The 72,089-nt window shown below is 39.8% G+C and overlaps 1 protein-coding gene across 1 annotated transcript; it reads right to left on the bottom strand.

Moving 5' to 3' along the window:
- Positions 1 to 33,745: 33,745 nt before the first annotated feature.
- Positions 33,746 to 60,842, bottom strand: LOC145802835 (uncharacterized). The gene is made up of 5 exons (XM_082895625.1): positions 59,984 to 60,842; positions 59,528 to 59,902; positions 59,354 to 59,479; positions 35,031 to 35,139; positions 33,746 to 33,978 (listed from the first exon to the last, which is right to left on the bottom strand). The coding sequence occupies exons 1-5, from the start codon at positions 60,461 to 60,463 to the stop codon at positions 33,746 to 33,748; spliced, it is 1,323 nt and encodes a 440-aa protein (XP_082751751.1). The 5' UTR covers positions 60,464 to 60,842.
- Between the last annotated feature and the right edge of the window lie 11,247 nt (positions 60,843 to 72,089).

Here is a 72,089-nt window from a genome sequence, read left to right as displayed (position 1 = left end):
ATTGTGCACTAACATACATGCCCTCATTCGCAGCCATGACATTCTGCACCACTTGAGCCTCGGCCAAAATGAACCCCGACAAAAACACATCCTCCGTGCCGTGCTCGATCTCCAAGACAGGTGTAGACACTTCCGGCGGCGGATGGATTGATGAATTCCCAAAAACGATCGCCACCCCTTTCCCATGAGGGTATTTCAGCATTTGATGTAGGGTGGAAGAGACTGCTTTGACCTGGTGCAACCACGGTCGCCCCAATAGTAAGTTAAAGGTTGCGGGAACGTCCAGGATATGAAATTCGATGCTGTGTTGTCCTGGACCAACCTTAGTTTGAATTTTAACAGTCCCCATCACTTCTCTGCTGGTATTGTCATATGCCCTGATTACTTGGGTGGTTGGGATGAAGTCAGCGGGTTTTAACCCGATTGCATATGCCGTTCTGGTTGGGCAGACATTAATCGCAGACCCGGTATCGACAAGTACCACCGGTATCCACTTATCTCTACATTCCACGGAGATGTAGAGGGGCTTGTTATGGTTTGCGCCCTCAGGCGGTAGCTCTTTGTCTGAAAACGTTAATGCCGGGGAACCTCCTCCCGGAAAAACCAGCCCAACCAGCTGTTCGGGCGTGGTGTCTATGGAAAGTTTCGACTTGTCCATGGCAGATAGGACAGCTTCTCTGTGCACTCGTGATGCCATTAGCAATCCCCAAATGGAGATGTCTGCCTGTATTTTCTTTAACTGTTTCAGCACAGCTTCATCCTCAATCTGCTTCTCCTTCTGTCTCTCCGCTTCTCTGTCTTTCCCAGATGCTTCGGGTTGGTCTAAGTGTGGGGGCTTGAAGTACCGCCCACTTCTTGTCATGTGGTCCACTTCGTCAAGATACCAAGTATCATCTGGTTGGCCATTTCCCCAGTCTTCATCGGTGTGGGCAAGACATAAATCGTCATCTTCCCACCACATTCCGCTGGCAGCCAACAGACATCTGTCCGGCTCCAATCTACTCGCACTTTCAGTGCTCTCTGTCCAAATGCTCGCAGCATTGTCTGTCTTTGTGCACACAGCACTTTCGGTCCCCTCAGGGCCCTTCGCCTTTCTGGCTCTCTCAGCTTCCTCAAACTTTCCTTGTTCCAACTGCGTCAGTACAGTTGTTTGTTCAACAGTTCCCACATCCGTAATGCCCATGTCCTGAGCGGAATTCTTAACACCGGCGCTCTCCGGCGGTAAAACTTGATTTTCGGCCGTTCCGGCCACAAGTGATGTTTCTGCCCCTACCGGGCTCTGTTCTGGTTGGGCTTCCCCCACTGCATCCGGTTGATCTTCAAGCCATCCAGTGGCCTCCTCTGATCCCTCATAATCATTCCAGTTAATGGACGCGTCCTCCAACTCCTGATCATCGCGAAATTGTAAGTTAGCAAAGTCCTCTTCTATGGTTGTCGGCTCATCTGCCCATAACCTAGATCCATCCTCTCGGATCATGCACAATTCTCCTGTCTCGGGAAATTCTACAATTAGCCCACTTCGGCTCGTTGATAGGAGGTGCCTGCTCGGATCATAAGCTCCCTCAGCAAAATTATGCCCAGTCCCAGATTTAACAGACTCATTCTTTCCTAAAATCTGCCCTGCCTTGTCCTCGATGGTCACCACCACCGGCTCCGATTGGGTTTTGGAGACGTCCACCATGCACAAAAGGTCAGCGCAAGCAGGGAGGAGCACCTCCGGCTTGGGTAGGTGGGTGGGAGTAATATAGATGCTAGGATCGTAAGACACGGCCCCAGTCTGGATGAAATTAATTCTGTTGGGAGGGGGAGGTTGGTTATGTGGTGGGAGAGGGTTGGTTGTGACATTGGGTTTGTCTGGGGGTGCGATCACCTGTTTGTCAATAAGATCCTGGACCTCATGACGTAATCTGAAACAACGGTCGGTGTCGTGACCGTGTTGTTGGTGATAAGCGCAGTATTTCGATGAGTCAAAGGAGGGAGGGAGTGGATTTGGTAATGGCTTGGGTTCCAGGGGTTTCAAATGGTTTTTCCTGATCAGTATTCCGAGAACCTTGGACAGGGGCATGTATAATTGGGTAAATGCTCTTTGGCCCCGAGGTTGGAATCTATCGGTTCGTGTATTGCTTCCGGACGCGCCGGAGAAGGGTGTGGCAGTTGTGGGCCTTGGAGGAGGAGGGGGAGTGGTGGTGACCATACCAACTTCCGAGGCTCTTGTATTAACAGCGCCACTCGGGCCCGCATTGTTGCCACGATTGAACGTCCTCCTCGGTTGTTCTCTGTCCTGGTCAAACAGACCTTGTCTCATAGCGTCTTCAATTTGGACCCCCATATCATGCAAATCTGCAAAAGTAGGAAAGGGGACTACAATCATTCTTTGCATCAGCTTCGGGTGGAGATTGCGCACAATCATCCGGATTTGATCTCTGTCTGTGGGTCTTAGAGTCATCGTTGACGCCTTCGCCCTCCATCGGACCACAAAGTCCGAGAAAGATTCCTTAGGCTCTTGCCTCGTCGTTTCAAGATCACGAGTTGTGATCTCGATCTGAGTATTATAGGAATATTGTGTGACAAAGGCCTCGGCCATCTCATCCCAGTTCTTCTTTACCTCATCCGATAATCTTGCGTACCAATGGGAGGCCACACCCGACAGGGTTCGGCCGAATAAAGAGAGCTTCTGTTGTCGTGTGAGGCCCATTGGCCGCAAGACATCCGCAAACAGTCGGATATGAACCATGGGGTCACCAGTCCCGTCAAAACGGTCTATTTGTGGCATTTTGAATCTATCGGGGAGCGTCACGGCCTCCTCGGTATATCCATCTCCGATATCCGGCATAGCCTTAGCCCCTTGGGATTTTTTGAAAAGCTTCTCCAGTTTGCTCAATTTCAGAGCTGTTTGATCAACCTCGAGCTCGGATGGAGAGTCCGGGTGATTGGGTGTATGGACCTTGGACAGTTGTGGTGGAATCGGGGGCGGAGTTGGCCCCGTTGGAAGACTTGTGTCCTCTTGCAGAGTCTGGATGGTTGGTACGGTATTCTGGGTGTTCGGAGGAACGTCATGAATGGCAGGAGCCTTCTCAGGTAATGGGGGCCTTGCCGGGGGAGGGACTTGTTGCGAAGCAGATGCCTCATTCTGCTGTTGCAGTCTGGTAATCAGCTCAGCCTGATGGGTCATAATTTCAGACTGTTGCTTAGCGAGTTCATCCCGGCGAACGGCATCTTGCTGCATGGCCTGCATAGTTTCTTGCATTTGGCGCATCATCTCCTCAATTCCTGTTGGTGCCGTCATACTGTCTTGATTTGTCTGAACTACTGACAGATTTGTCTCAAGGGGGATCTCAGTCCAACTGTCCACTGGTGGGGGATACCACTGTTCTGGTGCTCTCAATTCAGATGTACTGCGCTTCCTTTGCTTCCTTCTTGCAACAGGGGGTAGAGAATGGAACACTGGCTGTCCGTCGATTAGATCCTCAGATCGGTGGAGTCGACGACCTCGCGTCCAAGGTGCTTGGGGAATGCCTGTTGGGTTGGAAGCAATCGTGCTAAAACTGACCCTAGCAAAAGATAAATAAAGCGAAAAGGAAATAAATAAACAGATAAGCACAACAGCTTAAAATAAAATGCATGACACGCAGTCGGGCACACAGTCAAATAGCTGAACAACATACTGTCCTCAAACACTGGTTATCATCCCTGTATCACTGTCCCCTAACACTGAATCTGATACTCGCAGATAACTGATTCTCAAATACTGGCTGATGCTCGCAGGTCTGATACCCACAATGCTGAACTGATGCCCGCAGGCCTGATACTGACAATACTGAATTGATGCCTGCAGGCCTGTTGCCCAAACTCATATACTGATACATGCATTCCTGTAGAGACGCACTCTAAAGCACATAACAGATAAGTGAGAGCCAAAACACCCCTATGTTTGGGGTAGGGTTTCCCTGTCCTATTTTGTCAGGAGCTAGGGTTTCACTATGCATGCAGCGATTTCAAACAACCTATAAACGGGTAAGCAACCTGTCCTAATTTAGAATGGTCACTATGGATCCGAATATGCACTAGGTCGAATGGTCAAAGAGGGTGCCCCGGTAAAACCGGGGTTTGTGTTCCCATACTGGCAGAGCCCACAACCGGTCAGCCTTATGGTCATGCCTTGACAAGACAAGCCTCCGGCAAACCGTTCAGGAATAGCAGATGGCAAACACGGTGTCCTAGGCGCACCAATGCAAATGCAATGCAAAGAATCACACAAGTGTAGTCAAAAACAGATATCATGAGTTCGAGTCAAGTTCTCTAAATCCCCAGCGGAGTCGCCAGAAACTGTAACAAGCCCGCGGGGGGGACCTCGCTACAGCTCGGACTCGACTTTCGCAGTCACGGTTCTAAATCTGAACCAAAGAGTCCAAATCCGGCAAATCGTTTTAGGAAAACTGATTTTTGAAAGAAGTGCCAAACATGGACTGCTTTGCCAGATACAGAGTCGCCACCTAAATATTTTATTTTGGGAAATTTAGGAAACCCTGACTCGGTGCCAAAAGGCCACGTGTCCGTCATCACCAAAGTTGCCTCGGCTCGGGAACTTGGGTACGATTGGGGAAGGTCACTTCGTGAGCACCCCCGCTCGCCCGGTCATAGACCGGCCTCTACTAACCATGATATCAATTTTTGAAAACATTGTGTGTCCTTATTCCGGTTATTAGCCTAGGTTACTATGTGATGCACACAGCATATAAGTATAGACTGGGTCGTCCGAATTGGAACAAAACATTTCATGCTTGTTTATTTGAAAATGGTTTGATGATGCTACTCGCAAGTAGGCTAAGACGTGGATTTGCCACCCTCGGGTGGGCTTAGAAAAATGTGATTTTGCCACTATCTAGTGGGCTTAAAACTCACAGTCAATGATTTGTTCCAATTTAAACAACCCGACCTTCACCCACAGGCATTCAGGCAGTTATATCACATAAGCACATAGCCTCATGGTAAGCATGCTATTCATGGCATTCACTCACACGCATGCAAGGATGCTAAAGCATAGAACTTACCGAGTACTCCAAGCCAAAACAAAAACTGTATTAGAAATCATGCATGACCCTAAGTATACAGAAATGCCTAATGCAACACATGCAAAATGCAACTATAGCAGGCTCGGCTGTCCTAAGATGGTATATGAAATGCTACAACTATCATGTATTCAATTTAGAATCGAAAGTACAATGCAGTTAGTATGATGCGCCGAGCCCGGTGCATGCGATACAGATGAATGAATGCAAACATGCTGTCATACTGTATGCTAATTTAAATATGCCCTGATCTAACCATCATAAGCGGATAAATAAAAGGGAGAAAGACGTGGGGTTGGAAGACATACAACACACGCACGCACACTTATTACAGCTGTGCCCTCACTCGGAGGGTCCGAATAAATAATACAGTCCGAATATTACAGTCCCGAATAAAAGAATATTACAGAATTCTAACTAATGAATTAACTAGAAAGCAAATAAACTGGCGTGCAAGCCAGGGACTGCCTTGCTTCTGATGGATGATGCATATCCGGATTGTCTTGCGCGGAAATCCACCGGAATGCCCCAATTAGCCTCTGTTTACACCTATCCTTGAAATGCGCGCCAAGTCCCGAAAAGTTGTTGATTCCTGATTTTGCTGCAACAGAGAGCAGGAAAGGGGCATAGCAATGTATTTGCACAGATATATGCATGTCTCGATCCTCGTGCCACCAATCGCACAAACCGAGGCATGATGGCCGAAGAATCGAAATGCACAACTCAATATAGGATGAATGCACATGAAACTACAGCTAAAACCTAACTCCATCATGGATAATCCGAAGTGTCGGCGACTGGGGAATTGAGACACACTCCGTCACTCGGAGTACGAAACATACCTCGTTTCCCGTGCCCGGGCTAACTCCTATTCCGGACATGATGCAATATGCATGATATGCATTGAAAGACAACTAAGATACAATCCTAACATTCACAATGCTATGAAATGAGATGCCTCGAAATGCGTGCACGCAGGCACGCAAACCGAGAAAATGCAGAATGCTGTGAAAATGAAATGAAATGTGTTTCGAAGTACGTGCACGCGGGCACGCAAACCGAGGCAATGATATGTGTCTCGAAGTACGTGCACGCGGGCACGCAAACCGAGGCAATGATATGTTTCTCGAAGTACGTGCACGCGGGCACGCAAATCGAGGCAATGATATGTGTCTCGAAATACGTGCACGCGGGCACGCAAACCGAGGCAATGATATGTGTCTCGAAGTACGTGCACGCGGGCACGCAAACCGAGGCAATGATATGATATGATGAAAATGAGATGCCTCGAAATGCGTGCACACGGGCACGCAAACCGAGGCAATGATAAATGCAATGAAAATGAGATGCCTCGAAGTACGTGCACACGGGCACGCAAACCGAGGCAATGATAAAATGCAATGAAAATGAGATGCCTCGAAGTACGTGCACACGGGCACGCAAACCGAGACAGTGATAAAATGACATGGAAATGACAAATGGGCTTACACCAACACGAGTGAGCCTCAGCCACACTCACATCGGATGCCGATGGCAGAAAATGAAGTGCCTCGAAATGCGTGCACACGGGCACGCAAACCGAGGCAATGCATACGCAATGCAAATGACATGGAAAATGACAAATGGGCTTATACCAACACAAGTGAGCCTCAGCCACACTCACATCGGATGCCGATGGCAGAAAATGAAGTGCCTCGAAATGCGTGCACACGGGCACGCAAACCGAGGCAATGCCTACGCAATGCAAATGACATGGAAAATGACAAAAATGATATGCAAGCACACTAACCGAATTTCAGCAACAAAATGTGGGGAAAAACAGTCCCGAAATGTAGCGAAATGATACCGAATGCACGAAATTGTCCCGAAATGCAACATTAAGCACCCGAAATGGCCTATGGCCATGCCAAACATGCACAATATGGACATGCAATGCAAAGACAGAAGCTAGACAGTCCCAAAAGACGCACTTTCACAGTTATAAACATGGCCAAACAGCAAGCGTAGATAAGGGAAACATAGCATGCAAGAATAGGGGCCAAAAGAGAGGTAATGAAACAAGTGGTATAAGCAAAACTCAAACTGAAAAATTTCCTTCTATAACATTGAAGATGAACCAAAAATATGAATATTTACAGTGTATGGAAGACCTCAAATCAGTATACAATCATGCTAAAAATGTGATGCAAAACAAGGCTCAAAAGGTGCTATAACATGAAGTATATAAAATAATCACCAAACAGAAAAAAAGTGTGAATGAAACATGAATTATAGGCCAAAATAAGGCCACTTTCAGTTCGGACCAAGGTCCAAAAACAGAAGCAAAGAGGGCTATCAATTTATACAAAAAATGGGGCCAAATAAGAGATTGAACTACAAGTGCCACATGGAAACACCAAACAATGTTGAGCCCTTCTCCAATGTTGAAGAGGGGCTCAAAATAAGCCTTATATCAATTTACAACATGCTCGAAAATAAATTTCTCATAGGTCAAAAAAAGCATACAAAATCATGACATACAACATGGTCAATGAAGCAAGTATATTATGGAGGGCTCAAACAAGGTTGAGCCCTTAATGAGAAGTGAAGATGAGCTCAAAATATGGCCCTTTTCAGTTAGGACCGAAGCTTGAAACCAAAAAGAAATGAGGCTTAGAAATAGATCAAAGGAAAGGGTCAAAAGGATCAAAGTGTAACTTACCCTTGAAGATCTAGACTTTGGTTGCTTCTTGGATGGATTTGCTGCTCCTTTGGCCTTCAAGAACCCTTCCTAGCTGCTGGAAATGAGATAGTGGTGGTAGAGCTTGGTGGTATAGAAGGAATGGAGGTTAATGGACTTAGGGTTTTTGAAGAATTGAAGAAGATGAAGATGGAGTTGGCTATGCAGCTTTTAAGATCAAATTTTCTAACCCTCAAGAAGAAGGCCCTCAGCTGGTTATAAGGTCAAGAAAGGGGGTGTAAAAGGGGGGTGCAAAGGAGAGCAAAACTCTCTCCCAAAATATCCCCCGGATACAGAAAATATCTGGGGGATATTGCCTCACAGCTGGAAGGGGCACAGTGAGGAGAGCACGGCCGGCCGCTCACTTTTGCTGAAGGTGGCCGGCCGGCCACACCCCCTAGCCGGCCGGCTAGGGGTCAAAAGGGTCAACCATCTTTTCTGGCCGGCCAGGTATTGGGGAGGTAGGCCTTTGTGTGTACAACACAACCATGTAATTGAAATTCCAAGAAAGTGGGCCCAAGGGGTTCAACAGTGGCTCGGAAAGAGGGGTTCAAAAGGGTCAAGTGACCTTAATGGCCGGCCATGAACTTTTAGTGGCCTCTCAGGTGTGTACATCACAGATATGTGGTTCAAAGTTCGAGAAAACGGGTCCAAGGGGTTCAACATTAGCCCGGAAGAAAGGGGTCAAAAGGGTCAGGTGACCTTAATGGCCGGCCATGAACTTTTAGGGGCCTCTCAGATGTGTAGATCACAGATATGTGATCGAAAGTTGGCAACGCTAGCTCTAAGGTATTCAACATTAGCCCGGAAGTGCGAAAAACGGGCGCCGGGAGGCTCGGGAGGAGAGATAACTGGCTGCTGCAACAATTGCTGGCCTCCCACCCTTCAGTGACCTTCCCTGGGATAAAACAGAGGTACCTGCCAAAAATGAGCGAAAACCGTTGCAAAACGAATATTCCGGAGCCAAAACACGCAGTTCGGGGTCCCGGAAATGGGCTGTTAAGCATCGAAAATTGTATTTGACCTCGAAGTGGGTTTCTCAGCCCCCAGTGTCCCTCAAAAGGGATGAAATAAGATGTATGCCAAAAATCAGAGCAATAGGAGATGGTTAAGCGGTCCCGAACCGAGGCACACGGCCTGACGGCTCCGAAAACCGGGAACCGGACTCCGAAATGGGCAAAATGGCCTACGGCCACAAAATGTAGCCTACGGACATTGAGAGATGGTCTACAGGACCTCTCCCTCTCCTTGGGAAAAGAAACAGAGAAAACTGAGTCTGGTTCGCAAACCGAGACAAGGCACAGAAAAGGGTTCGGAAGCCCGGAGGCAGGGCTCGCAGCCGCGACTCTGAAACTTCTGAACAAGCACATTATGCAACATCACCAAGCGCTCAATCGGTGACGTCTGAGTCTTAAGGTCGGTCAAAAATGGGGTGTCTACACACGTGTACGATCAGGATTAAAGGCTTGAATAACCTTCCTTTATTACCCTTACTCTGCCACGTGTCGAACTGTAACTGGCTTTTACAAAATATGTAGCCAACATTACCCCCCGCACTAATATACCCAATACTTGGTGATATTAGTGGATTACAGTTTTCCCGCGCCTCTAGAACGTGTATGGAGTCCAAATTCTGGAAACACAACCGTCATCCATTTGGTGATCATTTGCATTAACTCGTCGAACATCCCAATACCTTAGTATTCGAACAGGCTATGGCTGCATCAACTTCCCTTACTACTGATCAAGCATATGAAGAGCCTTTGAGTGATGTTATTCCCCCTCGAAAGAACCTCCACGCATTCATTAGCCACCTTTACCCGCCCTTCTCTATTCAGGTAATGGAGGCTTTTGCAGATTATAAACCTTTGGACTACGAACACATTGCCTTTAATCCCTTGGTTTACAAACTTACAGATACAAAGAGTTCTTCCCCTAAGCTCCCTTTGTATTTTGACCGAACTACTCTCAAGCCTTTGCTTCGACAAGTTACAAATATGGACTTAGGAAACTCTTCTTCACAGACCTCTACATGGGATGAAACTGTAACCTCTTCACCCTCTGGGGCTTCTGGCTGGACAAGCTGGTCAACTCCTGAGACTTATGATTTAAGGGAGCGAATCAATCACCATTTTGTTGAGTTCACTGACCCCTTGGAGTTTCCCTCCTACGCTCGAAGCTCAGTAGTCTACCCTTATGTGCCCATTGACCTTCGACGTAGCTTGGAAGAGACTCTGCTTGTGGCTTGGTATACTTCTTCCATGCCTACAAAGATAATGCACCCTGCCCGGCGTCCAGAAGAAGCACAAGGGTACACTCCTTCATTCTTAGCCAAGAAGGCGAAGATTTGTTCTTCTGATTGGCTTGATTACATTAATGCCTTTGTTCCTTCTGCTCCCGTGCCATCTCCCATGATAGAGGCATCCACACCCTCTTCTGCATCTTCTGAGATAGAAACATCTACTCCCTCCCCTTTGTCTTCTAAAGCAGAGCCATATACTCTCTTCCCATCTTCCGAAGCAGGATCATCTTCTCCTTCTCCTTCTCCCATTCTTTCCTGGACAGAGAAACTAAGACTTGCCCTTCCAATGGACAAAGTTTTTCCACCTTACCAACCTCCGTCACCCCCTTCTCCAGCCGAGCGAAAGCAAGCTCAACTTTTGCTCGCGGCTTTCTCCCACCTGCCCTTCAATGTTCTTGAGGATGACATTCCTCTTAAGAACTTTCAATGGGCTTGTGATGTCCTGACTAGGGGTCATGTCCTCAACCCTCTTGCCCAAGCAGAGCTTCATTTGTTTTTGGACCAACTCCCAGTACTCCTCTACTGGCATCGGAATTCTAAGATCACCACCCAAAATCTGGATCTACTTTTATCTCTCCGAATTCATGCCCAGTATGAAGCAGAGAATTTTATCGAAGAGTTCGATGACTTCAGGAATAAAGATTCTGCGTACTGGGATGATTTGGTTATAGATGAATTGGAACAAAAATCGAGGGAAGAGGCTTTCGAAACAAAGGCTGAAGAACTCTATTATGAAGTGAGAGCTCATCAGCTTATGCAACCAACTATAGAAGAGATAGAAAAAATAATAAAGAAAGAACAGAAATTTATTGACCATTGCTGGACAAAATTTCATGACCTTGTTATTTATTCTATTCCTTATTTTTATGAGCTTGAATTTGTACCCAGATAGGGTTACTTAATGTAATCATCTTGGCTTTAATATAAACAAAGTCTTTCTGTACTTAACACTGTTTGACTCTGTTTCCTTTCATCTCTAAAAGCTAACTCATAACTTCGAATTGAACAATCTCATCCTTCGAGTCAATTGTTTAATGAAATACTAAAGGAACCAACATGTCTTATTCCAATTTGTGGAGTAAAATTGACAATTCTGGCCGATATCGTCTGGAATTAATGCTTTAAATTTTAACAATATTACCCCTCAAAGCCAATTACGACCAACATATGGTCATGGTTAATATAGTCAATCAATTTCAAATTGACCATTTTTTTTTTCTTTCGAAGAGTAATATGTATAAAAAACCAACAATTGGTTTTGATGCTTTGAACAGTGTTTCTCATACTCAAAGAATACTAGGGTTTGCTTCGAAGGTCGTTACTTTGATTCATAATCCCTAAACAGGTCTTTAAACCCTTTGAAATAGACCAATAATCAAGCAATTTAGCACCTTTACACATATAATGGGCTTCGAAGCCGGCTTATGTATTTCGAAGCCGTTGTTATTTGATTTTTTGGCGCCAACATCTTGTCTTCGAAGCCAAATATTTCATTTCGAAGCTGGCCCCAATCCCGGAATAAGCTCTTCCCTCCAAAACTATCAATATTGGAAGAGATTCCTCGCATTCGTACTTTTAATACTTAACGACTCACGGGGTATAATTTCGGACACACAGATTTTAAAACCCTCTCGCTTCGTGTTCCGAAATCTCTTGCCTTTTACAAACCCTTCTCTCTACTGATTCCTCTTTGCTTCGGTCTTCATCTTCTGAAAAGTGTATCATCAATGGCTTCTTCTTCACAAAAAGTGCCAACCCCAGAGCGCGTAGGCTCATCTTTAGCTTTGAAGAGGCTTATTGACGCAGAATGTGAGAAGTACAAGGCTGGAGAGAAAAGTGCTATCGATGGGCGTATCTTCGTCCCTCGTCATCATGAGCAGCAGGACTACGTGCTCGGACCAATTTTCAAGGAAGTCCTTACTGAGCTTCCAACCTTTTATCCGCGTCTGGTGGACCAACGTCTCCTTTATGAAGGTGGCCTTGACTGGAAGAACTGGAAAAGCAATCGTCCTCATCGATGCTGGCCCACGATAAGACCGGAATGGCAAGAATGGTATGATCGGATCATTCCTGCTAAGACACTGGATCTCCAAGAGCTCTGCCTCCTCGATGCCCTTCGACTATCTAGGGTAACTATCTCAGAGGACCCTTTCCTAGTTCCTACTGCTTTGTGCTTTTGGAACCCCGTCTTCAATTTCTTTCAATTCAGATGTGGGATGATGGCCCCCACTGTTCTTGATATTTGCCATCTATTAGGAGTATCCCCTATTGGTACCCCCATCACACCAGATTTTCCTGACTTAGCAGTCCCTTTCTCCCTCCCCTCTCTTAATTCATCTTACAGTGATTTTGTTAGAGCCGAGAACAAAAGAGTGGGTCCAGTAACTGATAGGGAATTCTTTTCCTTTTTATTATATTGGCTTTGCAAATTTCTTTTCTGCACCTCCTCCCAAAGAATCATGCCTGAATTTTCCCCTCTTGCCAAAGCCTTGGTTTTGCAGAAAAGAGTAGCCTTAGCCCCATACATTCTGGGTCATGTATATAGAGTTTGTTCCCTCTTTTGTGAGAAACCCTTAGATGCTAGTCAAGGGAGACCATTTTGGATCCTTCAGCTTTGGCTCTTTGCCTATTTTACTGAACTACAATCCAAATGCCTTAAATTTTCTGGGCTACACTCTCTCACTCATGGCATAAAACTAGCCAATGCTTCACTTTATCCAGCTACTTTTGCCTTTTATTTCTCCTTCTTTCATCAACTACCAGCTGCTCTTCCTGATCACCGTTTCCGTCCCTTCGAAGCTAGCATAGGTCCAGCCTGGTTGAATCACTTCCTCAGTGACAGGCTCAGTGCCTTGCCTATTCATAAAGACATGTGGGCTTCCCTACTGATCCCCAGAGAACTGTTTATTGGGACCACCAACCCCAGAGCCTATAAATGCATAGCTGAGCCTTATTGTCCTGCTCAATTTGCTAGACAATTTGGCCTCACACAAGGAGTTCCAATACCTCTCTGTAGCAACACCAACCTAACTCTGACCAAGAGAGATTTGAAGGTTCGAAAGTCAAGGCTAGAAGAGGCAACCTTCAAGTTTATGGATGATCTGGCCACTTTTGAGTACATCCCTTTCATACCTCAAGGCACCTTTTTGAAGAGATATCAGAGTTGGTGGGTGAGTAATATGGAAGTTTATTTAGTTGAAGGTGATCAGAAACAAAATAAGCGGAGACTGCTTGAGCCTCAGACTGAAGGAGCTGAGAAAACAGTTGAGGAGCAGACAATGCCAATTCAAAGAAAAAAGAGAAGAAAGATTACTGTCTCTTCTTCTGAGTTTAATATCTCCTCTTCCAACTTTGATGAGGATTCTGATTCTGAGACAATTGCCCAAGCAATAGGAAAGAGAAGGAAAATGACTACTTCGACTACTGCCTTGATTGAAGATCCTCTCCATGAGGTAGCCGCCAAGGTCGTGGAACAAAAACATTCCAAAGCCATAGTCGTCTTTGAAAAGGCTGAGAAAAGACGGCAACAACAAATTTTAAGAGAGAGAGCTGCTGCTGCTGATGCATTGCAAAGGGAACTAGCCAGAAAACAACGGACTGCTGGACACTATTCTCTCCGCAGTTCTCCCATCAGTACCAGTGCCTCTGGAACAAGTAATTTCTTTCATACCTCTGCTGTTTTTTACTTTGTCAGCTTGTGGTATTGAAGTTTAACATTGTTCTGCATTTCTTCCTTTTGCAGCGACAACTACTGCACTCACCTTTCCAATAAGGCCTTCCTCAATTTCGGTTGAGGTTGATCAAATGCAGAAAGTCAGGGTTGTTCGAATCGTACTTCCACTTCCAAAGCCTATATTTGACGTACCTTCCTTAAGTCCCAGTATTCCTGCATCTCCTTTTCTTGGATTAAAGCCATACCTCCCTTTTTTGGCTCGTGACCTACCTCAGTCTACTTTTCCTTCGAGCCTTGCTCTTTTTCCGTCCTTTACAGAAACTCCAACTGCTGCTCCATTCCCAGGGGCAGTTGATTCTTCCACAGAGGACATTGGTAGCTCTTCAATTCATGGCTCATCACCAATGCCCACTTCCAGCCCCTCTTCACTTGATTTGCTGGTGGCCAAGACCATAGAGGCTGCCAAAGATGCTCCATCCGTTTCTCCCATCCCTATGTAGCCCTTTGTGTCTTCCACCACAACACTCTCTATGCCCTTCATGTCAAGGGACGAGGTAGACATCTTTGAAGGAAGACTAGCTAGTCTCTTTGACATACCTTCTACCTCTCCCACCTCTACTGCTGAAGCTGAGCCATTAGCCTTGGTTGACTCCCTACTGGAAATTTTCAAGAGTTCTCCTTCACCCAGCAACAAGCCTTTTGCACCTTCAGTAGATTTGGACACATGCTTGCAACTGTCGACTTCTTTTTCAAGGATCCCCTTCGAGGCTCTACAAAGGCCTATCATCAGGAATGGGTTCCTTCAATGCTGTAACATTGCTGAGCAGTCTGCTATGAGTGTCTCAAGTCATCTATCTCAGGCTGCAGCTACTATTGATTTTTATCTCAACATTTGCCATGCTGCTAAGACTGCGGATGAGAAGCTGGCTAAGGACCAGAGTTTTGTTTCTCAAGTGCATACTGAAGTATCAACTCTGAAAGAACAACACTCTTTTGCCTCCCACTTTCGAGTCCAACTTCTGGAGAAGAAAGCTCAGCTTGAAGAGGAGTTAGCCGCAGTAAACCAAGCCTTGGTTCGAACTGATAAGAAACTGCATATCACCAATCAAGGGCTGGCTGATCGAAAAGAAGACATGGCTGTAGCTATTCAATTATTTCCTTCCCTTAGCAATAGGAAAGCTATTGTACAAAAACAATTAAAGCATTGTAATGATTTTTGGGCCAATTTGTGGCACAATGTACTTGATTCTTTATGAAAGCACAATATTTTGTATATCATTTGAGCAAGCTTGTGTTTTTGCATATGGTGTTCACTCTATCCCTTGTGTTTCCCAAATGGTTGGAAAATAAGGTTTTAAATATCTGCCATTAATCTTTTTGGGATGTACATAACCATTCAAATTTCTTAAATGGTATGCTCCAAAAGGCAGAACCCTATGAATTTGATATGGTCCTTCCCAGTTAGGTGACCATTTGCCAAACTTATGGCTTTTAATCCCAATTGGGAGTATTGTCTTCCATACCAAATCACCTTCATCAAAGCCAATGTGTTTGACTTTCTTATTATAATTCTTGGCTGCTTTCTTCTTTTGGAAAAGAATGCTATTTAATGCCAAAATTCTGGCTTCATCTATGTCTTCTAATTCTAAGCATATACTTTGATGGTATTGTTCAGGATTCAATTGATCTTGACATCTTACTCTCAAAGATTTAACATTAATCTCTACTGGTAAGACTGCATCATGTCCATACACCAAGGCATAGGGAGTGACTCATGTGCTTGACCTTGGTGAGGTTCTATATGCCCACAGAACATCCAATAATAGGTTATGCCAATCCCTGGGATTGTCATCCACAACCTTTTGTATTCCTTTTTTCAAGGACTTATTGGATGACTCAGCTTGACCATTAGCTTGTGCATAATAGGGTGTGGAATTAACAAGGCTAATTCCAAATTCTGCCACAAAAGCCTTCACCATCTTCCCATCAAACACAGTTCCATTATCAACTGTTATGGTTTGCGGGATGCCAAATCTATGGATCAAATCTTTAATAAAACCAATAACCTCTGTTTGGTCTACAGCCTTGTATGGCTTAGCTTCGACCCATTTAGTGAAGTAGTCAGTGGCCACTAGAATGAAACAATGATGTTTCGAAGAAGGTGGGTGTATTTTTCCCATCATATCCATGGCCCACCCTCTGAATGGCCAAGGCTTCACTACTGCATGTAGGTCAGTTATGGGCACGTGCCTTATTGTGCCATGCTTTTGACATGCCTGACACCCCTTTGCATATTCTATGCAGTCTTTAAGGATGGTTGGCCAATAATAGGAATGCCTTCGAAGCAACCATCTCATTTTTACACCAGGTTGATGAGCACCACAGATGCCTTCATGAACCTCAGCCATGGCTGTTAATGCTTCTTTCGGGCCTAGACATTCTAACAATAAGCCATCTCCCCCCCTTTTGTAGAGAGCATTACCATATATCATATATTGCATAGACTGCAATTTAACTTTTCTACTGGCCTTCGAAGATGGACCAGCCAAGTACTGCATTATTGGATGCCTCCAATCTTGTTCTTGTAAGTCATTATGATTGACTTCCAAGATCACATTCCTTTTATTCAAAGGTTGTATTAATCTCTGATATGTTGTTTGGCTTATGTCCCTTTGGGTATTATCCCTTCTCTTGAAGTTCGAAGCCTTTTGAGCCACATCATTGGCTCTATTGTTCAAGAATCTTGGAACATGGGTTACATTTGCTATTTGAAACTAAGAAAGCAAATGTAATGCAACAACATAATATGGCAGGATACTTATGCTTTGACACTTGAAAATTCCTTTCACTTGGCTAACCACCAATTGAGAATCTCCAAATATGTCAACTGCATGTACTTGTAATCCAATAAGAATCTCTAGTCCCACAATTAAGGCTTCATATTCAGCTTGGTTATTGGAACAGGTAGCTTCATCCACTCTATAACCATGGGTAGTTTCTGTCCCCTGTGGAGACTTGATTACAATACCAATTCCAATTAACCCATTTGCTTTCGACCCATCGAACCACATTTGCCATGGCTCAACACTGGCCATACCAAGTTCCATTATCTCCTGGCTCTCTATTTGAGATGGATGATCTGCCAAGAAATTGGCTAAGACCTGCCCTTTTACTGCCCTTTGAGGGACATATTCTAGATGAAATTCTGATAAGGCAAGTATCCATTTGCCAATTCTTCCCCTCAACATTGGTCTAGATAACATATATTTAACCAAATCTGTGGTTGCAATTACCAAGACAGTTGTAGGCAAAAGATAATATCTTAATTTTATTGCAGCAAAATACAAAGCAAGACACAGCTTTTCAACAGCTAAATATTTACATTCACAAGAATTTAAAAACCTACTAAGGTAATAAATAGCTTGCTCCTTGCCTCCTTCATTGTCTTGGGCTAAGAAAGCTCCCAATGAATCCTCTGCTGCGGCTATGTACAACTTCAAGGGCTTGTTCCCCTTTGGTGGCATCAGCACTGGAGGGTTAGCCAAGTAGGTCTTGATACCTTCGAAAGCAATTTGATGCTCTGCTGTCCACACAAATTCCTCTTCATCTTTCAGCCTTAACAAGGAAGAAAATACTTTAGTTTTCCCTGCAGTGTTAGAAATGAACCTTCGAAGAAAGTTAACCTGCCCAAGGAACCTTTGTAATTCTTTCTTACTTGATGGGGGTTTGGCTTCAATGATTGCTTTGGCTTTATTCTGATCAATCTGTATTCCTTTCTTGTGAACAACATAGCCCAAGAAATTTCCAGATGATACACCAAAAGCACATTTAAGAGGATTGAGCTTTAACTTGAACTTCCTCATCCTTTCAAAAGCTGCTTCTAAGTGAAACAGGTGCTCTTCCATGGATTGGGATTTAACCACAATGTCATCAATATAACATTCCAAATATCCTCCAATAAGATCATGAAAGATAGTGTTCATGGCTCTTTGATATGTAGCTCCAGCATTCTTTAGACCAAATGGCATTTTAACCCATTCAAAGGTGCCAATATTCCCAGGACATCTGAATGCTGTCTTGTGGATATCTTCCTCTGCAATGCAGATTTGGTTATAGCCGGAATGCCCATCCATCATTAACAAGACTTGGTGACCTGCTGAACTGTCCACCAGCAAGTCCACTATAGGCATAGGGTACTCATCTTTGGGAGTCGCCAGATTTAAATTTCTGAAATCGATACATACCCTCATTTTGCCATTCTTCTTGACTACAGGCACAATATTAGATAGCCACTCGACATACCTGGCTGTTCTAATAAAACCTGCCTTGAGGAGTCTAAGGATCTCTTCCTTAACCTTCTGAATTACTTCTGGACTCATCCTCCTTGGTTTCTGCTTGTAAGGCTTGAAATTAGGCTTCATGGGGAGCCTATGTTCCATTAATGACCTATCCAATCCTGGTAGTTCATTATAAGACCATGCAAAGCAATCTTTGTATTTCTTCAGAACAACCAATAGCTGGTTTCTGTCCAGAGCATTCAAACAAGCACTTATATAAGTGGGCTGTTGTACAGAACCTTCCCCTAGATTTACTTCTTCTAAAGGGTCTTGTGCATGAGAACTCCCTCTGGTTTCTTTTACCTTTGAAGTGATCTTCAAGCTTGGTTCTGCCCCCAGGTTCTTCAATTCAATATCTCTGCCCTCCTCTTCATAGACAAAATCTGTCCACAAGGCTTCCTCTTCCTGTATCTCCTGGACTTTTGTTTCAATGTCCAAGGCACAGTACTTACCAAGAGTCAAGACTCTAGCCTGTTGCTTCTGCTGTTTGCAGCCAATTATCATGGCCTCTCTCTCTTGCTCCTGAACTTTCTGGACTATTGCTTTTATATCCAATGCTGAAAATTTAATCAAAGCCAAGGACTTGGCTTCTTGTGGTTCCTCTCTTTGCCTATAACCAGGCATCATTGTCATCTCTAAGGACAACCTCTTCATCAGCACTTTCTTGGACTAAGTGCTTCAGCTGTGTCACCTCCTCATCAGCCGTTACTTCGGCTGAACTGTCATCTTTCATCAGTATACTGAGCGGTGTCACTCCCTCAATATACAATTTAGCCTCCGCAAAGTCTGCACAGGCTATGAAGGGTTGAGGATCTGCATCGATTTCCTCTGTCTCTCCATTGCCTAAAGCCATTTTCTGATGTAAAGAAGAATGCACACATTTGTTAGTGTGGATCCAATCCCTTCCAAGCAAAGCATTGTATTTAGCATTACTGTCGATTACGAAGAATGCTGTCATACAATCCCTGGTTCCCACACTTAAATTAATGGGTAGAATCCCCTGAGCCATTTGCTTATCTCCAGCAAAACCAGCAATGGTTGTGCTGGTTGGTATCAACCTGGGATTCTTTTTTCCTAGTTTCTTCAAAGAAGATTTCGGGAGTAGGTTTACTGCTGCCCCATTGTCTATCAGGACTCAGTTCAGCTGTATCCCATCAAAGAAAGCCTTGATGTACAAAGGCTTGACGTGCTGCGTCATTGAATCTGAGGGGTACTCAAATGGATACGATAGATTGATGCTTACCACTTCCTCACTTTCATATTCATCTTCCATCGGGGTAACCATTTCGAAATTATCTTGCACCATACTTGCTTGCGAGTCTTCACTAGAGATCTGAACTGGATCAGCTTCCTGCCCCTCTTGATTTTCATCTCCAGCTTGGAATTCCTGTGGTAGTATGTGTACCATGTTCACTGATACTGGGGGAAACGAGCCAAACTGGATGGCTGGCTGTACTTGTTCCCCCTCTTGGTTACTTTGGTTGACTCCCTCAGAAACATCCTGCATGATGCATTCTGGTATTTCATTGCTAACTGATCCCTTCGAAGGATCTTTCTCAACTGGCTCTTCAGTCAGAAACGTTTGCTCAGCCATGAAGGCTTCGAACATCTCTTCCTCCACGACCTCTTTCTTCTGGCTTATGCTAATCTCTTCTTCGGTCTCGCTATCTGTCTCCATCAGAGCTTTCTCCAACCCTACCAAACTAGCCTTCTCTCTGGTTTTCAGTTCAGAATGAACCTTGGCCAACTGTTCTCGGCTGCAGACCACTTTGCTCTGTGGAACTGGCTTTGGAGCATAGTCTGACTTTGGGTTCTTCCTTCCTTCCGTTTTGACTGGTGAAGAATTTTTTCCACTTTCCTCCAGATCTTTCTGATACTGGGTGTACCTGCGCTGAATTTTTCTTCTCTGTGATCTTGAGATGACTGGGACCATGTCTGGTTCCCTTGTCTTTGGGTGTTTAAGCAGCACCCAGTTATTCGGAGCCACCATAGGAGGCCTGATCATCCTGCCTTGGTTTACAACATCTCCTCGAACAGGCAATTCTCTAGGTTTGTTTTGCATTACAAACCAGTCTGGGACTCCAGGTAGCCATGAACTTGCTGATTCAGACGCTGATCTGCCCTTTTCCACCTTCGAAGCCATCTTCGAAACTGGCCGTGAAGGTAAGTGCTTGGTTTTGTCCTCATGTTTTGAATCTGATTCAGACCTTCGATAAGGGTGACCATTTTCTGTCCTGTGTGAAACTGGTCTAGGGGGCCAATCTCTGGCTTTGATTCCGTGAACTGAACCTCTCTCCAGTTTTCTTTCAGAATGGCTACTCTCCATTCTATAATAGTTATGTGGCCTGGATTCATGCAAGAGCTTCTTGTCTTTGTCATGCATTCTGTTCACCACAGGCTCAACCACTGGTGGTCTCTGCCTATCACTAGCCGGATACGGCCTTTTGTTGTAAGCATTGGTTGACTTAGGACGTCTCTGAACATCCCTGTAGTATTGCTTCCCATCAGTTGGAAGCCCCTTCAACCACTTGTAACTGAGTCTGCACCTGGGGCACATTCTCTGCATCACCGCTGCTTCTAAAGAATCATCATCCAGTGATTCTTCATCAGAGTGTTCCCTCTGGTGCGAGAAACCTTGTTCAATAACTGGTGGGCTTCTAGTATTCTTCTTGATGTTGGTTTGATTAGCAACGTGCATCTGCACATTGACTTCCTCCAATTCTATCAAGGACAAGTTCTGGAAGTCTGATGTAATGACATTGGCTGCTGCCTCTCCAACTTCTGGAAAAGGATCCCTGTCAATTCCCATGGCTTTTTCTGTTTTAGCTGAGAACTTCAAACTTCCTTTTCGAATCTGTTCTTGGATCCTGTCTCGAAAAACAATGCAGTTTTTAGTCGAGTGAGACCAAGAATTATGCAATTTACAGTATACTTTTCCTTTTAGTTCATCTGGAGATGGTAGTTTTACTCCTTTAGGTAACTTAAGGAAATTAGCTGCGAGCAAATGATCAAAGATGTCATCTGCTTTTGTTAAATCGAAAGAGTATTTTCTGTGAAAGTCTTTCTTTTAAAACTGCTGGTCTATAGTTGTATCCTTATGAATTAATGCTTCACAGATTACAGGTTCTTTGCCTACAATCTCTGCTGCATCTATTTCATAATTAGGATCTCTATAATATGTATTATATGATGCATTATTTCGATCTTGTTCCTCTTCTAATAATGCTTCATATCGAGACACCTTATAGGTCAGTTCGACCAAATCTCTGAATTCGGTTGAATCAAACTTCTTTCGAAGCCTGAATTCTAAACCATTTTGAGCCAATCTGACGAATTCTGGCTCTGGCAGGATGACTCTACATTTATTTCGAGCCCTTTTAAATCTGGCAATAAACTGAGTAGCCTTTTCTTCAGGCCTTTGACTCAATCTAGCCAAATCTGCCATAGATACTTCTGGCTCTGATTGGAAGAATTGGGCATGAAATGCCTCTTCCATTTGTTGCCAATTTTGAATGGAGCCAGGTGTAAGGTTGATGTACCATACAAATGCTCCCCCCGTTAGGGAATTTGGAAATAATCTCAGTTTCATATAGTCATGGTTAGTAAATTCACCGCATTGAGCAGCAAACCTAGCAATATGTTCTATCGTTGATTGATTTCCAGTCCCATAAAAAAGGGTAAAATCTGGTATCCTGAATCCCCTTGGGTATTCATGTACCCTATCCACCCATTCTGGGTATGGTTTTCTGTATATAGGAGTCTGGACCCCCCAAGCCATTGGTCCACATATCTCCCTAACAATATCAGCAATCTGGTCTCTAGGGACCATATTTTGTGCCTGCTGAACCACTACTGGAGGGGCAAACACAGGATTTGGTGGACAAACTTGTGCTTGTGGTCCTCTTGGTCCATAAGGTGGTAAATTTGGGGCTGGTTGTCCTTGCGGTGCAGGTTGCTGTTGAGGGTATGGGTAACCTCTTTGAGCATGACCTGCGAAAGGACCTGCAAAAGGTGCTGGAACAGGTGTTGGGTCTCTGCCATTTGTAGGAAAACCCTCCAACCCCCCGGGTGTAAATTCGAATAAGGGATTAGTGTACCCCCTTGTGCCAGGTATGGCTTCGAACATGGGATTTGTAACCATTCTTATGCCAGTTTCTTGTACTTGGCCAGATCCACCATCCTGTGTGGCTTCATTATTAAATACTGAGGCATTTTGGCCTGCTATAGGCCTTGAAATGGGTTCATACCAAGACTGAGGTGATGGTCTTTCAAAGTTTTGGGTACTAGTTTGACCATTAGAATGTCTATTAACTTGCATAGGCTGTTTCTCTCTAGCCAATCTTTGTTGGGGGACATTTACAACTTCCTCCGTGTGTCTTGTGTTTGTTGGTTGGTGGTTATTCATTCGATCCAAAAAGGATGTTGCCCACCTTTCCATTGTGTTCATTAATTGTTGTCCCATGGCATCTACTAAACCATCCCATGGATTTGTTGGTTGAGTAAATGGCACAGTGGATGGTCCAATTCCTTGGTTTCGTCCAGTAATATGAACATATGGTTCTTGTCCAGAAGTACTGGTCTGTTCGACCATAGGTTCTGACAATATAGGAGTTTCCACAGGATGTGTTACCACATTATCCTCTGGATTTGGTATTTCTACCTCTCCTTCCACGCCTTCTTCCAAGCGTTCATTTTCTCCTTGTCGTCTTCTTCTAGCCATTTTTAATTAGGTCCCACCGGGCGTGCCAAAAATATATGTTGGCTTTTTGGCTTTTCGAAGGGTATTTTTGTGAATGTAAGCGTGCCAGCAAGGATCAATCAGTCCTTACAGAAATTGTGATTGACAACCAATTATCAGACGATTGTGTTTTAGTTCTTTTCAGCCTCAATGAAGAGGACTTTTACTGGTGGCTTGACTTAGGAGAAGTTAATAGAAATAACAGTAATATGAAGAACAATTGAAGTATTTCATAAAAATGAACACTTACAATGGTCCGAACTCAGCCTCAGAGAAGTTTACAACAGCAATCTACTTGAATCTACTTGAAGCTACTCCTATGAATCGAAGTGCAGTGCGGGTATTTAAAGTGCAGGTATTTAAAGAACAGGTATTTAAAGACTGGAAATGTAAAAGACTGGAAAAGAAAATATATGAAGTAAATGACTGATTTGTATGATCTGAGTCCGTCCCCTTTTTCTGAGGCTGCCCTGCTATTTATACTCGTCAGTGATGACCTTCGAACTACACTTCAAACCGTCGAACTGCTCCTCCATGATCGCTGATCATGCTTCCTTACAAGTAGCTCCATTACGCCATTACTGGCAGTTGAGCTTCCCTCTTGTACTTGAATTTGAATATGAGTAACCGTTGAAGATATGTCATCTTGCATCCCGTTATTGATCTAGTGTTACTCAGATCATGTGAGGACCAATATTTATTGCCACGTGTACGATCAGGATTAAAGGCTTGAATAACCTTCCTTTATTACCCTTACTCTGCCACGTGTCGAACTGTAACTGACTTTTACAAAATATGTAGCCAACACTATGCCAGTCAAATCCAACAAAGCCCGAAACAACTCGCTCAAGCAGTGTTGGCGGTGAGCTTATCCAAGGCTCAATCAACAGCAGTGTTCGTGTCAAAAATGACCCAAGTCTCGGGTATTAAGCCCAGAGAGTACCAAGCTGTGAAAGACTGCATTGAAAACATGGGAGATACGGTGGACCAGCTCAAAAAATCGATTCCAGAGCTCAATCAGATTGGTCGAGCCGGGGGTCAGGACTTCATGTGGCACATGAGCAACGTTCAGACGTGGGTCTGCGCTGCGCTCACCGACGAGAACACTTGTGTCGATGGGTTTGCAGGGCCCGACATGGATGGAAATGTGAAGGCTAGTATTAAGAGAAAGATCATTGCTATTGCACAAGTGACTAGCAATGCTCTTGCTTTGGTTAATCGGTTCGCGACTCGACACCGAGCTTCTGGAACTAAGAACATGCCTTAAGGTTTAGTTTGAGATCTCAGAATGATGGTTGTGTAATTATATATGTACTGTGAAGTTTGTAATATGTTTCCAGTTCTATCCATGGAAATGGATTAATTTTGTTGTTCTCTGGCTTTTTTCCTGTAAATGTTACTATGTTTTGTCCAACTAAGGTTTGGTATGTCTTGTATGATATCTTGTCTCAAGCTTGGTTCAATCTCTCTCTCTCTCTCTCTCTCTCTCTCTCTCTCTCTCTCTCCCCAAAATGATATAACGTGGGGTGTGTTTGGTGCTTGGATTTGGGGTGGGGGGAAGAAAAAAGAAAGAAAAAAGATAAATGAAGCTCCTTGTGATTTTGTTTTCATTTTTGGGTTTTCGGAAATAGAAGTAACGAAAAGTTTAAAAATACACATTATTTTCATATCGTTTTTGTTTTTATTTTTATTTTTATGTGAAAATCATTATTAAAGATTCAGAAAGAATTTTTTAAGTATGTTCAAAAAATGAGTTTTTAAAAAAATCTCGAAAATAATTTTCAGAAACAATTTGTAAAACACTTCGTTATGGTTTGTTTTTTAAAAAAAGAAAGAAACAAAAATACAACTAAACTGGCAATTTTTTACTTCACAAAATTTCACATATATTAAACTGAGGGTTTTTTTTTTCGGGTCCAGCAATGTTAGGTATTATGAAAAATCTTTCGTGAAAATAATCATGAAAGCTTTATGACTCTTGGATTACACTTAGAATAAAACACCACACACTAATCAAGGTAATTCAAGAATCATAAATCTTTTATGATCATTTTCATAATCCCTAACTTTTTTTTGATCCAAAATAAGATTTGAAGATAGCACAGTGTTTCCTGTCCCTTGTGTCACTCTGGATTACAAGTAACTAACTGTTCATTTTCCCTTGCCATGCAAATTTTTTTTTTTTAATTTCCCAAAAGAAAAATACCTTCAGAAATTTCCTAATGAATGGATTTGACAACTTTTGTGTACAAATTTTCCAAGACTATATTAAACCTTCATAAAAATGAAGATTGTCAAGCTGAAAACGAAGAATTTGAGGCTATGCTCTCCGTCCAACACGGACAGTTATTTATGGGAAAGTAATGTTTCCTGACAAGGAGGACACCCATAAACCGACTCAATTGATTAATTTATATGAATCAAGCTCAGTTTCTTGGGCGATATCTCTGAATTATGTGTTTTTGTATAGAGTTATACTGTATTGACAACTGTACGATATTGTAAACATCTCAAAACACAATAAAAAGTCATTAGAGTGCACGGAATATGGAGATGAGATTTCGAAAACAAATTTGTGTTTTTTTAACAAGGGATGCATGATTCTTTATTCCTTATCTCAAAATATTAACAGTTAATGAAATATTTGAAAATATTTCAAAGTATTTTGAGACAAATTTAAGGGAATCTTTAGTCCTTACAAAGAAAGGGTTTTTTTTTTTTTTTTTTTAATAGAGTCACTTAAATCTATCATTTCACAACTCAATTATTTGAACTAGCTAAGAATACATAATTCATTTTTTAAAGAGTGTAACCTATAATCTTTATAGGAAAATTTTAAATATATATATAATTTATATAAAAAATTTGATAAGAATGATATGTTGATGTTATTATTATAAATAAATGTATTTTTAATGGTATTTTGTTTTAAAATGAAAAGTTTATAATGAACCACAATATTATATATATAAATTATATATAAATTTTTAATTTATATAACATAAACCACTTACCAAACTTTTTAGAATAATATTAGAGATTTTAAAAATTTTACTAAAAATTCTATCCAACATTTTATATAAGGGTCATGCTCCGGAGCTCTAATTAGAGCTGCAAAAGGATAGCTCTAATTAGAGCTGTAAAAGACAGCTCTAATGAGCTGTCAACCAATAAAATAAAAAAAAAACAGTGAAGTAAAAGACAAAAAAGAGAGAAGAAAAAGACAAATTAGTACTCTATTAGAGCTCTTCTTTTAGAGGTCTAAATCTTTTGTGCTTATATAAATGTAAAATTCACACAATTTGATAGAAACTAGTAATAGAATTTGAAAAAAAAATGTAGGACTAGCATTGGTAAATTTTTATAGTTGGGTAGGTAAAAAAACAATGAGGAGACAGTTGGGCGCAATCTACGCCATTTACGACAACACTAGAGAGCAATTCTGTCACTTCCTGTTATTTATTCTGGTTTTTTTTTCCTTTTTTTTTTTTTATGCGGGAAATTTTAAGAATATTTATCAATAAATCTCATCTTATAAACAAGTACCCTAATAAGTCTCAAATTTTTTTTATTGATCTGTTAAGTCTTATTAGTGGAGAGTTTCTTTCCGTATGATCATATTTTTTATTTTGATATTATTTTGGTGGACTATACCTTTTTATTAATATGACAGATATGATATGATACTCCGATGTGACAGGTATTAATATGACGCTCTAACGATGTAACACTCTAAAAAAATAAAAAAAAACTTTATAATATACTTTTTCTAAATGTGACAACGTAGTGAGTATGACGTAACATTTCAAAACTTTTACTTTCAAAAAAATAAAAATAAAAATTTAGTGTATTTTTTTCAAATGTAACAACATGACGAGTATGATGTGATATTCTAACATTTTTATTCCAAAAAAAAATAAAAAAACTCTTTAGTATACTTTTTCCAAATGTGATAACGTGGCGAGTTTGATGTCACTTAAAACAAATAAAAACTCCTTAGTATACTTTTTTTCAAACGTGACAATGTGACGAGTATAATGTGGCACTCTAAAAAAAATTAAAAATTCCTTAGGGTGTGTTTGTTTTGAAAGATTAGGGTGTGAGAAATAGTCCATTGTTTGTTTGAAAAATTTTACTCCGGACTAATAGTTCCGCCGGACTATTAGTCCCACAAATATGGGACTTCCTATCCCATGGGGGGTGGGATAGAAACCATGGGATAACTCATCATATGGGATTAAACAATGAAATTACATTTTTGCCCTCTAGTATTTAATTACGTATTATATTTAGTTAAATTCAAAAAAATTTAAATGTCTCAATTTGAAAATAAAATTATTTTATTTAATTTTTATTTTTGTTTTATTTATTTAATTTTTTAAAATATTTTTTTATAGATATTTTATTGATGTTTTATTTTAAAATTCTGTTTACATTTTATTTAATTTCATTATTTAAATTTTAATAGATGTTTTATTTTATTTCATTATTTAATTACTATTATTATTTAAAATAAATTTATTTAAAATTTTAATTAAAAAAATAACATATATTTTTATTTATATTTAATTTTTTAAAAATAAATTTATTTAATTGTGCAAAAAATAAAATAAAATAAATTTTATTTAATCTAGCTAAAAATAATTAAAATATTAAAGCTCTGTTTAATATTGCTATTACTTAGTAAATAATTTAAGATGATAAAATAGTCATTTGAGTATTTATCCTTCTCCATAATATCCCAAATAAATATTGGATAACTAAAAAGAGAAAAGAGTGGTAGATCGAATACCGTGGCTCGAAAATGGCCCGAATTTGTACACCTTTATTCATCTCTCTTTTTTTCTTTTCTTTTCTTCCTTTTTCCTTCTACCTCAAGTTGAAACTGATTTCAGAGAAAGAGAGAAGCAAGAGAAAAAGAGGATGAAGAGGAGACAAGAAAACAAAGAGAGGGGGTCATGGACGGAGATCACCACAACCCGCCATGGACGGAGATCGAAAACAACTCGAACCCAACCCACTGCCATGGGCGGATGATTTTTTTGATTCAGTTGGTTGATTTTGGGTTTAGTTTTGATTTTTGATTTTGATTCTGTGGGTTTGATTTTGTTTTGATTTTGATTTTGATTTTGTTGTTGATGATGATGCTCTGTTGTTGATGATGGATGTTGTTGTTGATGAGATGCTGTGTTGATGAAGAGATTTTTGTTGATGATGATGCTCTCTTCTTCTCCTCTTTCTACTCTCTGTTCTTTTCTTTGTTTTTTTTTTTTTTTTTACGAATCTGTTCTTACTCCTTTCTTTTCTTTTAAATCTGTTGGCCGGCTAGAAGAGGAAGGAAAAAGAGAGGGGAAATGAAGAAAAGGAAGAAGAGAGGGTGAAGGAAAATGAAAAAAAAAAATTGATTTTGATTTTGATTTGAGTTTGGATTCAGAACAGAGGAGGAAGAAGAAGAGGAGGAAGGAAGAGAGGGGAAGGATGAAGGAGGGAAAAAAAAAAAAGGTGCCAAAACGATGTCGTTTTGACACCTCGAGCCATTCGGGCATTGGTAAATTCGAGCTACGAATCGCTGTTGAACTAAAAATAGTCCAATCCAGACATCTAATCCCATGATTAAACAAACATAGGATACAAATTCAGTCCAACCAAATAGTCCCGGGACAATGTATCCCAGGACTAATAGTCCAATGGATTACAATCCTCCCTTATCCAGTCCGTCCAAACAAACGCACCCTTAGGCCATGTTTGATTCACAAGACTAATAGTGAGGTATTAATAATCCTATCAAATTAGTGTGATATTCATTATCCAATTAGATTAATAGGATAAATTATCCATTGGATTAATAATCCCACCCCCAACCCATTACTAATAATCCTACTAATTTGTTGGATTAATTATCCATTGGATTATTAATCCTAAACCAAAATGTTAAAACAAACATAGAATAATTGGGTCTACGAATTAATAATCTCAATCCCATGCTCTAATCAATCTAATCCAACATGTCATTAGTGTATTTTTTCCAAACATGACATGTGACACTCTAACGTGGCAAGTATGATATGATATTCTAAAAAAATTAAAAACTCTTTATTGTACTTTTTTTTTAAATATGGCACTCTAATGTGGTAGGTATGATATGACATTAAAAAACTCTTTAGTATATTTTTTTCAAATGTGACACTCTAATATGACAGGTAAATGAATCATTACACATTCAAAATAACTAAATAAATCATAAAAAAAAAATATAAAACTATATAAATTATAAATCTAAAATATGAGATTTATTAACCAAACTCCTTCTAATTTTCATGACAAAGGGTGGAATGTAATCATGGTTGATTTCATACGTGACAGCATCATCTTATAATAATAACAGCTGTGTTTTCATCTTTTATTTTTTTTGGTAGATTATACCTACCTCTTTTAAAATTTCTAATAATTATAAAGACTTTTTTTTATAGTTTTAATAATTATAGAAATTATTTTTATTTTTAAAATTATTATTAAAATTCTCACACCGTTAATTTTTTGTTAATTTATTTTACAAGAATATGCTACCATCATGTACTAAGAGTAAAAAATTTCAAGATTGCCTTTATATCTTCAAATAGTAAATTCACTCACCTCACCTGAGGTTTTACAAAAAATTAATAGTGACTATGCATTATTTTAACAATGTTAAACAAAATTATTAAATTCTATACAATATTTAAAAAAAAAAATTCTAAATTGTTAAGGCAAGCATATATGTAGTAAAATAACCAAACATTACCTTATCCAGAAAATAAATAAATAAATAAAAGCTAATAAATTGATCACCATTGAACTTTATACTAGATTAAATACAATCATTTATTTGAAAATTATGAAACAAAATATAAAAGATGTTTTATTTTTTCAAAAGACCACAAATTTTATAAATAATTATTTTGAGAAATTAGAGTTTGAATAAAAATTTAAAAATACATATAGGTATTTGATTTTTTTTTCCATATGAAAAATACATATTTGGAGAAATTATCCCTTTCATTCCATTTTCTTTATTTTATTTGTTTCATTTTTCTTTCTATTTATTTTCTCATCCATTTTTTAATAGTGTCATTGTAACAAATAGCAACACCATATAATTATTATTATTATTATTATTATTATTATTATTAGTTCTCTTCTCAATGCTTTTTCCTCAATTTTTTTCATCATTTTTTTCACTTTCATTAATGTTAGCTAACATCACTCAATATCATAGCAACTTATGAAACATGATTTTTTTTTTTTTTTTTTGTAAACATATTTGTGTATTTAATTTTTTTTTTAAAGAAAAATAAACATAATAACATTTCATATTTATAATAAAAAAATTGACTTATAAAAATTACCAAATGTTACCTCATAAATATGTAAAAAAAAAAAAATTTTATCATTTTATCTTTTCACAATTCTATATTATTCTCAAATTTTAATTATCATTAAAAAAATAAGTCAATATTTCTCACCTTAATAATAAATTTTTTAAAAATAAATATAAAAGTGAAAAAATATCTAAACACATTACAATAAATTAAAATTAGATGATAGGGAATGAAAGATGAAGAAATTATTTGAGAATAATAAACTATTTAAATTTGTCATTTCTTACATCTAATTAAAATAGAATTTTAATTGAAGAAATAAATTATTTGAAAGTTATAAAATACTCAAATAATTTTTTATTTATTACAATGTTATAAAAATTTTTATTTTTTATTTATTACAAAGAAAATATTTAAGAGTACAAAAAAACTTTTACAATTATACCCATAATGATATGTCAGGTATTAACTTTTGATTTGTTACACATTCAATCATTGAGTGTCCAATTCTCTTGTTACATTATTGTGGGTGAATTTGTAAGTCAAATTTATGAGTCTTTAGCATTACTCAATTTCTAGCATTACTCAACTAGACATATAAATTATGAGTCCGGATCCTCGACCACACAATTGTGCCGCCATCCTTGCGGCACCCGCAAAACGACGTCGTTTTGGGAGAAATTTCAATTTTAAAAAAAAAAATAGAAACCAAAAGGGAAGAAGAGGGAAAGGACCGCGGGGGGGGGGAGACCAAAATCAAACCCAGAAACTAGAGGGGAAGAAGAGAGAGGACGGACGGGGGCCAAAATCAAACCCGCCCTAACTCTTTACACAAACTCAAATGAAGTTTGTCTCCCTCTCAACCACACAAACAACCCCACAAACAACCCCACATCTCCTCTGATTCTCTCTACAAAAGCAAGATTTCTAGATTTTGTCCAGATTATCTCATTGACTATGATTTTGGGTCTTTTTTGCACAAAGAGAGGAGCAGGTGGGCGGCGATGGTGGTGGGTGAAAGCTAGCTGCCTTCCTTTTGCTCCCTTCTTCATTCATCCTTCTCCCACTCTGGTTTGCTCGGATCTGCTTTCCTTCTTCTCCCCTCTTCTTCTCCTTTCTTCCTTCCTTCTTCTCCTCCTTTGGTTTTTCCTCTGGTTTCTGTTCTTTTTTTTTTTTTAAATTGAAATTTTTTCCAAAACGACGTCGTTTTGGGGGTGCCGCAAGGATGGCGGTAGGATTGTGCGGCCGAGGATCCAGACTCTATAAATTATTACCATTATTACTATTATTGCTATTATTATTATTATTTTAAAACAAAGAACATATTAGTTGAATCAAACAGAAAGCCAAACTTGATTTTAAAAAGTGTTTCGTCACCCACTTTGTTGACGATTATATTTTATTTAATAGGATATTTCTTGACAATTTTGAGTCTGATTTTATTCACCTCTCATCAAAAGAAATATATTATTTTATTCATTAAAATCGTAAAATCTTTTCATCACACTTTACATAAGATTTATTATACTATTGAAATTAATAAAAATAAATAAAATATTTTTCTACAAATTTGTGTGCTGGTGTGCTCATTATGCAAATTGAAATATATGGAGTTTATATTTAAAGGTATTAATTAGTAGCATATAGTCGAATCATCTATTAGTCATTTTCAATTAAATTGACAAGTGCCAAAACCATAATCGATATTATATTTAAATATCAAATGAGTCACATGATCTAATTAAAATTTTAGAATAAATTACAAATATACCTTCTAAAATTTTCTTAAAGTATAAATTGTCCCCCGTAGTTTTAGAAATTACATCCCTCCTCTTGAAATTTCTAATTTCATAAAAAATAACTCATTTTATTAATAAATCATCAAATCAACTAAGAGTTTTTAATGATGTTAGAAATTTATTTCAGTTATTAATTCAGATATTTTTTTTATTGTATAAAAATGCAGTTAGTAATTTTATTTTTTTAATTAATTATGTTAAATAAAAAATTGTGACAATGAGATATTTATAGTTTTCTAAACCATATGGAGTAATCCGTATTTTAAACAAATCTCAGGAGTGCATTTTGTAATTTATCCTTAATTTTATTTATAATACATGTATTTTTTGAGTCGGCTTGGAATAATTAGGATAGATCTTATATAACAAAAAGCAAATAAGTGTGTTGATATTTTATTTAACAAAGTTCATTGTATTTCTTTTAAGTTAATTGAAAATAGAAGGAGATTTTTTATTTTTTTAGATAGAAAAAGGCCAAAACGAAAAAACTACACAGCAAAATCAGACAATAACCTCATCAAGATCAACCTTGATGAAAATATTAAATAACATTAGGAGAATATTAATTGAAAATATTAGGAAAATAAAGTACTCAAAACTTAATAACTCTTTTATCTTTAATTTAAGATGAGCATGAGAAAGTGTAGTAAGAATTTTAGATACAATAATAATATCAAATAACATTTTTATATTTGATCAATGAATAGCTAAGTAAGATAAAAATTACTTGATCCGGAAGAGAAGATCAATCTTGTTCAACTATTAATTGATTCTATTAATTAATCACCAATATTTATTTTATTTTATTTTATTTTATTTTTTATTTTTGATGATGAGTCACCAATATATTTGTACATGAGGGGAATCTCAAATATGTGAAAGCAAGGAGGAATTATTTAGTAGGTCAGTACATGATGTAATTGTATTGATGTAGTGTGTTAAATTAATAAAAAAAAAAAATTGATTGTTATTTTTTAAAATTAATACCACATTGGTAAAAAAAAATTAAAATATAAATTGTGTCTCTTTTTTTATTTATTTATAAATATGTATTGTTTTTAGTGATAGAATATAATAAAGCTGTGCAAGATACAACCCAATTTGCACCGAACCACCTAATCTGCATCGATCTACTAGCTAAACGCGGGTTAGTTTGATCCACAGTTTGAAATTTATAATCCGCTTTCGAAATCATTCACTATAGTTAATACATATATATATATATATATATTATCTTTAATGAAATATCAAAATAAAAATCTATGTGAGAAATATTTAAGATATGATATTTATTTTAAATTAGTGTTATATATATAAAAAATATTATTTTAATTAATGTCATCTATTATATATATGCTTGATAATTATTTAAAATTATTCTTCAATCACTAGTAAATTGAAACCGTCTAAACTACTCAAATTGTAATTTAATTATTTGTCAATCATCCGTTCATGATTTCAATTATAAATTTTTTCTCAAACTGCAAAACCCACACCACTAATGTGATAGGTGAGACTCATATTTCGTTTGGAAAAAATTTTTTAATTTGATTTTTTAATTTTTTTAACTTTTTATAGCTTTATAAAAAAGAAAAAATTGGTCTAGGGTCCCTCTCCCACTTTTCGTAATGGAAGAGATCTACAAAATTAATTTTTGATGTCTAAGGTCCCTAAACATACATCAAAGAAATTTCAGTCCTTTATACTATCTTCATCATCTGACCCACTGCCACCCCCAACAACCCGACTCTCAGTCCTTCTTATCTTCCAACACTTCCCAAAGTTTTACCCAGTGGAGATTCCTAGCCTCGTTCTCCTCCTCTCCTTTCCTCTCATCGCAATCGTATACATCTTCGTCTCCGAAGCCTTCGCGATCTAGGCGCTCATCTTCATCTCCTACGCCAGACTGAAGATCCGCGACATCGAGCTCGTCTCTCGCGCAGTGCTGCCGAGGTTCTTCGCGGCGGAAGTGAAGGCCGAAAGCTTATGTGCAAAACCAACTTGAGCAGTCCAATGCTGAGAGGAAACGAGCATCTGTTCATGATAGAATGAGGGTACCTGTTACTTACGACGATCTGATTGGAGAGGAGGATCCAAAAGACAAATCAACTTGATCTGGGAAGAACTGCATGTTTCTGTGGTTCGAACAGTTTTGTGAATTTTTGGTTCTCCAATTTAAATTCCTTTCCAGTATTCTCTTTCTCAGCTGCCAAGGTAATAGAAGACATATTTTGCCTATTCTCCAAGAATGGAGGTGTTTGTGTTTGGAACTTTGGATTAGTGAAAGGATTTGAGGAGAGAGAAGAAAAATGAATGGAAAAGTGAATGAAGTAGAATTTTTTTTTTTCCTTCACTTTTTCCATCAACAAATCCCTACATAAATCTATTCTCCAAACAAAGCATGAAAGGTAGGGGGAAGAAAATAAATGAAATGAAAAATCAGAAAGAAAATGAGAAATTGCTTTTTGTTAGTTAGTACATATATGGTTGGTTCTTATTTAAGAATCTCATTGAATTGAATTGAGGTTTTTTGTTAGTTATTTATCTTCTTAATGTATACAAAGTTGCCCATGATGTTAAAGCAGAGAAATTTGCCTCCATCTCTGGCATCCCAATCACATAAATTGAAATTTCTCTAGATTGGAAAGGAAGAATTTCTCTGGTTTGGGTTAGAGAGGGAGAATTTCTCTGGGTTAAGTGAATTTCTCTGGATTGGAGATGAGAATTTCTCTGGTTTGTGAAGTCAGAGAAATTTCTTAGATTAATGTACAATCACCAAGTTCTGTTCATAAAAATACAACTTTACTGTGAATAGAGAGAATTTCTCTGGTTTCAATCCAGAGAATTTCTCTGGTTTGTCTGGTTTGAAGAGAATTTCTCTGGTTTTGGACCAGAGAAATTTGTGGGTTTGTGGGCTTGTTAGACATGAGTTTAATTATAGTTAATAGAGCCAGAGAAATTTGCGAAGTCAAAGAAATTTCCTGGATAGCCATACAAATTTTCTTTCCACTATTTTCTCTGGATTTATTTGGTACTCAGAGAAGTTTCAATTTTCTCTGGAGAGAATTTCTCTGGAACTAAAATTTCTGTGGATTTCAATGTTCTCTGGAGAGAATTTCTCTGGGACTGAAATTTCTTTAGATCCTGTTAAGGGACCTTAGACATCATGAAAATATTTGATATCCTTTATACTATAAAATCATAATATCAGGGACCTTAAAAAAAATATCCCTATAAAAAATATAAAATAACTATAACTTAAATATAATATTTTATCTTATTAATTTCTTAATTTATTTTATTTTTTAATAAGTTAAGTCCCAACCTATTTTCCGAGACCTCATAAAACAACTTCACCGAAAGAAGACAATAGGATCGTTCAAAAAAGAAGAAAGATAGTGGGGGCAGATTAGTTAAATGGGTAGACCCCACAAACTCATCTCTGTGACTGACCACGTGAAGCCCCTAACCGCTTTGATTTCAACAATGCTATAGAGCTCTAAAATAGAGTTCTAAAAAGAGCTCTACTGAGCTGGCAGTCCAAAAAAAAAAAAAAAATTTCAAGCTAAAGTGTGGGGATATATTTTCTGAATACCAACACGTGGCATGGTGACGCCGACGTGTCAGCCGAGGTGCCACGTGCCCTGGTAGTTAAGCCGAGGTAATCTCGGAGAAGCCAAGGTCATCTCCGAAAATATCAGAATCCGAGATAAGGGGCAAGAGTCCTAAGGCAAAGAGGGAACTTAACCAAGATAAGGATAAAGCTCTTAGGAAGTTTATCTTTATCTCTTAAAGAGTCCAGAGTAAACAGTAAATTGGAAGTTCATAGAAGTCATACTTCTAGTGGGACTTGGATTGAGTATATTATAAAAGAGAGGCACCCCCGTGGGTCTAAGGGATGCAATTTATGTTTTGAGTATTCAGTTTAATACTTGATTATCTTTGAGAGATATACTGACTTGATCGTCGGAGTGCCCCCGGGTGGAAGAACCACCGCCGGAGCTTTTCCTTTCTGTTACGGGTTGCTAAAGCCATCTATTCTACCTGTGCTCTCCAGCAGATCACTAAACGGGCAGTGTGGTCAGATTTTCACCCACACAATTTGGCGCCGTCTGTGGGAACGAAGGAAGAATAGATGGCCAGTAACGGACAGCAGGAAAATATTGGGGACGACGCCCCCACTGAGAGTGGCAGACCAATTGACCTTGACATAGAAGGAGACAACCACAATGCAGAAGCCCGTGACCAGGGTCACAGAGAGAACGACGTCATCCCAGAAGGCGACACGTCAAAAAGAACAAACCAAGGAAAGTACTACAATGAAGACAACCTCCAGGTATGGAGGGACAGGTGCTTACGGAGGGATGAGGAAGTGAAAGAACTAGCAAACAAGTTGGCGGACCTTCAGTCAGTCGTCAACTTTATGATGCAGAATAATGTTATGCAGCCACCATACCCGCTGCAAGATACGCCGATGCCGGCAAACAACACTCAGAAGGGTGGAAGAAAAACAATCCCCGAGGTCCCTCAGAATACCAGGAGCGGAAGGCATTCTCACCGGCCTTCCAGGGAAGTCGGACGGGAAAAGCCGAGGCAAGAAGAGTCCCAAAGGACACACCACATGAAGAATCCAGACCCCAAAGAACATCGACATGTTCAGGGGCAAGTGCTCCATTTTGACACAACCCATGAAGAAAGATCCAAACGGACCCACCACGAGGCCGAAAGCAGTGTACCGAAAAGACTAAAATCCAAAGACAGCCGAGCTCCAGGGAGGAGCAAAGAAGACTTAAGGGACTACCTCAAGAGGAGGCAGCAGAATGCAGAAGCCGAGGTAAACTCACCAGTAAAACCGAAGACAGCCTTCTCGGTGGAACTGGACAAATTCGAACCGCCCAAAAGATTCAGTATGCCGAGGTTTCAAATCTATGATGGTAAGTCAGATCCAAACTTTCATGTTGGGCTATACCTGAATTCAATGGCATTATATAGCGGAAACGAGTCGTTGCTCTGTAAAGTATTCCCCTCATCCTTTGGGGATATTGCATCTGATTGGTTCCATAAGTTACCAAAAGGAAGCATAAAGACATGGGAAGGTTTGGCCGAGATGTTTGTGGCCAGATTCGTGACCAACAAGCTGCAACCCCTGAGGGTTGATGCTTTGATGGCTCTACGAATCACCAAGGAAGAAGGCCTCAGGGCCTATGCGAAGAGGTACTACGAGGCGTTCAACCGAATACCCGAATGCAACCAGGAAGTAGCAGTCGTGTCCTTTAAGAACGGCCTGAAAGATGACTGCCCTCTACGGAAGTCTTTGGCAAAAACATTGCCAAAAAGCATGGAAGAACTCATGGCAAGAATTGAGAAATACGCCAGGGCCGAAGAAGATACATCGGGAAACAAAGAGGTGAAACAAGAAAAGGGAAACGGCTCGCCAAAGCGAGGCCGAGTCAACAATGGGCCGACCAAACAAGAAATAGAATTAAGAAATAAACAGGCGGTAACCACGGTATTCCGGATCCCAATCCATAAAATCTTAGATCGGATTCGAAATCAACCTTATTTCAGGGCTCCGGCAAGAGCACCGGGGGAATTCATGGGAAGGAACGTTGGTAGACGTTGTGCCTACCACAATGAAGAAGGGCATCCAACTCAAGGTTGCAGAGCCTTAAAAGCACACTTGGAGGACCTGGTAAGACAAGGCCTTCTGAGAGACCTGGTCGATGAGGCCAGAACAAGGGAAGAGCAGGCAAGGTTGCCTCAAGCACCAGCAGCACCCCCTCCCCCAGCACAGCTACCACAAGCAGGAGAACCGAGGGTGGTTAATGTGATCCACTCAAGGGTCAACGAAAACGAAGTCAGAGGAGAAACCCAGAGGGTAAGACATCTGCAGCATATCTACCAAGTCGGGGAAAAGAGACATCGGCCAGAAGAATGCCAAGGGCCAATGATAGCCTTTACTGAAGCCGACCTAGAACTGGTCCAACATCCGCATAATGATGCCTTAGTAGTATCCCTCCAGGTTGGGGAGTGCCAAGTAAAACGCATCCTAATAGATCAAGGCAGCTCCTGTGACATCATGTATGTCAGATGTTACAAAGAGCTAGGCCTTCACCCTGATGACCTAGAACAATCAAGCGGCCCGATGGTCGGCTTTAATGGAACACCGACATGGCCACTGGGTGCAACAAGCTTAGAAGTACAAGCCGGCACTAAGAAGATCAGGACGGAATTCCTGGTAATTGATACACCCTCACCATACAACATCATCTTGGGAAGGCCGTGGTAGCATGCAATGGGGGCAGTTCCCTCGACGTTGCATCAACTACTCCGGTTCCCAACAGAGCATGGGATTGAAGAAGTCAGAGGGGATCAACTACAAGCCAAAAATTGCTCCATGGCAGCAATAAAGTCCACCTGTAGTATACGGGAGCCAAAGAAAGCAGAAGTTGAAGATAAAAACATGGAAGTCCTAGAAGACGTCGGGAAAGAACCAGCCGAGAAGAGCGAAGAGGCGCTAAAGAAAATCCTCGTCCAGGAGGGCGACGAAGAACGATTTTTTCTTCTCGGCTCAGGCTTAGCTAGAGAAGAAGAAAAAGAACTAGAAGATTTTTTAAGGGCAAACATAGAGGCGTTCGCCTGGACACCCTATGAAATGCCTGGCATTGACCCCGAGGTCACTTGACACAGTCTGAATGTCGACAGATCGGCAAAGCCAGTGATTCAACGAGCCAGAAGGCTGACATTAATGCACGTATGTAGACACCCCATTTTTGACCGCCCTTAAGACTTGGGCACTACTGATGGTTTGCTCGGTGTTGAGAGATGTGCAGGGCAAAGAATCAATTTCTTTGGCAAGGAGAGAGGCAAATCCTTCAAAACACTTTGTTTAGGAGTTTGGAGTTGAAGAAGAGAGGAAAGGAGAGGAGAAAACTAATTTGGGAGAAGTTCGGCATGAATCCGGGTAGAAACGAGTCGAGCAGCCCTCGCTGAATCGGGCTTATCTGTCTGTACGCTTGGAGTTTAGCTATGGGGCCACCACCGTCGGAAAGCTTACTTCCGGGGCTTCATTTTGCACTCAAGAATCTCCTAGAGCCAAGTCCGAGTGGGGGAGATATGATCAGTTGAAGTCGGGCATCATCCCAGTTGGATCGAATCTGCGCGGCTTCACGGAAAAGGGAATAACTTTTTGCACAGGAGGAATTTTGATGCAAGGTTTGCGCCATTGGAAAGCTAACTTCCGGGGCTTCAATTTGGACACCAACCGGTACTTTTTTGACCTCACCGGCCACCCATCGGCACTCTGTTTGTGCCGGCTGGCAATTTATTGTGCCGACCGGCACTTTATTGTGCTGACCGGCAATTTTTGCTAGCCGACGACCTTTCGGAGCATTCTGCAGATTGAGTGGATTCCAGCTGTGCCAGCTGGAATGCACAGAATCGATCCCCCACGTGCATGTGTGTTTGTTTTGCACCTTGTGAGCCTTTGAACCCCTTAACCTTCTAGAAGCTTGAACCTTTTGGCCAAGCTTCTTGGAGAAGCTTGGCCAGCTGTTTTAGCTTCCTCTAGAAGCCTTGCACCCCCCTTGAACTCCTTGGCCCCTTTGAAGCTTGTCTTAGAAGCTTAGCATTGCTTATATAAGCACCTCTCCTCCTCCTTTGTTTAGGTTGGATTTTGAGGACAAAAAACCAGAGATATATAGACATATATCTGATATACATACATGCAACCCTCCATCTCTCTCCATATCTCTCTCATTCAACCATCAAATACCCTTGTTCTTGGGCCATTTCTTCATCAACTCATAGCACAAGGCATCCAACGCCCATTCCAGTAGCTTGAGGCTGTTCTCCAAAGCTTAGGAGCACCTAAACTTGGTCCAAGAGGCGCTGATTTGCTGGTCTTCAAGGGTGAGTCCTCATCTTCCCTTTTCTAGCCTTTTCTTGCTTAATATCTAAGCCATAGTTGCTTACATCTTTGGGCTCCGACCCAAACTTCAAATTATCATATTTTGAGGTCCTCTTCATGTTTGATTGAGGACCTCTTGCTGTTTGAGGATAGTAGCTAGCACTTCCTTCTTTATCTCTCCTTTAGGCCCTAATCTTGCATGTTATTTTTGGCCTATGTGTAATCTGTTTTTGGGGATGTAGTAAACTGTAGATAGGCTTATTTTGAGCCCTTCTTCAACATTGAAGAAGGGCTCAACACTATTTGGGACTTCCATGTTGTACTCCCCTTTATATCCTCTTTTTGGTCCCATTTTTGTATGTCTTGGCAGCCCCTGATTTTGCTGTTTTTGGACTTTGGTCCGAACTAAAAACAGCCATATTTTGACCCCCTTGTCATGTTTTATTAAGGGTCTTTGGCTGTTTGATGAATGTTTTGCATACTTGCTTCTTTGGCCACCTTTTGGCCCATTTCTTGCATAAGAGCTTAGCCCTATCCATGTTTGTTTTTGGGGCTTTTACAGTTCTGTAAATGTGCATATTTTGGGTCCCTCTTCAATGTTGTTGAAGGGCCCTAACCTATTTGGAGTTAGCAGCTGTGAGTTGCTTCATAATCGCATGTTTAGGGCTGTTTTTGTATGCCATTTTAGCCCCATCTTTGCTTGCTGATTGGCCATGTCATAAACTGTAAAAATGCTTGTCTCAGAGCTGTCTTGCTTCTGTCTTCATACTCCATGTCCATATTATGCATGCTTTGTATAGCTGTAAGCCATTTCGGGTGCCTAATTTCGCATTTCGGGAGGAATTCCATGCATCGGGCGTACTTTCGCCTCATTTCGGGGCTGTTTTGCCCCTCATTTTGCTGCTGAAATCCCATTGGCATGTTTACATATCATTTCCATGCCATTGCATTGCGTATGCCATTGCCTCGGTTTGCGTGCCCGTGTGCACGCATTTCGAGGCACTCCATTTTCATTCATCGGCCTCTTATGTGAGTGTGGCTGAGGCTCTCTCATGTTAGTATAAGTCCATGTTGCATTCTATATGCCGTTTTAGCCATTGCATTGCATATGCCATTGCCTCGGTTTGCGTGCCCGTGTGCACGCGTTTCGAGGCACTTCATTTTCATATTATGGCCACTGTTTTGGGCCTAACTAGAGCTGCCTAATTCATGTTTAAGACCATCATTTGCTTATTTGCATGCTCATCTTGCATGTTTGCTTGTATCAGCATGTTGCATCCTTAGCTCGTATGCCTAAGTTGCATTGCATCTTGCATGCATCACCTTGCCTCTTGAGATGAGTATGATAGAGGTTAGGCCTCCTTGTGTGTTTATTTGGTTTGCATGCATTTGAAATCAAAGTTGCATACTTGGTTCTTTGGGCCATCATGCATGGAAATGCGCGATTGGTGGTCCGAGAATCGAGGCACATGCCCCTTTGAGTCGCAAACATGATAAGGGACATGGTTAATGCATACATGCCTTGAATTGTGCTGCCATGCTTTGCCTTGCCCTCTGTTGTTGCCAGTTGCAGGTTCTACAGGCTTTCTCTGCCGACCGGCAGTGTAAGGTGCCGGCCGGCAATCGTTTTCTGCCGACAGCTTCAATTTTGTGCCGATGGACACATGCCAGTGCCGGTGATGATCCCACTCAGCCGGTGGTACTCCCCAGTGCCCAGGGATGTAACCCTGAGGTTTTGACAGCCTCCAGAGGAGGAAAGGAAGGAAAACAGAGGCAGCCCATGCATGGTGGCGCGCTTCCCGAGGCGTTTTCCTGTTTTAATTAATTTATTTTAATTTGTTAATTAAATTAGGCAATTTGTAATATTTAATTAGCTTGCGTAGTTAATTAATTTATAATATTTATTCGGTCCCTCCGAGTGAGGGTAAATCTGTAATAAGTGTGTGTGGGTGGTGTGTATGTCTTCCAACCTCACTTCTTTCTTCCCTTTTATTTACCTGCTTATGATGGTAGATTAGGGCACATTTATTTTAGCATACCTTATGCTATGCATGCGTGCATTCATGCATTTGTTGACATGCATCAGGCTCGGTACATCACGCTAACTGCATTTGTACTTCAATTTACAAATCGAATATGTGATAATTGATCGCATTACATATGCCATGCTTAGGTTAACCGAGCCTATCTAAATTGCATCCTGTATGTGTTGCATTAGGCAATTTAACATGAACTAGGACACGCACATTTTGCTAACTAGTTTACTGTTTTGGCACGGAGTACTAGGTAAGCTTTTATGCTTTAGCATATCGCATGCGTGTGAATGTTGCCATGATAGCATGATTACCATGAGGCTAGCTACTTATGTGATATAACTGCTTGAATGCCTGTGGATGGAGGTTGAATTACCTAAAATGGAATAACACATTAAAACTGTGAATTTTAAAGCCCACTAGATAGTGGCAAAACCATCTTTTCTAAAAGCCCACTTGAGGGTGGCAAAACCTGCATTTTAGCCTACTTGCGAGTAGCAAACCATTTTCAAAACAAACATGAAATGTTTTGTTCCAATTTAGGCGATTTGGTCTATACTTGTTTGCTGCGCGCATAACATAGTAATTCTAGGCTAACAATTGGTTTAAGAACACATAAAGTTTTCAAAAACGGATATCACGGTTAGTAGAGGCCGGTCTTCGGACCGGGCGAAAGGGGGTGCTCATAGCTGACCTTCCCCGATCGTACCCGAGCTGAGACAACTCCGGTGATGACGGACATGTGGCCTTCGGCACCAAGTCAGGGTTTCCTAAATTCTCCCATAAAAAATATTTAGGTGGCGACTCTGTATCTGGCAAAGCAGTCCATGTTTGGCACTACTTTTTCAAAAATCTGTTTCTCAAAACGATTTGCCAGATTTGGACTCTTTGGTTCAGATTAAGAACCGTGACACAAATCGAGTCCGAACTGTAGCACGAGGCCCACGGGCGCGTCTACAGTTTCTGGCGACTCTGCTGGGGAATTTAGAGAGCTTGACTTGAACTCATGATATCCTGTTTTGATCTCATTTATGTGTTTCTTTGCATTGCATGTGCATTGGTGCGCCTAGGAACACAGTGTTTGCCATCTGCCATTCCTGAACGGTTTGCCGGAGGCTTGTCTTGTCAAGACATGTCCATAAGGCTGACCGGCTATGGGCTCTGACAGCATGGGAACACAAACCCCGGTTTTACCGGGGCACCCTTTTTGACCATTCGACCTAGTGCATATTCGGAATCCATAGTGACCATTCCAAGCTAGGACAGGTTGCTTACCCGATTATAAGTTGTTTGAAACCGCTGTGTGCGTAGTGAAACCCTAGCTCCTGACAAAACAGGACAGGGAAACCCTACCCCAACATAGGGGTGTTTTGGCTCTTTTTACTTGCTATGTGCTTTTAGAGTGTATCTCTATAGGAATGAATATATCAGTTTGCAAGTTTGGGCATCAGGCCTGTGGGCATCAGTATTTGGGGAATCAGTTTTACCTGAGGGTATCAATTTTGGGACAGATATTTGGGGAACAGTGATCAGTGTTGAGCATAGTCATTCCACTATGATCATATCCGAGCTGAGATGCTGTCTGTTTTCTCTTTTGCAAGGTAGTCCTGGAACCATAGCTTCAGAAGGCTCCGATATCCCCCGGGTACATTGGACTAGTGCTGATAGACTTTGTTAGGTCAGAAATTCAATTCGAGGGCAACCAGTGTTCTTTTGCCGAGGCAAGGCAAAGAAGGGCCAGACAGGGCTCATTGGTTCATCTGATCCGACAGTCACCAGCCACATCACCTTTGTTCGGACTCAGCAGACCATGATGGCACAGGGTTCAGAAGAATTTGTGGCCGTGATAGCAGCGTTAAATCAGGGAACTGCCATGCAGGCTGAGACCAGTATTGAAACGCAGCGCCCACCTGGGGTATCTGCCTCACGTCCAGCTTTGGAACCCCAGCCAAACTTTGACCCACTTCCTCCGGTTGAAGATTTGCAGTGTTTGAATTCTCGGGAAAGGTTGACTCAAGCTCAGGTGCTCAGACCCCTGGTGCAGCCTACTGAGAGGCTTCGACCCTTTCATGTTAATGAGCTCAACCCGACTACAGTGAAGATTGCGAACCTTGAGAAGCAATTCAAAAAGGGCCAGGGCCTTAACTTCATTCCCGACATTGAGGATGGGCACACCGAGGCTGCCGTTCGGCTCCCAGACAGATTCAAAATGCCATGTATTGACCGTTTCGACGGGTCTGGAGATCCAATGGTACATATCCGACTTTTCTTGGATGTCCTAAAGCCGATGGGACTGACTAAGCCACAGAAACTCTCTCTATATGGAAGAACCCTGTCGGGTGTAGCAGCCACTTGGTACACTAAGTTGGAGGACAAAGTGAAGCAAGACTGGGAAGAATTGGCTAAGGCCTTTGTTGATCAGTATTCCTACAATACCCAAGTTGAAATGACCATGCAAGAGCTTGAAACAACCCGCCAGAACCCAATAGAGCCTTTTGTGGAATTTGTAGCAAGGTGGAGGGCAAAGGCAGCACAGATGACAGATCGCCCTTCTGATAGGGATCAAGTGCAAATGAAGGTGCGAAACCTCGAGCATGATATGTTGCAAAAGTTGATAGTCGCTCCATTATTCACTTTCAAAAGTTTGCATGAACTGGGGGTTCAGGTCGAGAATGCGTTCAACAGCGGGATCATTCCCAGAACAAGGGGACCGACAAAGAGGGTGATTTCAGGGAGTACCAATGCTGGTAGTAGCGTCATTCCCAAACCCACCGAGATCAATGCAGTCGCCACAGCCAACCCTTTTGCCAAACCAAGCCTACAAACAGCCGGCCCAGCCCGAGCTCAGGGCAGAACTTTCACTCCCCTCTATAGGAGCCTGACTAGCGCACTAAAAGCCTTGATGGAAAGAGGGCATCTCAAACCCCTCGATCCTCAACCTCTGCCCAACCCACTTCCAGCCAGACATAATCCCTCCAAGTACTGTATGTACCATCAGCAGCGCGGTCATGGCACCGACCGTTGCTACCGCCTTCGTCATGAGGTCCAAAATCTCATTGACAACCGGACGATAGCTCCACCTTCAGCCCCCGATGACCAAGTACCTCATCCACATCTCAATCTGATCCACACACTGGCCGTCCCTTACGACCCCAACGTATACATCACCCCGGCCCATCTACCCAAGCCTGAGGTGTTTATCCCGGAAAGCATGAACTTATGCATGATGGGTGCATCTGAACCCCAATTATCTCAAACCCATGAACCCACTACTTCTGAGCTGATGAAGATGATCGAAGATCTTCAGAGAACTGTGGCAGATCTAGCCTTTGGGGTTTTGGCCCCATCATCAACCACATCACGTACCAGGGAGTTCATGTCTAAAGGCTCCCCAACTTTGGGACGGGTTGCATTGGAAGAAGGCCAACCTCTTGACAAAGTGGAAGCGACTGGTAAGAGCAAGGTAGGGGCAGGCATTGGCCCCCATGAACACCTTCGGTGGGATATTGAGGCTTTGAAAGCTGAGGGACTGAACAAAGAGCAAGTCCTCGTAGTTGTTACAAAAGCTGTGGATGACACTTTCGCCACTCAGAATGAGAGCAGTCTGAATCAAGGGGCAAGCCAGGAGAAGGGCCTTTGTGCGAGGAATGTTCCTTTCAGCCCTAATCCCGTGCTCAGAAATGATCAGAAAACCCAGTCAACGCCTGCCAATCCCTTTGCTGGTGCATCCAGCAAAACTCCACAAACCTCAAAATATCCACCTCGAGCCAAGAGGGTCTTCACTCCACTTCATATGCCTTTGTCAAAGGCTCTAGAGGTCTTACTCTGGAAAGGACATCTGAAACCGTTGGAACAACGGCCCCTACCCGATCCTATCCCTGCAAAGCATGACCAGACTAAGTACTGTGCGTACCACCAACAAACCGGTCATGAGACCGATAGTTGCTTTCGCCTGCGCCATGATGTACAGGATTTGTTTGACAACAAGGTCATTGCCGCACCAGCTCAGTAAAGTCTATCACCACTGGATCAGTGAACTCGAGGGATAGTACGAATATGTGATCAGGGGATGAACCACCTGTGGGCGGCACTCAGTTTACTCTAGATGTGGCGTTTGGCACGCACTGTTTCGAGCATTTTACGAATGCTAGTTTTTGTGTTTTCTGACTTGGGTATTGGGTCAGTCTTCTCAATTTGTATTGGGTCAGTCTTGTTGTGTTGTTTTGAGTCTGTTTTGAGTCAGTCTTTTGTTTCAGGTCTGTCTTGTTGTATCGAGTCAGTCCTGTTTTGTTAAGAGTCGGGTGATTCCGGGGGTGTTACCTCGGACATCACTATCTTGTTTTGCGTTTGTCTTTTTGCTTTCTTTTGAGTCTGTTTCTGCCATGGAGCCAGTTACACCAACAGATTTGAATGGACAGCAGTGATTTTCACACTCTTGTGTTTGCTTCTGCCGTGTGCCAGTTGTGCCAGAAGTATTGAATGGAATGACAATGCTCTTCACCTGCCTTTTCTGTGCCTTGAAATCATTGTATCGACCTAAGTTTTTTTCAAAACTTTTTTTTGAACACTGCGGTGAAAACGAAGAGGAAGGAATTCCTCGGGATTTGCAAAATTTTGATCAATTGAGAGAAAGAGAGGCATGCTAAGCCCTTAATGATCGAGATCATGCTTGTTAATGCGAGTACTGAGAAGGATCCTGGCTTGATCCAGATTGGTCCCACACTGTCTTCAGCGCGAGCGATCTGTCGCTTTCTTAAAAACTTTCAAAAACAAAATGTTTTGCGTGGTCTTGCGAAGACCTGTGTGGAATCGCTCTTGAGATTGTGCAGCCTAGGATCGCTCTCAGCCTCGAGACTCAACCCCTTCGCTTCCAAACCTTGAACTTGAAATCAGAAGGTTCGACGGTCAACTACGATGTGAGGCCTGTGTGGCTAGATTTGAAGCAGCCCTCGAACAAGAGGCCAGGAAAGTCAGATCAAAAGATCAGAAGATCAGAAGAAGCTTGCAAAGCTAGAACAGAAGTACCCCTCGAACTAGGGGCAATGATATCAGACATGCTCGAAGAGCTGAAGATAAGTCCTCTTGCAAAGCAGCAGCCATTCTCCTGGATCCAGATGACTCTAGGATCTCAAAACCATTTGGCATGGACTTGTTATACTTTTACCCTTGAGAGGCTCGCTGGGCCGAAAACCCGGAAGGGCGACCCAGGCAAAAGTTAGAGCAAGAGAAAAAAAATACAAAAAAAGAAGAAGCAAAAAATGCAAAAAGAAAAAAAGAGAACAAAAAAGAAAGATGCAAAGAAAAGAACGAAAAAATCAAAAAAGGAAAAAGAAATGAAAAGAATTGAAAAGAAAAGAAGAACAAAGCTCGCAAGGTCGAAAACCCGCAACAGGCGCCTTGGCAAAAGTTAGAGCCTAAAAAGGAGAGGTTAATACCCGAGTGTACCTTAACCCCGAACTACGTAAGGCTTGATTCCCATGTTTGGGATACGTAGGCAACTTCATTCTGAAGTCCAGCCCTAAAACACTTCAAATTCGATCATGTCCATGTGATGGTTCTAGTCATCTTTGTCTTTTCTGTATCCGGGAGTTCGGTTGCAATCATTGCTCTGAGGACTGATTACAATACACTACGGTGCCATTCAGACAAGGGGCAACTTTCCGTTGCCATTCAATGCGCTGCGGTGCCGTCCAAACAAGGGGCAACTTTCCGTTGCCATGTAGCTCTCTTCGAGCAAGAGGGCAATTTTTGTCCAAATCCGAGGTTGTGCGTCTCAAGAGTGCGTTTCGTGCTTGTTAAGCATTGGCCGTTTGCAAAAATAGTTTTTGAGAATTTTTACTGAAGCTGACTACTTTTCTCAAAAATTGTTCCATCTTTTCCAAAAACTGGACCATTTCTTGGACCCAAAAAGGAAAATTTTCAGTGCTCATAGCCTGACTTGCATGATTTCAAATCAAAAATCGAACAAGTATGTTAATCTAACTCTCATATTGGTCAAAATTGTTTTAGTAGAAAACCAAAACAAAAAATGGTCAAAATGATGAACTAGGGGCACAGTTGAGTCAGGCTTCCTGTCTTTCCCCCGTTGTCAATGCATCTGCCAGAAAGGGCACCTGCCAGAAAAGGGCACCTCTGAAGCTGACCGCAAAAGGCCAGAAGGCTTTCACATCCTCCACGCAACGAGGTATCAAGCCAAGTGCGAAGCACGGACGGGAACGGATCAAGATATTCCACTCCTTTGTTTGGACAGATCTAATCACGTCCGAACTCCCCAGCAGGACATCATCAACCGATGTTAGCTGCAGATTTGCTACACACCCAGTTGTACCACAACCCCTCTGTGGGAGGAATTCACTGTTGTGAACAAGAGTCTGGTAAAATACCAGGGGCAAGAGCCCACAATTTCCAGCTTATCCATCAACCACCCAGGGGAGGGATGAAAAACGAGAGATTAAAGAATAGAGAGATGTGCGCTGAGAGAAAAAGCGAGAAAAGGGTTTTGAGAGAAAAACCGAGCTTGAGAGCCGAGTGATGTGAGAATCACAAATAAGAAAGGGTGGGAATAATACCCGGTGAAACAGGCTCCCTGTGCACGTCTGTGTGTCGTGTCTTTTGTTTTGTTTGTCTCGATTCTTGCTTTGAGTCGTTCCGAGCGTGTCTCGACGTGTTTAGGTTGTTTACCTTTGTTTTTCCCTTGTCGAGTCGTTTTGGCTGTGGCTAGTCGTCGGCTCAATACCCGGTTAAGAACTCATTTCTCAATTTCCAAAAAAAAATCATCATCTTGTGCTCAGAGTGCTGTGCCATTCTCCACATTTGTGCAAAACAGTATTTGTTCTTTCATAAAACTGCAAGGTCCACCCCCGATAAGTGTGAACAGTAGAACAAGGACCTATCTGAAGCTATGTAGGTTCCACACTGCAAAGCAAAAGAAAAAAAAAGGAAAATTTGGAGCATCTTAGGGTGTTCCAGCTTTGGCAAGATCCGAGACTGCATTTCAGGTGCACCTTCCCAGACCTCGCCATTTCTCTGGAGTATGAGTGTATCTCGACCCCAAGTGTAAGCCTGCTTCAAGTCAGAATGGCAATTAAAGCAGCAACAGATGTTATCTCTTGCCAACATAAACAGGGTGTGCCCTTTTTGAGCTGAGTGTGTTACAAAGTCCTCCGAAAGGTAAATCGGAGGCACCAGAGTACATGTTTGATGCCCTTCCATTGCATAGAATATGTTTTCTTTCGATTCTGCATAGAATATGCTTTCAATATTGCATAGAATATGCTCCTGTTTTTTTTGCATAGAAAATGCTCGTATCTTTTGCATAGAAAATGCACTCTTCCGTACTTGCATAGAAAATGCACCTCATTTGCATGGAACATGCATTCACTCGCACTATCTTGTGCACTTACACTTTGTATCTCACTAGCACTGTCTTGTGCATCTTGTGGTTGTATCTCACTCGCACTATTTTGTGCATTTCAAAATCAATCGCGCTGTTTAGCGTATCGCACTATCTTGTGCATTTCAAAATCAATCGCGCTGTTTAGCGTATCGCACTATCCTGTGCATTTCAAAATCAATCGCGCTGTTTAGCGTATCGCACTATCTTGTGCATTTCAAAATCGTTCGCGCTGTTTTGTGCATCGCACTGTTTTGTGCATTTCAATCCATCGCACTGTTTTGTGCATTTCAAAGTTGTTCGTGCTGTTCTGCGCATCGCACTGTTTTGTGCATTTCAAAGTTGTTCGCGCTGTTCTGCGCATCGCACTATTTTTGTGCATTTCATTTCCTTCGCGCTATTTTGCGCATCGCACTATTTTGTGCATTGCATTTGTTCGCGCTATCTTGCGCACCTTACTTGCACTTGTTAGTGCATTGTATTTTCTTCGCGCTATTTTGCGCATCGCACTGTTTTGTGCATTACATTTCCTTCGCGCTATTTTGCGCATCGCACTATTTTGTGCATTGCATTTGTTCGCGCTATCTTGCGCACCTTACTTGCACTTGTTAGTGCATTGTATTTTCTTCGCGCTATTTTGCGCATCGCACTGTTTTGTGCATTACATTTCCTTCGCGCTATTTTGCGCATCGCACTATTTTGTGCATTGCATTTGTTCGCGCTATCTTGCGCACCTTACTTGCACTTGTTAGTGCATTATATTTTCTTCGCGCTATTTTGCGCATCGCACTATTTTGTGCATTACATTTCCTTCGCGCTATTTTGCGCATCGCACTATTTTGTGCATTGCATTTGTTCGCGCTATCTTGCGCACCTTACTTGCACTTGTTAGTGCATTGTATTTTCTTCGCGCTATTTTGCGCATCGCACTGTTTTGTGCATCACATTTCCTTCGCGCTATTTTGCGCATCGCACTATTTTGTGCATTGCATTTGTTCGCGCTATCTTGCGCACCTCAATTGCACTTGTTTGTGCATTGCATGTGTTCGCGCTATTTTGTGCATCGCACTGTTGTGTGCATTACATTTCGTTCACGCTATCTTGCGCACCTCACTTGTACTTGTTAGTACATTGCATTGTTTTGAATACAAACCGGCTTCGCGTAGCGTATAAGTCCAATTGTCAAAGTCTTTCTGCATGTCATTTGCATCCTGCCCCTGAACTACGCTGGTTTGATTCCTTGCAAAGGGATACGTAGGCAGCCTGCGGGCACAACCATTCATTCATTTGTATTTTGTTTGTTTGTCCAAGTCTTCGGCCTTGTCAAAAATGGGTCGTCTCGGGGCTTTGACATTCACTCCCGTCATTGTTATGACTTTCGAGTTCTGTCAAAGAGGGCAACTGTAGACACCCCATTTTTGACCGCCCTTAAGACTTGGGCACTACTGATGGTTTGCTCGGTGTTGAGAGATGTGCAGGGCAAAGAATCAATTTCTTTGGCAAGGAGAGAGGCAAATCCTTCAAAACACTTTGTTTAGGAGTTTGGAGTTGAAGAAGAGAGGAAAGGAGAGGAGAAAACTAATTTGGGAGAAGTTCGGCATGAATCCGGGTAGAAACGAGTCGAGCAGCCCTCGCTGAATCGGGCTTATCTGTCTGTACGCTTGGAGTTTAGCTATGGGGCCACCACCGTCGGAAAGCTTACTTCCGGGGCTTCATTTTGCACTCAAGAATCTCCTAGAGCCAAGTCCGGGTGGGGGAGATATGATCAGTTGAAGTCGGGCATCATCCCGGTTGGATCGAATCTGCGCGGCTTCACGGAAAAGGGCATCACTTTTTGCACAGGAGGAATTTTGATGCAAGGTTTGCGCCATTGGAAAGCTAACTTCCGGGGCTTCAATTTGGACACCAACCGGCACTTTTTTGACCTCACCGGCCACCCATCGGCACTCTGTTTGTGCCGACCGGCCATTTATTGTGCCGACCGGCACTTTATTGTGCTGACCGGCAATTTTTGCTAGCCGACGACCTTCCGGAGCATTCTGCAGATTGAGTGGATTCCAGCTGTGCCAGCTGGAATGCACAGAATCGATCCCCCACGTGCATGTGTATTTGTTTTGCACCTTGTGAGCCTTTGAACCCCTTAACCTTCTAGAAGCTTGAACCTTTTGGCCAAGCTTCTTGGAGAAGCTTGGCCAGCTGTTTTAGCTTCCTCTAGAAGCCTTGCACCCCCCTTGAACTCCTTGGCCCCTTTGAAGCTTGTCTTAGAAGCTTAGCATTGCTTATATAAGCACCTCTCCTCCTCCTTTGTTTAGGTTGGATTTTGAGGACAAAAAACCAGAGATATATAGACATATATCTGATATACATACATGCAACCCTCCATCTCTCTGCATATCTCTCTCATTCAACCATCAAATACCCTTGTTCTTGGGCCATTTCTTCATCAACTCATAGCACAAGGCATCCAACGCCCATTCCAGTAGCTTGAGGCTGTTCTCCAAAGCTTAGGAGCACCTAAACTTGGTCCAAGAGGCGCTGATTTGCTGGTCTTCAAGGGTGAGTCCTCATCTTCCCTTTTCTAGCCTTTTCTTGCTTAATATCTAAGCCATAGTTGCTTACATCTTTGGGCTCCGACCCAAACTTCAAATTATCATATTTTGAGGTCCTCTTCATGTTTGATTGAGGACCTCTTGCTGTTTGAGGATAGTAGCTAGCACTTCCTTCTTTATCTCTCCTTTAGGCCCTAATCTTGCATGTTATTTTTGGCCTATGTGTAATCTGTTTTTGGGGATGTAGTAAACTGTAGATAGGCTTATTTTGAGCCCTTCTTCAACATTGAAGAAGGGCTCAACACTATTTGGGACTTCCATGTTGTACTCCCCTTTATATCCTCTTTTTGGTCCCATTTTTGTATGTCTTGGCAGCCCCTGATGTTGCTGTTTTTGGACTTTGGTCCGAACTAAAAACAGCCATATTTTGACCCCCTTGTCATGTTTTATTAAGGGTCTTTGGCTGTTTGATGAATGTTTTGCATACTTGCTTCTTTGGCCACCTTTTGGCCCATTTCTTGCATAAGAGCTTAGCCCTATCCATGTTTGTTTTTGGGGCTTTTACAGTTCTGTAAATGTGCATATTTTGGGTCCCTCTTCAATGTTGTTGAAGGGCCCTAACCTATTTGGAGTTAGCAGCTGTGAGTTGCTTCATAATCGCATGTTTAGGGCTGTTTTTGTATGCCATTTTAGCCCCATCTTTGCTTGCTGATTGGCCATGTCATAAACTGTAAAAATGCTTGTCTCAGAGCTGTCTTGCTTCTGTCTTCATACTCCATGTCCATATTATGCATGCTTTGTATAGCTGTAAGCCATTTCGGGTGCCTAATTTCGCATTTCGGGAGGAATTCCATGCATCGGGCGTACTTTCGCCTCATTTCGGGGCTGTTTTGCCCCTCATTTTGCTGCTGAAATCCCATTGGCATGTTTGCATATCATTTCCATGCCATTGCATTGCGTATGCCATTGCCTCGGTTTGCGTGCCCGTGTGCACGCATTTCGAGGCACTCCATTTTCATTCATCGGCCTCTTATGTGAGTGTGGCTGAGGCTCTCTCATGTTAGTATAAGTCCATGTTGCATTCTATATGCCGTTTTAGCCATTGCATTGCATATGCCATTGCCTCGGTTTGCGTGCCCGTGTGCACGCGTTTCGAGGCACTTCATTTTCATATTATGGCCACTGTTTTGGGCCTAACTAGAGCTGCCTAATTCATGTTTAAGACCATCATTTGCTTATTTGCATGCTCATCTTGCATGTTTGCTTGTATCAGCATGTTGCATCCTTAGCTCGTATGCCTAAGTTGCATTGCATCTTGCATGCATCACCTTGCCTCTTGAGATGAGTATGATAGAGGTTAGGCCTCCTTGTGTGTTTATTTGGTTTGCATGCATTTGAAATCAAAGTTGCATACTTGGTTCTTTGGGCCATCATGCATGGAAATGCGCGATTGGTGGTCCGAGAATCGAGGCACATGCCCCTTTGAGTCGCAAACATGATAAGGGACATGGTTAATGCATACATGCCTTGAATTGTGCTGCCATGCTTTGCCTTGCCCTCTGTTGCTGCCAGTTGCAGGTTCTGCAGGCTTTCTCTGCCGACCGGCAGTGTAAGGTGCCGGCCGGCAATCGTTTTCTGCCGACAGCTTCAATTTTGTGCCGATGGACACATGCCAGTGCCGGTGATGATCCCACTCAGCCGGTGGTACTCCCCAGTGCCCAGGGATGTAACCCTGAGGTTTTGACAGCCTCCAGAGGAGGAAAGGAAGGAAAACAGAGGCAGCCCATGCATGGTGGCGCGCTTCCCGAGGTGTTTTCCTGTTTTAATTAATTTATTTTAATTTGTTAATTAAATTAGGCAATTTGTAATATTTAATTAGCTTGCGTAGTTAATTAATTTGTAATATTTATTCGGTCCCTCCGAGTGAGGGTAAATCTGTAATAAGTGTGTGTGGGTGGTGTGTATGTCTTCCAACCTCACTTCTTTCTTCCCTTTTATTTACCTACTTATGATGGTAGATTAGGGCACATTTATTTTAGCATACCTTATGCTATGCATGCGTGCATTCATGCATTTGTTGACATGCATCAGGCTCGGTACATCACGCTAACTGCATTTGTACTTCAATTTACAAATCGAATATGTGATAATTGATCGCATTACATATGCCATGCTTAGGTTAACCGAGCCTATCTAAATTGCATCCTGTATGTGTTGCATTAGGCAATTTAACATGAACTAGGACACGCACATTTTGCTAACTAGTTTACTGTTTTGGCACGGAGTACTAGGTAAGCTTTTATGCTTTAGCATATCGCATGCGTGTGAATGTTGCCATGATAGCATGATTACCATGAGGCTAGCTGCTTATGTGATATAACTGCTTGAATGCCTGTGGATGGAGGTTGAATTACCTAAAATGGAATAACACATTAAAACTGTGAATTTTAAAGCCCACTAGATAGTGGCAAAACCATCTTTTCTAAAAGCCCACTTGAGGGTGGCAAAACCTGCATTTTAGCCTACTTGCGAGTAGCAAACCATTTTCAAAACAAACATGAAATGTTTTGTTCCAATTTAGGCGATTTGGTCTATACTTGTTTGCTGCGCGCATAACATAGTAATTCTAGGCTAACAATTGGTTTAAGAACACATAAAGTTTTCAAAAACGGATATCACGGTTAGTAGAGGCCGGTCTTCGGACCGGGCGAAAGGGGGTGCTCATAGCTGACCTTCCCCGATCGTACCCAAGCTCCCGAGCCGAGACAACTCCGGTGATGACGGACATGTGGCCTTCGGCACCAAGTCAGGGTTTCCTAAATTCTCCCATAAAAAATATTTAGGTGGTGACTCTGTATCTGGCAAAGCAGTCCATGTTTGGCACTACTTTTTCAAAAATCTGTTTCTCAAAACGATTTGCCAGATTTGGACTCTTTGGTTCAGATTAAGAACCGTGACACAAATCGAGTCCGAACTGTAGCACGAGGCCCACGGGCGCGTCTACAACGTCGAAGCAGTAGAGGAAGAGGTAGACAGACTCCTTGAAGCCAGGGCCATCCGAGAAGTTCAGTACCCAACATGGCTGTCCAACACAGTAGTAGTAAAAAAGAAGAATGGCAAGTGGGGGGTTTGTGTAGACTTTACCAGCCTCAACAAAGCTTGCCCCAAAGACAGCTTTCCCCTGCCCAAAATCGACCAACTGGTAGACGCCACTTCGGGACATGAAAGGATGAGTTTTTTAGATGCATATAGAGGGTACCACCAGATTGCTATGTACCCACCAGATGAGGAGAAGACCGCGTTCATCACCCCGAAAGGCCTGTACTGTTACAAGGTAATGCCTTTTGGGCTGAAAAACGCAGGAGCAACCTATCAGAGGTTAGTGACAAAGATGTTTAAACATCTAATTGGCAAAACGGTAGAAGTTTACATCGATGACATGGTCGTAAAGACCAAGAAATCAGAAGGTCATCTTGCCGACCTAAAAGAGGTCTTTGACATACTCAAAAGATATCGGCTCCGACTCAACGCCTCGAAGTGTGCCTTCGGAGTTGGATCAGGTAAATTTCTAGGATATCTGGTAACAAGAAAAGGCATTGAGGCCAGCCCAGACCAAATCAAGGCCATCTTGGAACTACAGAGTCCGACATCGGCAAAACAAGTTCAAGTGCTCACTGGAAGGGCCGCAGCCCTAAACCGATTCATCAGCAGAAGCTCGGACAAGTGCAGACCCTTCTTTAACCTGGTGAAAAAAGCCACAGACTTCCTATGGACAGAAGAATGTGAAGCTGCCTTAGCCGACCTAAAAAAATACTTGACCACAATCCCGGTCCTTTCTAACCCAATTCCAGGGGAGGAATTGTTTTTATACTTAGCAGTCTCTGAGCACGCAGTCAGTGTAGTACTAATCCGTGAGGAAAAAGGGGAGCAGAAGGCTGTCTATTATGTAAGTAAGACTTTGGCTGACGCAGAAACAAGATACCTACCACTGGAAAAATTAATGCTAGCCTTGGTAATGGCTTCAAAGAAATTGAGCCATTACTTTCAGGCACACAAAATTGTGGTCCTAACAGAGCACCCACTGAAGTCCTTATTACATCAAGGAGACTTAACAGGAAGGATAGCAAAATGGGCAGTAACACTGGGCCAGTTTGACCTAGAATTTAGGCCAAGAACAGCAATAAAGGGCCAAGTTTTGGCCGACTTCGTCGCAGAACTCACACCTGAAGCCATCACACCTCGGGCTCCGTCGAGCCAAGATGAGCATCGCCCCGACAAGCAAAAAGAATCCCAGTCAAAGACAAAAAAGCAAGAGAAAGAAAAGCTCAGACCATGCAGCATCTACATCGACGATTCATTCAGACTATTCGTCGATGGAAGTTCAAACCGCCAGGGAGTAGGAGCAGGAGTACTGCTGATATCTCCAGATGGAGAAATTGTAGAACAATCCATCCGTCTGGGGTTCAAAGCCTCCAATAATGAAGCAGAATATGAAGCATTAATTGCAGGGCTAAAGCTAGCAGCAGCAGCAGAGGCAGACGAGGTAATTGTTTTTTGTGATTCACAACTGATTGTTAACCAGTCAACAGGAGAATTTGCAGCCAGAGACGAAAGAATGTCGGCATATGCAAAGGAAGTCATCCGACTGGCAGCCCTGTTCCAGAACTGCAGATTACTCCAAGTTAGCCGAGATGACAATACCCAAGATCATTGCATTCCTAAAAGAGGGGAAGCTACCAGAAGACCATAAAGAAGCACATAAAATAAGGCTGAAATCAGCCAGATTCAGTCTAACAGCGGAAGGTCATCTCTACAGGAGGTCGTTCACTGGACCACTTTTAAGGTGCGTACACCCTTTGCAGGTTGAAGATTTTCTTTACGAGATTCATGAAGGAATCTGTGGAAGCCATGCTGGGGGCAGATTGTTAGCCCACAGGGCCATTACCCAGGGGTATTGGTGGCCCTACATGCAAAAGGATGCCGAAGCTTATGTAAAGAAGTGTGAACAATGTCAAAAGTTTGCACCTTTGATACATCAGCCAGCCGCCGACCTAAACCCAGTATCCAGCCCTTGGCCGTTTGCCCAATGGGGCATGGATCTGGTCGGACAACTTCCCCAGGCAACTGGGTAGAGAAAATACTTGCTGGTAGGAACAGACTACTTTACAAAATGGATAGAGGCAGAACCTCTTGCCAAAATCCGAGATGTGGACGTTAAGAACTTTATATGGAAAAACATTATCACAAGATTTGGGATTCCAAGAGCAATAGTTGCCGACAACGGAACACAGTTCGACAGCAAACTTATCAAAAACTTTTGTGCAAAATTGAAGATCAAGAATTATTTCTCAACACCAAGTTTTCCTCAAAGCAATGGGCAAGCAGAGGCATCCAACAAAGTAATCCTGGATGGAATAAAGAAGAGGCTCCAGGCAACAAAAGGAAAGTGGGTGGACGAGTTGCCCAACGTACTTTGGGCATATCGGACTACGCCGAGAAGATCAACAGGAGAATCCCCCTTTGTCATGGCCTATGGCACAGAAGCAGTCATCCCATTAGAGATTGGCATCCCAGGGATCAGAACCCAGGGAGTAGAGAATGGCACCAATGACATACTCTTAGCCCGAGACCTGGATTTATTGGAAGAACGAAGAGAGAAAGCTGCAATTCAGCTCGCAGTGTACCAGCAACAGCTTGCCAGAGCTTACAATAAGAAAGTTAATCCAAGAGATTTTCAAGTTGGCGACCTAGTCCTAAGAAAAGTCGTCGGGAACAAGAAGGATCCCAGGGAGGGCAAGCTTGGCCCAAACTGGGAAGGACCCTACAGAATTACTTCAGTACTAGGCAATGGAGCATATCGGCTTGAGAACAATGAGAGCAAAGTTAAGCCGATGTTATTCCTTAATTCACTTGTTGAAATTTGTAGCAATTTACAAGTTGGAATTAAGCTGATTCCTTATCTTCACTTGTTGAAATTTGTAGCAATTTACAAGTTGAAGTTAAGCCGATGTTATTCCTTAATTCACTTGTTGAAATTTGTAGCAATTTACAAGTTGGAATTAAGCTGATTCCTTATCTTCACTTGTTGAAATTTGTAGCAATTTACAAGTTGAAGTTAAGCCGATGTTATTCCTTAATTCACTTATTGAAATTTGTAGCAATTTACAAGTTGGAATTAAGTTGATTCCTTATCTTCACTTGTTGAAATTTGTAGTAATTTACAAGTTGAAGTTAAGCCGATGTTATTCCTTAATTCACTTGTTGAAATTTGTAGCAATTTACAAGTTGGAATTAAGTTGATTCCTTATCTTCACTTGTTGAAATTTGTAGCAATTTACAAGTTGAAGTTAAGCCGATGTTATTCCTTAATTCACTTGTTGAAATTTGTAGCAATTTACAAGTTGGAATTAAGCTGATTCCTTATCTTCACTTGTTGAAATTTGTAGCAATTTACAAGTTGAAGTTAAGCCGATGTTATTCCTTAATTCACTTGTTGAAATTTGTAGCAATTTACAAGTTGGAATTAAGCTGATTCCTTATCTTCACTTGTTGAAATTTGTAGCAATTTACAAGTCGAAGATAGGCCGAGGTTATTGCTTAAGTTCTCATAGCAATATGTGGGTTGTTTAAACCCTAGGGAAGATGCTTAACACTTGTTGAAAGTTGTAGCAATTTACAAGTTTATGTTAAGCCGACATATGATCACCCGCTGAGGTATACAGAAAGTTACAGGTTAAAATAAAGGCTAAGTATATTGTTCATTACTTGTTGAAATTTGTAGCAATTTACAAGTAGGTAAGACTAAGATCACCATTTAATACTTGTTGAAACTTAAGAAGAAGCTTGCAAAAGTTTACATTCCGAAATATATGTTCTATACTTGTTGAAATTTATGAAAAGATTGCAGGACAGTACCTTGCCGAAGTAAAAGTTTTATGGTTATACCCGAGGTATGTAACCCCGAGAAGATTGCACAAAGGAAGCAACATACAAAAGATTTTTTCTAAGTACAAGACTATGCAGAAGCAGTCAACAGAATATCACAAGATCAAAACATCCAGAGGAAGAACTGTTGCAGTTACATATTAAAGAAACCACGTCGGCCAAAAGAAAAAGTTTTGCATTACCCAAAAAGTAAAAAAGTACAAAGTGCAAAGTACAGAAAAAGAAGGAAAAAATACAAAAAGCAATTTGGTCAAGTTTCTTCAATGTTAGCCACTGCAGGGACTGGGACCTCGGACGATTCTGGAGGAACCTCGTCGGCCACTTTTTCCGCTTGTATCTCGGCATCAATCTCTGCTAATGATTCTTCAACACTTCTTTCTATCAGGAGAAGATTGGACAATAGCTCCCCAGTAGCAGTTTCCCTAGTTGCCTCCTTGGCCTCATCACCCTCCTCATCCAAGGTTAAGTCCATAACCTGCTCAGCAGGAGGAGGGGACTTGGCTACGACGGCATCCTTGGGTTTTCTCACCAAGGCTTCTTCATCTTCATCCTCAGCATCAGCATCAGATTCTGATCCACCTTCAGGTGGAGGAGGAGGAAATGGCAAAGGGATGGCATCAGCATTCCGAAGGGGCGAGTCAACAGGGAGATCAAGCTTCTTTATCAGGGACATCCAACCTAGGGAAAACCCCCAGTTGCATGCCTGCCTGACTTGAAGCTTATAATCTTCTGCGACATCGGCCATACCTTGGGCATAGGCCTTTTCATCGGCCTCTTTGATTTCGGCCTCTTTGGTGGCCAGAGCTTGCTGGAGTTCTTTCTCAGCTTGGGCCTTCTGAACCTCGGCCTCTCTTTTCTCGGCCTCAGCAACTTTTCTAACGGCCTCAGCAGCTTCGGCCTTCTCAAGAGCTAAAGTTTGAACTTTAGTTGCAGCCTCGGCTTGATCCTCCAGTTTTTTCATTTTTGCTTCAAGAGACTTGATCTCTCTCTTCATAGAAGATGCTTCCCTTTTCATATCAACCAACCTTTGACGATTTTCAAAGGATTGCATGGAAAATGAGTGGGCATGCTGAATGGCCTGCAGAAAAACAGAAATGTGAGACAGTACTCTCAGTAAAGAGCGGAAGAAAAAATCACAAGTACAAATAGAAATACTCACTTGGACGGAGTGTTGGAGCATGAGAGCGTAATTCTCATACTCACTAAGCTTAGCATTTCGCTCCAAGTCGTTCGGAAGGAGAAGAGCAGTGCTGAGGGCGACACCAACGTTAATGTCGTCAGCACTTTCACTAGCCATAATGGGCCTATCCTCCAGGGATAGATCAGGGGCCCAGGGGACATCGGGCTTCTTTGAAGCCGAGGTCGTCGCGGACGATGACCTCGCCTTCTTCGATTGTGTAGACCCTGAGGGTTGGCCCTCAGCAGACCTCTTGGTTGAAGTAGAGGCTGATTTTTTGCTTTCTGCTAGTTTAGAAATCGGCAGAGCATCCTCAGCCTCGGCATCTGTAGCCCTGGCCTTAGGTTGAGCCTTTTTAACTCTCTTTGGTTTGGGTGGGAGCATTGATTGCATTGGTACGGCTTCGGCGTCAGTTGGAAGATCGGCGAGAAGGTCTTGAACGACAGGCCTTGGACGAACCATCTCGGCAGTCTTTACAAGCCTTCGTCGACGTTTACGCTCAGGAATTGGTATTAAGTAGGGGGCCGAGGTTGATGGAAGATCGGCTGGGTCAGATGTGGACTCTTGATCTGTTCGGGATGTGGAAGCAGTTAGGGTCGTGGCTGTGGGTGGAGAAAGACTCTTCTTTCTTTTTCTTGGGACGTCGGGTAAAGTGGATTTGTATGTAGGGATGAAGTTTAGTAACAGTGGGGCCTTTCGTTTGTGGATTGGGAGGTTGAGGAGTGTTTTTAGATCTGTTCCTGGGAAGAAGGATTGACGAAAATTTTTCGGTGGCTGATGAAGATCTGCAGGACAAAGAAACAGACGTCAGAAACAAAAAAGTATTAAGGACTTAAATAAAAACAACTAAGTGTTGACTCAGGGCTCTTACTCTTGCCCTCTGTAATTGTTCGAGGAAGAGGGTAGAGGTGGACATCTTCATCTGGGCCAAATTCCCAATTTCCAGAAGCAATGAGAAAATCATCTCCAGCCCCCTTGTTGGAGTCTGGGAGGTCGGCTACGATTTTGTACTGAGTGGATCTCGGTTTAAGGTAATAAACGAAACCCCTATCCTTCAGGTCAAGAGGGCACATGGTATAGCAGTATTGAAGGTCGGCCAGGGTAATTCTAAGGTTCTCTTGCCTAGCTAAGGCTATAATACCATTGATCACCCTATAGGAGTTAACAGTAAGTTGCATGGGGTTCAGCTTATAGAAATAAAGAACATGACGGAAAAGGGGATGAAGTGGAAATCGGAGTCCACATTCGGTGAAAGCCACTATAGGGAAGGGCATCGTATGGTCTGTGGGCATGATGGTATCACTGTCCCCAGCCAGTTTAAGATGAACATCGGCTGGGATGGAGAATTCCTGCCTAAAGTATTCAAGTTTTGTTGGGGTATTTACCCTATGCCTCCACATACCCATTATGACAAATTAAAATATGTTTCAGAAGATGGGCGTTTTTAGGAAGGGTTACAAAAACCTCGGTAAAGATCTAAGAAACGGCTGATAAGGCTTATTTCAGTTTTCCCTAAATTTAAAGGTTCTAAGCACAAATCCCAAACCTAAGAACTATAAAGATCAAGATTAAAGGCACAGATCTGGGGCAGAAAAGAAAAAAAAAGAGAGAGAGAATCAAGAACAGTGGCAAAGAGAATGGTGAAAAAGTATAGAAGTTCAAGGTATAACCACAAATTCAAGATACAAATAAATCCAAGGCTTCGAACAAAATCAGTAATGGCAACAGGCAGACAAAAGCACAGAAAGAGAAATTGACATTGAAGGGAATGAATCTTACCGGAACAAGTGAAGCCGAGGCAATATTCGCCGAGCTCAGAAATTGGTTGCAATAGCAGAGAAGGCTTCACAAGAATGAGGGATTAAGAGCAGTTCCAGAAGAGAGATTAAAGCGATGGTAAATTCGGAGAAGAAAGAGCTTTCAGAGAGAGAAAGAACAAGAAGACAGAATGAAAAAGTGAAGGAAAAGAAGAGGCAAAAAAGAGTTTTGTCAAAAAAATTTTGAAACGGCGGCAAAAATAGGGCAATTATTGCGCCTAGAGCAACGCACGCGTCAGACGGCGCAGACGAACGGACAGACAGCTTCCAGGCGCGTCACAGACACGCTCCAATGAGAACAAAACACGTGAAAAGGAACGGTTAGATATGCATGACAGCTCATGCGCGTGGGAGAGTACGACCAAAGCCTTGTTCTCCGAAGAGAACACGTCGGCTGAAAGTAGATAATCTTGGCTAATCAGTTTTCGAACCATTACTCAGAAAAGAGGTGACAAAATATCGGAATAGGTTCCATCACCTCAAAATGCCGAGGTAATAGAACCTAGGGGGCAGTTGTGGGGATATATTTTCTGAATACCAACACGTGGCATGGTGACGCCGACGTGTCAGCCGAGGTGCCACGTGCCCTGGTAGTTAAGCCGAGGTAATCTCGGAGAAGCCGAGGTCATCTCCGAAAATATCGGAATCCGAGATAAGGGGCAAGAGTCCTAAGGCAAAGAGGGGACTTAACCAAGATAAGGATAAAGCTCTTAGGAAGTTTATCTTTATCTCTTAAAGAGTCCAGAGTAAACAGTAAATTGGAAGTTTATAGAAGTCATACTTCTAGTGGGACTTGGATTGAGTATATTATAAAAGAGAGGCACCCCCGTGGGTCTAAGGGATGCAATTTATGTTTTGAGTATTCAGTTTAATACTTGATTATCTTTGAGAGATATACTGACTTGATCGTCGGAGTGCCCCCAGGTGGAAGAACCACCGCCGGAGCTTTTCCTTTCTGTTACAGGTTGCTAAAGCCATCTATTCTACCTGTGCTCTCCAGCAGATCACTAAACGGGCAGTGTGGTCAGATTTTCACCCACACATAAAGCATCACATCAAACTGGATCCCACACACTTCCATATCATTAGTGCATAGTTTAAAACTCATTTCCTAGAACTCTCAACCATTTTGCCTTTGATTTATTGATTTATTTGATATGAATTCGACAAAGCAGGTGAAACAAGAGGCGGCCACATGGCGACAGTGTGGTTTTCCTTTTCAGTAGGTCTCTATGGTCCCACCCGGCTTTGTAGTGGAGACACGTTACTTAAATTTGGTTTAATCACCTTTCATTTCTTGATATTTTTAAAATTATATTTATATTGTTATGATTGACAATCTCATTTCATACCCTTTACTTATATAAAAGATAATAAATTTTAGTAGAAAATAATTATATTAAAAAAATAAAGTAAATCAAAGAAAAAGAAAAAAAAAAAATAAAACAAAACAAAACAAAGCAAGAAAATAAAGAGAGCGTGAATTCAATATTTTTATTCTGTTTAAATAATTATAATAATAGAGGAGTTAATATATAGCAACTCCGATTTTGACTTGACATTTTATTATGTTCTGGACTCAGGTTTCATAATTCAATATTGTTGTCCATCTCTTATTACCCTTGTTGTTCCTTGGATTAGTTATTTGGATTTTAGTTGCGTGTTTGGAACAAGTTGGTTACTTGATTTTCCAAATCTATGTTGCCCAGATTTTTGCACCTTCGCTCGAGCGGTCATTCTTTCGCTCGAGCGGGCTTTGCAATTTTTCTCCTCAGCTCGAATAGGATTTACAAACTCTCAATATATTTTTGCAGACCTGCAAATGTTGAAAGAGTGTATTCGACGCTCAAGCATCACTTCTTACGCTCGAGCGAAACATTGTGTCTAACACTCGAGTAGACTGCGTGTACAACAGTCTGTGAAAATGACCTTTTTCATCACTTTTCATTTCTCTCTCTCTTTCTCTCTAAAACTCTCCAAAACCCTAGATCTTGAGTTTCTCTCTCTGAAACTCATCTTCTCTTTACTATTTCACCTAGATCCATTGGGTTCTTCACCCTAGAAACTTTGGGAAAAAGGTAAAGGACGTCATGGGCTATATTTTCATCCAAACGAAAGTGGGTTTCGGTGTCTTTGGAGTTTCAACCTTACTCTACTCATTTTCTTTTCTTTGAGGTAGGCTTCAACTTAGTTATTTGTCGTTGTATAACTATGGTGGGATTTGGGAGTAGTTTGAACAAACCTAGGTTCGGATGTGAAATAAAAAGAGGGATTTTTTATGAATGGAAATTAAATGGTTATGGAGTTTGTAAATAAGGTTGTTTTGTGTCAAATTTGTTGATTTTGGTACTTGGTTTGATATTTGAAAAAATGGGAAGTTTTGCCCTAAAGGGGTGAAGTTATTTTGTATAATTAACAAAAATTGACATTGGTAATGTAAAATTAGAGGATTGTTGATATAAATGGTGGAGTTGGACAATATTATATAGGAAAATTTTAAATACATATAAAATTTATATAAAAATTTTGATAAGAATGATATGTTGATGTTATTATTATAAATAAATGTATTTTTAATGATATTTTATTTTAAAATGAAAAGTTTATAATGAACCACAATATTATATATATAAATTATATATAAATTTTTAATTTATATAACATAAACCACTTACCAAAGTTTTTAGAATAATATTAAAGATTTTAAAAATTTTACTAAAAATTCTATCCAACATCTTATATAAATGTAAAATTCACACAATTTGATAGAAACTAGTAATAGAATTTGAAAAAAAAAAAAATGTAGGACTAGCATTGGTAAATTTTTATAGTTGGGTAGGTAAAAAAACAATGAGGAGACAGTTGGGCGCAATCTACGCCATTTACGACAACACTAGAGAGCAATTCTGTCACTTCCTGTTATTTATTCTGGTTTTTTTTTCCTTTTTTTTTTTTTTTTTTTTGTATGCGGGAAATTTTAAGAATATTTATCAATAAATCTCATCTTATAAACAAGTATCCTAATAAGCCTCAAATTTTTTTTATTGATCTGTTAAGTCTTATTAGTGGAGAGTTTCTTTCCGTATGGTCATATTTTTTATTTTGATATTATTTTGGTGGACTATACCTTTTTTATTAATATGACAGATATGATATGATACTCCGATGTGACAGGTATTAATATGACGCTCTAACGATGTAACACTCTAAAAAAAAAAAAAAGTTTATAATATATTTTTTCTAAATGTGACAACGTAGTGAGTATGACGTAACATTCCAAAACTTTTACTTCCAAAAAAATAAAAATAAAAATTTAGTGTATTTTTTTCAAATGTAACAACATGACGAGTATGATGTGATATTCTAAAATTTTTATTCCAAAAAAAAATAAAAAAACTCTTTAGCATACTTTTTCCAAATGTGATAACGTGACGAGTTTGATGTCACTTAAAAAAAATAAAAACTCCTTAGTATACTTTTTTTCAAACGTGACAATGTGACGAGTATAATGTGACACTCTAAAAAAAATTAAAAACTCCTTAGGGTGTGTTTGTTTTGAAGGATTAGGGTGTGAGAAATAGTCCATTGTTTGTTTGAAAAATTTTATTCCAGACTAATAGTTTCGCCGGACTATTAGTCCCACAAATATGGGACTATCCTATCCCATGGGGGTGGAATAGAAATCATGGGATAACTCATCATATGGGATGAAACAATGAAATTATATTTTTGCCTTCTAGTATTTAATTACGTATTATATTTAGTTAAATTCAAAAAAATTTAAATGTCTCAATTTGAAAATAAAATAATTTTATTTAATTTTTATTTTTGTTTTATTTATTTAATTTTTCAAAATATTTTTTTATAGATATTTTATTGATGTTTTATTTTAAAATTCTGTTTACATTTTATTTAATTTCATTATTTAAATTTTAATAGATGTTTTATTTTATTTCATTATTTAATTACTATTATTATTTAAAATAAATTTATTTAAAATTTTAATTAAAAAAATAACATATATTTTTATTTATATTTAATTTTTTTAAAATAAATTTATTTAATTGTGCAAGAAATAAAATAAAATAAATTTTTATTTAATCTAGCTAAAAATAATTAAAATATTAAAGCTCTGTTTAATATTGCTATTACTTAGTAAATAATTTAAGATGATAAAATAGTCATTTGAGTATTTATCCTTCTCCATAATATCCCAAATAATTATTGGATAACTAAAAAGAGAAAAGAGTGGTAGATCGAATACCGTGGCTCAAAAATGGCCCGAATTTGTACACCTTTATTCATCTCTCTTTTTTTCTTTTCTTTTCTTCCTTCTTCCTTCTACCTCAAGTTGAAATTGATTTCAGAGAAAGAGAGAAGCAAGAGAAAAAGAGGATGAAGAGGGGACAAGAAAACAAAAAGAGGGGTCATGGACGGAGATCACCACAACCCGCCATGGACGAAGATCGAAAACAACTCGAACCCAACCCACTGCCATGGGCGGATGATTTTTTTGATTCAATTGGTTGATTTTGGGTTTAGTTTTGATTTTTGATTTTGATTCTGTGGGTTTGATTTTGTTTTGATTTTGATTTTGATTTTGTTGTTGATGATGATGCTCTGTTGTTGATGATGGATGTTGTTGTTGATGAGACGCTGTGTTGATGAAGAGATTTTTGTTGATGATGATGCTCTCTTCTTCTCCTCTCTCTACTCTCTGTTCTTTCTTTGTTTTTTTTTTTTTTTTTTTTTACGAATCTATTCTTCCTCCTTTCTTTTCTTTTAAATATGTTGGCCGGCTAGAAGAGGAAGGAAAAAGAGAGGGGAAATGAAGAAAAGGAAGAAGAGAGGGTGAAGGAAAATGAAAAAAAAAATTGATTTTGATTTTGATTTGAGTTTGGATTCAGAACAGAGAAGGAAGAAGAAGAGGAGGAAGGAAGAGAGGGGAAGGATGAAAGAGGAAAAAAAAAAGGTGCCAAAACGACGTTGTTTTGACACCTCGAGCCATTCGGGCATTGGTAAATTCGAGCTACGAATCGCTGTTGAACTAAAAATAGTCCAATCCAGACATCTAATCCCATGATTAAACAAACATAGGATACAAATTCAGTCCAACTAAATAGTCCCGGGACAATGTATCCCAGGACTAATAGTCCGATGGATTACAATCCTCCCTTATCCAGTCCGTCCAAACAAACGCACCCTTAGACCATGTTTGATTCACAAGACTAATAGTGAGATATTAATAATCCTATCAAATTAGTATGATATTCATTATCCAATTAGATTAATAGGATAAATTATCCATTGGATTAATAATCTCACCCCCAACCCATTACTAATAATCCTACTAATTTGTTGGGTTAATTATCCATTAGATTAATAATCCTAAACCAAAATGTTAAAACAAATATAGAATAATTGGGCCTACGGATTAATAATCTCAATCCCATACTCTAATCAATCTAATCAAACATGCCATTGGTGTATTTTTTCCAAACATAACATGTGACACTCTAACGTGGCAAGTATAATATGATATTCTAAAAAAATTAAAAACTCTTTATTGTACTTTTTTTTTTAAATATGGCACTCTAACGTGGTAGGTATGATATGACATTAAAAAACTCTTTAGTATATTTTTTTCAAATGTGACACTCCAATATGACAGGTAAATGAATCATTACACATTCAAAATAACTAAATAAATCATAAAAAAATATATAAAACTATATAAATTACAAATCTAAAATATGAGATTTATTAATCAATCTCCTTTTAATTTTCATGACAAAGGGTGGAATGTAATCATGGTTGATTTCATGCGTGACAGCATCATCTTATAATAATAACAGCTGTGTTTTCATCTTTTTTTTTTTTTTTTTTTTTTTTTTTTTTTTTTTTGGGTAGATTACACTTACCTCTCTTAAAATTTCTAACAATTATAAAGACTTTTTTTTTATAGTTTTAATAATTATAGAAATCATTTTTATTTTTGAAATTATTATTAAAATTCTCACACCATTAATTTTTTGTTAATTTATTTTACAAGAATATGCTACCATCATGTACTAAGAGTAAAAAATTTCAAGATTACCTTTGTATCTTCAAATAGTAAATTCACTCACCTCACCTGAGGTTTTACAAAAAATTAATAGTGACTATGCATTATTTTAACAATGTTAAAAACAATTATTAAATTCTATGCAATATTTAAAAAAAAAAATCTAAATTGTTAAGGCAAGCATATATGTAGTAAAATAACCAAACATTACCTTATCCAGAAAATAAATAAATAAATAAAAATATAATAAATTGATCACCATTGAACTTTATACTAGATTAAATACAATCATTTATTTGAAAATTATGAAACAAAATATAAAAGATGTTTTATTTTTTCAAAAGACCACAAATTTTATAAATAATTATTTTGAGAAATTAGAGTTTGAATAAAAATTTAAAAATACATATAGGTATTTGATTTTTTTTTCCATATGAAAAATACATATTTGGAGAAATTATCCCTTTCATTCCATTTTCTTTATTTTATTTGTTTCATTTTTCTTTCTATTTATTTTCTCATCCATTTTTTAATAGTGTCATTGTAACAAATAGCAACACCATATAATTATTATTATTATTATTATTATTATTATTATTATTAGTTCTCTTCTCAATGCTTTTTCCTCAATTTTTTTCATCATTTTTTTCACTTTCATTAATGTTAGCTAACATCACTCAATATCATAGCAACTTATGAAACATGATTTTTTTTTTTATTTTGTTTTGTAAACATATTTGTGTATTTAATTTTTTTTAAAGAAAAATAAACATAATAACATTTCATATTTATAATAAAAAAATTGACTTATAAAAATTACCAAATGTTACCTCATAAATATGTAAAAAAAAAAAATTTATCATTTTATCTTTTCACAATTCTATATTATTCTCAAATTTTAATTATCATTAAAAAAATAAGTCAATATTTCTCACCTTAATAATAAATTTTTTAAAAATAAAAATAAAAGTGAAAAAATATCTAAACACATTACAATAAATTAAAATTAGATGATAGGGAATGAAAGATGAAGAAATTATTTGAGAATAATAAACTATTTAAATTTGTCATTTCTTACATCTAATTAAAATAGAATTTTAATTGAAGAAATAAATTATTTGAAAGTTATAAAATACTCAAATAATTTTTTATTTATTACATCTAAAATCTAAAAAAATTTGTGAGAAATAAAATGATAATTTAATATATAGGTAAATTACAATTGAAGGGTATTAAGTGTAAAGGGTATTGTGTGTAAAGGGTATTATGGTCATTTGCACAACCAAGTTAACACCGTTTGGCTTAAATTAACGGGAGGGAAAATCTTAACAATATCAAAAAAAGTAAGAGAGGTTTCTGTAATTATTAAAACTACAAAAGAGGTCCCTGTAATTATCATAAACCTCGGGGGAGGTAAGTGTAATTTACCCTTTATTTTTGTGTAAATCTAACCATATGAAATGGTATTTAAAATAAAGGGTAAATTACATTTACCTCCCCTGAGGTTTCTGACAAATACAGAGACCTCCCCTGTGGTTTGAATAATTATAGTAATCTCCCCTGCTTTACCTGACAATGTCAAGATTCCCCCTTCTATCAATTATTCCAAATGGTGTTATTTTTTCTATAGTAAATTACCTTATTGCCTTTCCTTTTAAAATATTAAAAAATGTTTTTCAATTGGAGGACAGGTTTGGAACAGTATTTTTGGATTTATTTTTTTAAAATATTAAAGAATGTTTTAAAAAAATTATTTTTATCTTAAATATATAATTTTTATTTAAATATTTTTAAATATTTTATTTTATTTTGTAAATATTTTAATTTTTTTAATTTTAATATTTTAAACTCAAAACACAACTTCACATTCAAATCGTAACCAAGCACATAATTCAAAACTCAATTCAAAAATTATTTTCAAATCTCGTAACCAAACACATAACTCAACACTCTATACTACTTTGAAAACTTTACACTCAAATAGTAACTAAACGCATAACAAAAAAATTAAAATATTTGAAAATATATTTATAAAATAAAATAAAATATTTAAAATAAAACTATATATTTAAAATAAAAAATAATTTTTTTTAATTTTTTAATATTTAAAAAATATATTTAAAATATTAAAAAAATACAACACATAGATGTATGAAATACAATGCACATTAAAATAAATAAATAAATATTTAAAATATAAAATATTTACCCTAAAAAAATAATTTCAAAAAATTTCAAAATTTATAACCAAACAATTTTTTTCTTTTCAAAACTCATAACTCAAAATACGACTTCATACTCAAAGCATGATTCTAAAAAAAAATTTTTGAATTTTGAATTTTTTTTTCTTTTAAAATAGAGTTTTTGAAAAAGTTTGGTTTTGTGTTTTGAAAAGAATTTTGAGTTTTGAATTGAGGTTTAAATTTGTGTTTGGTTATGAGTTTTGAAAATAATTTTTGAATTGAGAGTAAAAACATGTTCCAAAAAAAGATTTTTTTTAGAAACATGTTTGGTTCTCTTTTAGAATCACAATTCCAATTAGAAATTTTCAAAAATCTTTTCAAAACTCATAGAGTCTTAACCAAATACACAACTCAAAACTTAATTCAATAATTATTTTCAAAACTCATAACCAAACACAAACTTAAAAAAATACAACCTTCTGTTAAATATATATTAAAAAAAATTAAAAATTTTATTTTTTTATTTTATATATATAATTTTTATTTTAAATATATAGTTTTTATTTTAAATATTTTATTTTATTTTATAAATATATTTATAAATATTTTAATTTTTTTGTTATGCGTTTGGTTACGTTTTGAGTGCAGAGTTTTGAAAGTAGTGTAGAGTGTCGAGTTATGAGGTTTGAAAATAATTTTTGAATTGAGTTTTGAGTTATGTGTTTGGTTACGATTTGAGTGTGAAGTTGTATTTTGAGTTTAAAATATTAAAATATTTACAAAATAAAATAAAATATTTAAATAAAAATTATATATTTAAAATAAAAATTTAAAAAATTTAAACATTTTTTAATATTTAAAAAAAATAAATCCAAAAATACTATTCTAAACACTGTTTGTTTATTCCAAACCTATCCTCTAATCCAAAAATATTTTTTAATATTTTAAAAGGAAGGGCAATAAGTTAATTTATTATACAAAAAGTAATACCGTTTGGAATAATTTGATAGAATGAGAGAATCTTAACATTGTCAGGTAAAGTAGGGGAGGTTATTGTAATTATTCAAATCACAGAGGAGGTCCCTGTATTTGTCAGAAATTTCAAGGGAGGTAAATGTAATTTACCCTAAAATTTATTATTCAAATTTAATTGTTGTAATCTTATTAAACATTTTAATACTAGCTCATTCTAGAATGAGATCTGGTCACCAAAATTTATGTGTTATACTCCAAAGTAATATTTGATTGACTGGAGTGAAGGTGAAATGAAAATGAAATGGAATAAATTAATTACAATAGTTAATGTCGGTTCTATTTATAATTTATTTTTTTAGTAGTCATTTACTAAATCAAACATGAAAATAAATATTTAATAAAACAAACATTTCATCATAATCAATCAAACACTACAATAACAACAACCAGATCATGCCAACGGGCTTTTGATCCAGCATCATCTCACGACCGATCACATACATGAGGTAGGGAATTCGACTCTCACTAGAAGCGAGATTAGGTGATACAAGCGGTACTCCTCTGAATTGGGATCCTCTCCTTAAATTCTCTCATTGACTCTCTTCTTACAAGGTTTTTGAGCTTATTTTTAGGCTCAATTTTGATAATTTGAATCGTTTATATTTTAAAATTTATTCTGTATATCATACTTGTAAAAAATCAAGTTGATTAGATATCAGAAAGTATGTGTTCGGAAAACTATTTATTAAAAAATAGTTTGTAGTTCCATTTTTCTGAACACATACTTTCTGATATCCGATCAACTTGATTTTTTACAGGTATGGTATACTGAATAAATCTTAAAATATGGACGGTTCGGGTTATTAAAATTGGGCCTAAAAGTGAACCCGAACCCGAAGGCCCTGCAAGGAGGGAGTCAAGGAGAGGATTCAAGGAGAGGATCCTTGCTCCCTCTACCTTATATCTGTACAGAATAATATTATTGTAGGAGAGGGTTCAAGAAAGGAGTTGGAAAATTCGAAGATCTTCGAAGATCCTTGAAGAACAAT

The sequence above is a fragment of the Camellia sinensis genome, chromosome 11 (assembly GCF_055761805.1).
Source record: "Camellia sinensis isolate YWXY chromosome 11, ASM5576180v1, whole genome shotgun sequence".
Lineage (NCBI taxonomy): Eukaryota > Viridiplantae > Streptophyta > Magnoliopsida > Ericales > Theaceae > Camellia > Camellia sinensis.
The sequence above is the reverse complement of the archived record's forward strand: the minus strand, read 5'-3'. Positions and strand labels throughout refer to the sequence as shown.

Coding starts and splice junctions, on each gene's coding strand:
- LOC145802835 (XM_082895625.1), bottom strand. CDS start 60,463: ATGGTTCGTCCAAGGCCTGTCGTTCAAGACCTTCTCGCCGATCTTCCA. Junction 59,903..59,983: donor TGCTCCAACACTCCGTCCAA/GTGAGTATTTCT, acceptor GTTTTTCTGCAG/GCCATTCAGCATGCCCACTC. Junction 35,140..59,353: donor ATGAAGATGAAGAAGCCTTG/GTGAGAAAACCC, acceptor GTCCCTTAACAG/GATCTAAAGAAATTTCAGTC.